This window comes from Drosophila mojavensis, unplaced genomic scaffold (genome assembly GCF_018153725.1).
Source record: "Drosophila mojavensis isolate 15081-1352.22 unplaced genomic scaffold, ASM1815372v1 contig_136, whole genome shotgun sequence".
Classification (NCBI taxonomy): domain Eukaryota; kingdom Metazoa; phylum Arthropoda; class Insecta; order Diptera; family Drosophilidae; genus Drosophila; species Drosophila mojavensis.
Window position 1 is genome coordinate 1,026,792 of NW_025318667.1, and position 67,666 is coordinate 1,094,457.

Below are 67,666 nucleotides of genomic sequence, written 5' to 3' on the forward strand. Positions count from 1 at the left end.
GCCAATTATATTATCGCTTTAATCAACCTGAAAAATTAATTTGAAAACTATTTTACACATTATATAAATAATAAAATTGTAATCCTATTGCACCCTAATTTGCTAATTTGCATTTTTTAATAATACTTTACATATGAATAACGATAAATATTAGTTAACTTTAACTTTGATTGGCATCAACTACGGAAACTTCATTTCAGCACATTGTATTCAACTGTATTTACTACCAACAAAATAATTCTTAATTAAATTTTAAAAGTAAACCGCGCACGAATGACGTAATGATTACATTATCTGAACAGCTCAACGTAAAAACGTAAACGCAATCTGAGGCATGTAAACGCAAAACTAACGCATAAGTGCGCAACGCAAACGGTAGAATTACAATACATTTTATCGATATAGCAACCCTTCAAAAACACATATAAGATACATTTTTTTGTCAGCAGCAGATTTTTTTGTGTGGTAAATAATTTCATAGATTTATTGTGCATACGTATATCAAAATGTCAACAAAACTCTAATACGTTTGCGTACAAGTGTACGCATTAAGTAAACAATATGAATACATGAAACAACAATTGACATAACTTGAGTAAAAGCAAGAAAAATTTTGTGTACCATACAAAAAAAAAGGAAAAAGTGGCGACGTTTTTGCTGCTGCGTATGGAATGAAGAAGAAGAGCAAACAGCGCATTGAAAAATATACGGAGAAGCGAATACCGAGTGCGCTTTGTTATACACGCCATAAATACACATATTTATAGCAAGTGCATATTTTGTTTTGTTTAATTCTAATTGCAGCTGGCGAGGCAAGCAAATGCATTAACTGAAAAACTAAACGCAAAATAACTGTAAAGCAATTTCGTGTCGTGACGTGCTGTGTAAGTTAAACAATTGATTTATTGGTCAAAAAAAAAAAAAAAACAGCAGCAGGCATATAACAATTTTACAATTGCTGTTATATGGACGCCGCTGTTATACACAACAAAAACACTGTAGCACAGAATTGGAGCGGCTCTGATTTTCAAGAATTATACTGCATGAGTGTGTGTGTGTGTATTGAACAGGTTTTTATTCGCTTTTATTTGGTGCGTTGTTGTTTTTATTTTTGCGCAGCCTTTGATGCGCTTTGTCCGCATGCACATATCTATCTCAGTAGCTGTAACTGTGGGCGAGTGTGTGTGTGTATATTGCAGCCCTGAAGGTCAGCGCTGCTTTCTCCTGTTGTCTTTCGGCTGCTGTGCAAACTAATTACGGTTCCCTTCTCTTGCTCTTTTTATGCAGCCAGCCACTTGAAAGAGCAAAAAAGTAATTATCATTTTGCGCAAATGTGAATGCACTTACACACACTTGAACTAGCTAGCATGCTGCGTTGTAGTTGTGTTTAGTGCGCAGGTAACTTTGCGTTTGCCTACCCCCTGCCGCAGGCGTGTGTCAGCTGCCCGCTGTCCATTGTTCCTTTTCTTTCGTTCAACCACCCACACGCAGTCTGCATGCAGAGTTGCATGCGATAATTTGAATAAGTCGAATTTTATGCTGAGATGACATTTGCTACTCTGCTAAGCACAAGAAAAATTCAGGATATTTGCTTGGAGCAAAGCCTCTCTACCGGTATAACACTTGTCATTATGCTCAATATTAAATCATCCATAGAAGCCTGAAGTTTACAATATTTGAAAATACTGAAGAATATGCATGACTGGCTCTATTTTGCAAAATATAAAGGAACGAATTCTTAAACATAGCAAAAATTAGCGCATATTTTGGAAATCTTTATATACCATTATAGAACATTTTTAAATTAATTCAGCTACAAGTGTTCATCCATGATCTTCCAATGAGCTGCACGCTCAGCTATAACATATCGATATAGCATTTGCACCATCGACAGAAATGCTTTACACTTTTCATTATAGATCCTTAAGAATTTGCTATCGCCACGCCCTGTCCACAACAGGCTGCAGCAGCCGACGCCCATGCGCCCCAACTCTAACTCCCCTTCCCACCTTCCTATTTCCATCTCCAACTTCGAATGCCGCAGTTTGCTTAGCGTCCCAGCTCCCCTCCCAGAGTTCCTTAGGTGCCCGTGCTCTATTTTAACAGCATACTTGGCACAGTCTGCAACGAAGACAAACGAAGAAGACACACACTAACACAGGCACACGCACACGCACAGTCAGACAGACAGTCGGATTAACATTGTTCGTGGAGATAAACAGCAGGCGAAACCGAAACAGAAACAAGTTAACGCAAGAACCATTGAGAGAGAGCAAACGAGGCGGGCGATAGAGAGCGCTGTCAGCCAGTTGGTAGCGCGTTGCCTTTGCGTGCGGACGTGTGTGCGCGCATAGAGTAAAGCAAAGGAAAGAATAATACAAGAGGAAGAAGAGCAAAAGAGCAGCGAAAATTTATTTAAACTAGATGCAACGTAAATGAAAGCTTTTGACTAGGTTTTTTTTCTTGCGTGTGTTTGTTGCTTACTTTTTTTTTTACTGTTGTATTTGCCTGTTGCAACATGTGGAAAAGTGTTTAAACGTGTTTGTTTATTGTTCTTCATATTGCAGTGCGTAAATTGTTGTAGTTGTTAGTCAGAGCGTGAGAGGGAGAGAGCCGCGTGTGAGAGAGAAAGACAGCATACGACGATGGAGGATCGCATGATGGCCCACACCGGGGGCATGATGGCACCGCAAGGCTACGGCCTGCCTGGCCAAGATGATGGCCAAAACGCGGGCAACGAGAATGAGGTGCGCAAGCAGAAGGACATCGGCGAAATCCTACAACAGATCATGAGCATCTCGGAGCAGTCGCTGGACGAGGCGCAGGCCAGGAAGCACACACTCAACTGTCATCGCATGAAGCCGGCTTTGTTCTCCGTTCTATGCGAGATCAAGGAGAAGACAGGTGAGTTCCATGGCCGATATACCCTAGAGTAGACTATGCTAGGCTTATCTATCAACAAAAATGTGCACGAAAGTGAGGAATGATATACTCCAGTAGAAGTCATTTAAAACTATGTACTAGGTATACTGGTATGTCTGTAAATCTTTTTTCAAATACGAAATACAATATTTATTTAGAATGGGTTCTTAAAAAATTAAGAGTGATCAGATTTTACCATAAAGATAATACATAGAGACCATATCTATGTACTATACAAGAGAGTAGAAGATGGAGTCTGATGTGTTTTTTGTATACACGTAAAGCTATGTATAGAATATAGCGATATTATATGATATACAAATATGCATAGTTGATTTGATGTTATGGATGTTTAAGGAAATTTCATCCGAATAGTAGTAGCTGTTGTATAATCTCTATATATATAATATATCTATAGAAATATATAATCAATCTATAGAAAAATATTATTGCTGCTTGGCAATATTGTGGGGTTCTTTAATCTCCTTCTCAAAAATACAAGTTAAAAGATTTAGTAAAACACGTTACTTATATAAAAGGGATACAGTAAGAGCATTTCTCTGCACCTTTTATTTATAAATTACATGAAATATACCCATATAGAATGTAAATCCTTTAGATATGCATGTATATTTCATGTAGCGCTCTTCTACGCGCTTCTCATTAATTTGCTGATTTCTAGCTGTAAGCAATAAAACGAGAACTAAAATTCAATATGCGTATTCCCCATCCCAATTCCCGTTCCCATTCCCATTTTTTATGCATTATTATACTTGCACGCACCTTGTACAAGAAATTTTCAAATCGAGTTTTCCCGTCGTTTCATTTCTTGTTTTTCTTTACTTTACTTTTTTCGCCCTTCTTGTTGTTGTTGTTGTTTGTCCTTCATATTACGCCCACGCAGCGACACGAAATGGGCAATAAGAGCGCGTTTTGATTGTGAGCCCAGATGTTTTGAATGGCTCCAATGTTGCCCCATTGCCAGCAGCCTAACCCTAAACCCCCAACCCCTAGCCCACCACAGCGCACAGCCCACAGCCCACAGCCCATGCCAACCCTCACAGATATACGTATCTCTGTGCTTCTACCCAACCCTCAGAAAACTGCGCACCGTTGCGAAATTGCCTTTTGGGCAAGCTTCTTGGGGCTTGGCTAACACCATTTTTACGGGGAGGGCTTTGCGGCAGACAGAGAGAGGGCGAGAGAGAGAGAGACATTGACTCGAATGAAAAAATCCCCTTGGAAAACACATTCTTATGTCCTTCAGCTCGGAAAACTCTCTCGATTTTTTTTATTTTTGATATTGAAGTTTTGATTATATTTGTGGCGGGACGAAAAAAGTAATTATTGGCTTGTTGAATGGACTTTTCATCTTCTTTTTATAGATCAATTTTGTTGGTTTTGTGGGAAATATTAATGATTGTTTAAGGAGCTTGAAGAGAAATTGTGATGGTTAGGAGAAAAAGTGGAAGTTCCTGAGGAAAATATTGGGGAAGCTGCAGAGACATAGCTAGAAAATGGAGGCAGAGAGAGAGAGAGAGAGAGAGAGAGCGGTAAAGTGAAATGAATTAATACATAACCTAATATACCCCACTAAGTCGACGGGCTTGCTCCACTACAGGGTATATATGATTGTTGAAGCACCTATTTCCGAATGTTATTTGCTGCCGCATGAGAAATTGGAGAAAAGGGTTTCGTTGCTCATTGTGGCTCTGGTCACACCTTTACCTTCACCGTTACGATCAGGTGACTAATATAATCAAATGTCTAGGGGGTGTCGGAGAGGGCCCTTGGAAGGGTGCCTAGCCGAGTGGGGCTCTAGACTGCAGCCAATTGCCAAGGTAAAGTCGACGCACAAGCAAAAATGAAATCAGTTTAGGCATATATATATACATAGGTATATATTATATATATATATATATTTACAGTAATTTCTGTGTTTTTATCTAGCTGTGTGTGCGATAACACTTCCCAGGGCTCAGTGCGTATCGATGGCGGGCGCCGACAAAGTAAACAAGAATACAAGTTGCCAAGAAGACGAAAACACTTGACCCAAGTCCCAGCAAAGGGGCATTGTAAGAGGAAGAGAGAGGGAGCGAGAGAGAGAGAGTGGGAATGATGGTGTGTTGGGGGAAGTATTGAGGGTATAAGTAGGGTATAGCTGCTCGTTGTTGAATGGAAACAAGTATTCTCAGAGTAATGAAGAGAATATGGAACAATGAAGAAGCGTTAGAAAATGAAAAACTTGGCAAGTTCATATAACTGTATTGCATATGACTGTGACTCTTTATAAGCCAACTTTATTATATGATAAGTCTATACATTTCATTTTAACGTAATTGAAAATCAAATACTACCAAATTTAATTCTGAGTTAATTTGACTCAAAGCTGAGTTCACATAGTTATCTAGATGATATGGTAAAACGATTTTAACAGTTCTGGCTGAGCTGAGTTTTGGAAATGAGCTGTACATGAAAATGAAGCATCTGTAAAAAGTTTCATAAAGATCGCTTTGCTGGCAGCTGAGTTCAGTGGGATAGTTGTATGATATACGGTGCCCATTCAGCCGGTACTATTAAAATCAGTGCCAAATTTCATAAAAGTCACTGCAATCAGAGCTGTGTTCACATAGGCAAACCAAAGGTTATACCAAATCTGAAAGACTTATGGCTCACATATACGTAGTTTTATGTGTGGTAGTGCGCATGTGAGTTGAACGAATCGCAATACCCGCTTGCGAGAGGGCATTCGAAATAAGTAGATAGAAAACACTTCAGTGTTTGGCTTTGATTGTAGCGCGCTCTGTCGCCCTGTTGTGCCTTGTTTAATATATATTATCAGCTTGTACGCGCGTGTGTGTGTGTGTGTGTGTGTGTGTGTGAGTGAATGGGTGTGTGAGTGTGCTGCTTAAAATTAGTTTTTGAAAAGCGCAAAAACCTGTTCGACAGCCATGCAAAAATACCACGCACACGTTTTCAGCGACTTGAATCGTGTTTATATATACATATATATATATAATATATATAAATATATACATCTGTATATATACTTGCATCTGAGGAGTACAACAGGCCCCGCGACATGTTTATTTATATGAAACAGTCAGCCGCTGGCACCGACTCCTGCTCCTACTCCAACTCCTGCTCCTGCTCCTGCTGCTGCTTCAGTTTCATCCTGCTTCGTTTTCGTCCTTTTTGCGTTTTTGGCCCATTCAAATTTACGAGCTGGAAATGCCATTCGAAACCTCCGCCCGCTCTAGCCTCGTTCAAATACGCCACTCGCCACGCCCACCGATTCTGAGCTCTGCTCTAAGGTAACAGCTCTATCTATCTATGTAGCCATCTGCAATTTAGCTGGCTGCTTTCAAAATGCTTCATTAGATACGCAAATTCCCTTCATGTAACTACCTCCCTCCATCCCGCTATCTCTCTCTCTCTCTCTCTCTCTCTCTGAGACGGTTTAAACAAAAGGGTTGTCCTTTCCTGATGATGAAGAAGAAGACAAAATGTGAAGCAGTTGAGAAATTTAAAATAGAAAGCAGCTCAAAACTAACTCAAGAGATTTATTAAAGAAAATTCTAGTTTAATTTGAAGAAGAAAAGGCATGGAAAAAGGAGTGAAAAAGAAGAGGGGAATGAGGCAGAATAGAGCGGAGGAAGCGTCCAACAGAGAGATCACATACGAAAGAGAGAGAGAGATGATATGACGACACAAATGATAAAGGCAGATGAAAGATGAAAGACCAAGAACTAGTTCTTGGTGTTCTCGTATCTATATATATACATACTAAGATCTTTTTAATTCCAAATGATGAACAAGTTCATGCCGCTCGTTCATTTTATAAACTAGTTCACTTGAGTTCGCTTAGGTGGGCTTTGATTCAGCCTTTTAAATGAATTGAACCAAATAGAGCTGATTACGGAATCGCTCAAGATTCACAGAGTATTATCTCGCATATCTCTTGCCTCTATCTGGAGCACTATTGAAACTACCCAAGTCTAAAAATAAAATGGTGATTCTTCGCTTATCATCGTACTCCACAAGTTTCTATCGGCTCTGGTATGGTATATAGTAATTCCGGTAAAACTTTGGACTGTGTTAAAAATCCTGTTGAATGATTTACGAACTGGAGATAAGAACTTTGTCTAGACTCGAGTTGCCTTTGCTTCATTTACGCGCTCTTCTAATCAGAGCAATTCGTGCCCCCTTCCCCGAAACAAATATCAACTGCCACGCCCCGCCGCCCTTTGTGGTTAAAACTTTGGCAATATTCCGGCTAACCTTAAAGGAAATAAAGCAACCACCGACGTCAACGCAAAAGTCGCAACAGTTGCTGTTCTCCGCCTCCACACACCCTCTCCCTTTCTTTCTGTCACCCCTCAAACTCTCGATATGCTTATATTAACATTAAGCCACGCCCCTGCCGCCCACCGTTTTACTTTTGTATGTATGAGCGCAGCCGTCGTCCAATATGTTCTTCCGCTGGGCGAAATAAATTCCATCTGAGGCTTTAATTGCATTAAGCGGCGAATGCTAATGTGACATGCTGTTAATGTCTTTCTGTTAATGTTAATTAACATTTACGGATCATTTCGTCGGCTGTTAAATGTGTAGTTAACGCGCTTAATGTGCTTATTAAGCGATTATCAGAATTGTCGGTATGGAAATAATTCATATAAATGGAATCCGATTGACTGCCACTAGAGGTCAAGTTGGAAGGTCAAGCTTGGAGTAGTCTCGCGACTCTGTTAGATTTCTGATTTGAGTATGAAGAGCTGATCGAAAGAATGAATGTTAAATCATTTCATCTCAAGAGAAAGTGTTTGATCTCCAGTTATTGTGGTCCTCTCTTCCACTATTCTCTTCCTCTTTCTGCTCTTCTCTCTTTCCACCGTAATTTCGACTCTTCTGTTTCCTCGATGAAAGACAGGTCTATTCTACTCTCTGTGAACTTGCTTAAAGATGTTTTTTTTTTTTTTTTTTGTTAATAACTTTTTGTGTAGAATGTATCAAGGAACCTAAAACTTTGAATAAAGCGCAAGAACTAACTCACTTTAGATAAACCTTTCGCAGTGCTCTCATCACATTCGGCTTCTTCCAGACTTTTCTTATCATTCAACTGAAAGTCATTTGGAAAAGTTGGAAACAAAAGTTTCAAAGGTTTCTTGGCTAGGGAGTTATTAAATTTGTTCCTCAAATATTTAAGTCCATTTAAGAGGCGACAGCTCGAAATGTTTTATTCAAGACAAAGAGCGGGCAGGAGGACGGCTAGCGGTAGGGAGAGGGATAGGGAGAGTGCGGGGCTGGGATTTCATTACATGTTTTGTGCTTATGCTTATCCTGTTCGCAGCAATTGTTTCTGTTCGCAACGTCTGCATAATACATAGAAGTAGAAGAAGCAGCCGAAAGGAGCGAAAGGAATACCCCTAACCACATTGAAACATGTTGTCCTTTCGCCAGGAATATTCTCGGCAACGCTCTGCCAATGCTGATGAGCTTATGCGTGAGGCCAGCGAGACAGAGAGGGAGAGTGTGTGTGAGATGGAGAGAGACAAAGTCAATTGTTGGCATTCGCGAAATGTTTTTAGCTTTAGCTCTGGCTTTGGCTAACTCCTTGGCGAAACGTGATTAAGATTCGAAACACAAGCAGCGTGCGGCATGTGCGGCATCTAATTCATGCATAGCCATGGCTGGGCGAATATAGTATAGCCCAGGCGGATGCTGGGCACTGGGGGCGGATACGCGACTAGCGAATACCTCGGACTGTGAACAGCAGTAGCTGAGATTAACTAAATGTATCCCAGTTTGACAAAACATAGAATGTAGTATAGTCTTCGGAAATGGATTCTCTGTTATCGATATTGATATCGAAGTCTGAAGATTTGCATCTGTCTTAGGAAATATTCATAATATTTCATATACGTAATTATATATTTTAAGCATCAATAATCCTTTACATCACTAGATATGCCCTAAAGCCAATAATAGCTAAATCGATATTTATCGATATATTAGTCTGCTTATCGAGTACACAGAGCTTGCCAATGAAATTTATTTCACGCATCAGCTATCGAACTAATATAGCCCGCTTTACGCACTCTCCACGGACTACTGGGTATAAAATGGAAAACGCATTTCCCCAGACAATAGCACAGCATGCAGATGTCTATATATCTGTATCTGTATCTGTATCTGTATCTGTGTCTAGTGAAAACTTTTGCTGTTGCTCGAGGCAATAAAATTTTAGATGTGCTTTTTGCACTTCCTGTTGAACAATGCGAAAGTCGAAACAGTTTCCCTTGATGCCAGAGAGACGGCCCGAGAGAATGAGAGAGAGAGAGAGAGTGAGGGAGGGTGGAGAAATGAGAACTTTTCTTCTGACTGCTTCGCTTGCTGATTGCAATTTGTGTTTCTTGCTCTTCTGCTTTTACAGTCCTTTCCATTCGTAACACGCAAGAGGAGGAGCCACCAGATCCACAGTTGATGCGCCTGGACAACATGCTCATCGCCGAGGGCGTGGCTGGTCCCGAGAAGGGTGGCGGTGGAGCTGCTGCCGCCTCAGCTGCGGCCGCCAGCCAAGGCGGCTCCCTGTCCATCGATGGAGCGGACAATGCCATCGAACATTCGGACTATCGAGCCAAGTTGGCACAAATTCGTCAGATCTATCACCAGGAGCTGGAGAAGTACGAACAGGCATGCAACGAGTTCACCACACACGTCATGAATCTGCTGCGCGAACAGAGCCGCACCAGGTAAGAGAGAAAGGGAGAGAGTTAAGCTAAGCGTTATCGATAAACTTATTGAACGAGTGCTCAATGGATGGAGAAGAGCTTAAGTAAGATTAGAGAATGGGAATAGAGCTGCTGCTAAAGTTATACATCAACTATAAGAGAGAGAGAGAGAGAGAGAGAGAAAGAGACAGACGTACTTAGATAACCAGTTTATCATTATCGATAATCATTAATCGATCATTTACTAGAAGGGGGAGAAGAGCAGGAGAGAAATCTATTCGATGCTTTACAGTTAAGCGAAGAAAAAGAGAGAGAGAGATACATAATGAGCCACTTATCGATAGTCAATAATCGATCTTTAAACAGCAAAAAGCTTGATTAATATTTGCCTTGGCATTCATTCTTCCGTCTCGCTCATCAGGCCCATCACACCCAAAGAAATCGAGCGCATGGTCCAGATCATCCACAAGAAGTTCAGCTCCATCCAAATGCAGCTGAAGCAATCGACCTGCGAGGCGGTGATGATACTGCGATCGCGTTTCCTCGACGCCCGCCGCAAGCGACGCAACTTCAGCAAACAGGCATCGGAGATACTGAACGAGTATTTCTACAGTCACTTGAGCAATCCGTATCCATCCGAAGAGGCCAAGGAGGAGTTGGCGCGCAAGTGTGGCATAACAGTAAGTCGAATCGGGGCGGATCCCCGCTGATCGGTGATGACTATCGATATTTATCGCTGACTGCTTGCAGGTCTCACAAGTATCGAATTGGTTCGGCAACAAGCGCATTCGCTATAAGAAGAACATTGGCAAGGCCCAAGAGGAGGCCAATCTGTATGCAGCCAAAAAGGCGGCAGGCGCCTCGCCCTATTCAATGGCTGGGCCACCGAGCGGCACAACAACGCCAATGATGTCGCCAGCACCGCCACAGGACTCGATGGGCTATCCGATGGGCGGCTCCGGTGGCTACGATCAGCAGCAGCCGTACGACAATAGCATGGGCGGCTACGATCCCAATCTGCATCAGGATCTAAGTCCTTGAGGATAGGCGGGCCAAAGCTAAACAACAACAAGAACAGCAAGCAAAACAACTAACATCAAACAATTCATTAAGCTCTTAAGTTTTTTTTTCTGTAATGGCAATGTGTGTGTGTGTATGTATGTGTAATAGGTGTGTGCGTGCACACATGTGTGTGTGTGTGTGTGTGTGTGTGTGTGTGTATCATACAATCAAATAAGTATACGATTATGTCTTAATTTAGAAAGAGAAGTGAAACAAAGTTTTGGGCAATGCCTGAGATTTTGTTATCTAACAACAACAATACGCACAGGCACTGCATATAAATATGAATAACAAAATATATATATATATATATATGTGCATGCACACACACTCACGTTGGATCTATAATCGTATATACCTATATACATGAATTAAATCTTTTGCGTTGCAATATCAAATTAATTAATAAAACGTAAACTTTTTAAATTTTCACTTTTTTTTTTTTAATTTTGTATGCGCTTAGCTTAAGTAAATTAGAATGAAGAAAAGAAGAGCAAACTTTATATTCAAAATTGCAAACAAAAATATTATAATTTTTTTTTAGCTTTTTTTGTAAACCTCAAATACGTAAAAAAGCGAAAACTTTCGACTAGGCATTAGTTTACAAAATAGTTTATATATATATTTTTTGTCGTAGTTTTTAAGCTGCAAACAAAACAATTTGTATACTAAAAAATACTAAAAAAGAACGCATGTATACTACAAAATACGAACTATATATATACACATCTATATATATATATATCTATATATAAATAACACTATACAGCAAGAAGAAGAACAAATGTATACTAGAACGAAACTCCCATTTATCAAGCCTAACAAAAATACTAAGAAAAATTACTTAAAGAAAATACTAAAACATATAACTACAATTTGTATACCAGTTTACTGCTGTTATCACACTCGTATAACAGTCCAAAACACAAATAACAATTGTCAAAACACAAAGTATTACGAAAATCTTTAACAAAAAATACAAATTTTTTATTAAATATTTATGGCAAAATTTATAACAAACAAAAATCATGTATACGATGTAAATCAAATTTAGAACTCAACCATTTTTTTTTTTTAATTTTCATTTTGGTTTTGTCAAAAACTTTTTGTTGTACGCAAAAAAGAAAAAAAAAATGAAAAGAAAAATGAACAAAAAAAAAAATATTAATAAATAAATTACTTCCTCTTAGTATTTGCTGGAAAAAGTATTGTAAACAAACAAAATAAAAAATAAAAATAAAAAAATTGTCAGCTAACTGTTAAAGCAAACAGTTCGATACGTATATATATATTTCTATATATATGTATATGAAATAATACTATAATTATTTTTAAAAATAAATACAACAAATGAACAACAATGCTATATTAAAATTAAATAAACAAAAAACAAAAACAAATTTGACTAAATTTTTAATTTATTTAATGGAGTTTTTAAATTCCAGGGGGAGATTGGGTAGAGTTATTCAAATTCCTGGAACCGAGCGAACACACAGGCTTGGCTAGATGGACACAGCTCGCCGTACTGATCAAGAATAGACGTGCCTTCTGGGTGGGGTCTGTCACTCCCATCTACAAAACCAATATACTCAACTACGCCCACTCTTAAGGGGTCAATCTAACAGATATAGATAAAGATATTCCAACAATTAGTTTTAAAGATATTTGGTTTGATTTTTATTAAATTTGTTGTTCAACAATTAAGCTAGATGAGAAAAGAAATGTAAATTGAATTTCTTTATCGACACAGAGATGCAATTGGAATAAAAAAAAAAAAAAAAAAAAATACATAACTATATATATATATACACAAAGGTTTATGTAGGTTTTACTTTTACATACACATATACATGCATATATGGATATATGTATATTCTCTCTCTCTCTCTGTCTGTCTCTCTCTATACATATATATAGTACATGTATCAGAACATATAGTATCACATTGTACGATTATTTGCAGCGAGTCGGGGAGCAGCATCTGTTTAAGGAGCCTTGCGCCTGCCTGGGCACATGCTCCAAATTGTGACTGGTTGATCGGAATTGGGTTGGGCACGCGTCTGGGTGTTGGGAGTGCCCTGACGGGCCGCGTCTCATTCGGACTTGGCCTTGACGTCGTCGCTGGCATTGCAATTGCGGCAGTCGGAGCTAGAGCTGGTGCTGCGAATGCTGCTTCTGTTGCTCTCCCGGCGATTCTCGCATTGGCCATTCGGCGGCATCGCCTCGTCCTCGTTGAGGGCATCCGAGATGGCGCTGCTGATGTTGTTGCCGCTGTGCTGCGATCCGCTCGGCACACAGGCACAGGCATCGCACACGCGCACATCCGTCTGCCAGCCGCGCTCCAGCACGGGCATGCGGCGCTTCGAGCAGTTGCTGCAAACCGCCTGGCCGCAGCGTCGGCAATGGTGACGTCTGCAGTCACCAGGTCCATCTGCTCCTGCCCCTGCAGCTCCAACTCTTGGTCCGCTTCCTCCATTGCTGCTGCTGCCCCTGGCATCTGTTTTGCTGTTGCTGCTGCCCTTTGGCTTGCCGCGTTCGCTCGAGTTCTTGGCTAGCTCGAGCTCCTCGGCGCGTCCAAAAACGGATTTGCATATGAAACAACTGGGCGATTCCGCATCAGGCACCCAATAGGCAGGACGTGCGCTGTCCTTGATCATAGCTGCGGAGCGACAGAGGACGATTAGCCGAGAGACTTCTTCTGATTGACTTGACCTACCTTTGGGATAGTCTATGGCCACGGCTGCAACGCTGCTGATCGTATTATAGATCGTCTCGCCATATTTCCGCACCAGAATGTCGCCTTCATCGTTCGTCGGACGAGAGCCTAAGACATGTTGATTACAATCAATGTTAAACATAAATTATGTGCTGGAGAAGGAGATAGATATACATAGAAAGACAAAGACCGAATGATGGCTGTGGAGATAGAACTATAGCCTCTAACTAAAGAGCGACCAAGCGAGAGGGAGGAATGGCTCTCTCCATATCACTAGAGAGAGCTTTGTTAATACAGATAGAGAAAGAGAGAGATATAGGCTATATAGAAGACCTAAAGTAGTAGAACTTAATTGCTCTGCCCCTGTCTCTCTGACCCTCTCTGTAGCTTCAGACCTTCTCCCAATAAAGAGAGAGAGAGAGAAATAGCTCTCTTTTTCACTCTCCCTCTCTCTCTCTCTCTATATGTATACGTACTTGCTCTCCCATAAATATACTACTATTCATAGCACTTCCTTTATCTCTCCCTCTCTCTCTCTCTCCCTGTCTATTTGTCTATTCTTTCAGTTCTCGCACATTCATTTCACTCCTTGGCTGATTTCTGCTTCGACTGTTTATCGATCTGATGCAGTTGGCTTACCTGGCGTCGCGTCCGACTTGCGCTGCAGCTGTTGATAGCAATCGTTGCAGACGCGCACGGGCTGCAGCCAGCCACGCCCCGGCACGGGCACCCTGTGCTGGCTGCACGTGTGGCAGAAGCCCTCGCCACAGCCGCGACAGTGATGTTTCGGCATGCCAGACTTCTCAAAGCTGCGCCTGCAGGCGTGGCACATCTGGCGGGAAGGGAAAATGAAGACATAAGTGAATGCCTAGACGTAGCAGATACCCTGTAGCCATCGATATTTATCGATCTAGAGAATTCATCGATTACTCTATACACTCCAGTTGCTTTCTTATGGCTACAGGGTATACGAGTGAAACTATATTCAGCGTACAATTATCTCCTGATTGGGCCGCCAATAGCTGGGCGCCACCTTGTCCGCCAGCATGCCGCTCAGTGCCTTCGCCCAGGGCGCCGAGATGTTGGTAAATGCCTCGCTGATGCTGTTGACGCTGTCGAGCACCATTTGGGCGGAGTGCGCATTAGCGCGCAGCACCGCATTGCCACCTTTCCAGACATGCACGACCTGCACACTGCAACGAGAGCGACGGAATCAGTGATCGACTCAGCTGGCTGTCGGAGAGCACTGTACTTACTGCACTACCGACGCCTCGGGTGACTTATTGCCGTACCAATATTGGCGCGCTCGATAGATCTCGCCGCAGTACGGGCACTCGATGACGTCGCCCTTCCACACGTATTTGGCCAGGCCCGACCAGGCGGTGTCCGTCTGCGCCTGCGCTCGCACGCTGACCACGATCTCCTTGCCATTGTTGTAGCAGGCCTTGCACAGGTACAGCTTGTTGCCGAACTGGTGCTGGTAGTTGCAAGGCTGCGTATTGAAGTGCGGCTCGCCGTCGCTCACGTGCCCCATCGAGCGCTGGCAGCGGCGGCTGCACGACTCGCAGTGGGCACCGCAGGTGAAGTATTGCTCCGGAAATGGATTTATTGCTTTTTCGATAATTTCGCCAGCGAACTTCTGATTCAGTAGTTTCATTGCCTTGAATACGACGGCGGGCTGCCGTGGCGATCGCACCGCCGTATTCTCTATCTCCAGATGCAGTGCATCGCTAATTTTTTTGAAATTCGTTGACTTATTTGCGTCCGTCTGGATGCCTACGTAGCGCAGGGAACTAAACGCGTTCGTCTCATAATTCAGCAGCGCGAAGTTGTTGCGCAGCTTGTCCTCGGCGCTCTCCTCGACGGCTGTGTGAATAGGGTGACAAAAGAGACCATTACAAAGGATTCTTCAGAAATTGAGCAGTCTAGTTAGATTCTTCCTATATAAATTATTATCTATATAAGCAATATTATATATTCCCTTGCTAGCCTCTAGCTTTTCTAACTTCCAGACAAATAGATATCGATAATTATCGATACATGCAATGGTACATACTGCTCTCCAGCGGCTTTGTGTAGTGAGTCTCATGGAATATGATCACAGCTGGTCCCAGAGTGCTGCCATTGCCCATGGCCTGCAGCGCCTGAGTGAAATGCAGGCAGAACGCCTTCGAGGCGGTGCCCAGAAACTCGTACATATCACTGTGCAAACGCTCCGAGCGTGTGCGATAAACCACAATATCCGAAATGGCTAAAATCTGTGGAAAACCAGAGAGCAAGCAGCTCAAGTGAAAAGTCGAAAGTGATCGATGAATCGAACATACCTTGAGTAGCATGCGCATGCGTTTGTTGCTTTTGGCCGTGGTGCCCAACAATCCTTCCGTGTCTAGGCAGAGGACACCCTGCTCCCGTTGCATAGCCGCATAGACGCCAATCGTGCAGGAGCTTTGCTCTGGCGATGTGCGAAACACGGGCTCGCCATCGAAAAATACCTGATTCATCGTATGCGATTTGCCATCTCCAGTGTTGCCAAATATTGAGATCACTTTGATTTTGTCCAGACTTTGACACTTCAACTTCTTGCAAAACAATTCCGGGGTCGCTATCTGCAGATTTTCGTCGGCATCGAGAAAGAGAAACGCTCGTGGTGTCGATCCGTTCTCATTATCGATCGAGTCGTGCTCATTTGTATTGATGAATGGTATCGATTTGAACTCGGCATCGTTTATCACATCCAATCGCAGAGCCTCGTCCTGCATATATGTGTTCGTGTGAGTATAAAAGTTGTTGAGCACAGCAGAATGAGTGAGAGAGAGCGCGAGAGAAAAAGAGAGAGGGAGAGAGAGAAAGTGAGCATGAATGTTAAGCGACTGAGTGAGTTTTTGCATTATGACGCGCACCTCTGTTATGGAAACTAGAAAGGCCATCGCTAAAGCCGAATTGCTGCGATTGAGTAAGCCTTTAAGCAGCTGTGTAAATTAATTGTTTTACAATTAACAGTTGGCCCAGCAGCTGGCTGAGCGCTGATTTTTATGACTCAGCGCAGCGCCTTGCGGACAGAGTTTGCTGCGACTACTCAAAAAGTGACGACGCAATTTAAAATAAATAAAAACAAATAAAAAATAAACGTCGAGCATTTCTTTTGTTATATTTGCCTGGAAGCATGTGCACCTGTGTGTATGTGTATACGTGGATTTGTGTGTGAATGAGTGTTAACAGAACTCTGTTACGTTAAAAGCTTCTTTGCATTCTGTCCATGCAGCTATTAACATTGTGCGCTTACATCCGTGTGCACTTAACCCTTATGTGAGCATCTAGTTCTGAGCTTGAAGATTAGTCAAATTATGAGTCATAAACAATTTAGTTGTTAGCATTAAAATTACTTCAGCTTACTTGTTGATCAAGGAAATGATTTCACAATTCAAAAAATTATTGCAATAGAAGATCTTCGACACTGCCCACTTACGGGTTTAATTGCAATTATTGAGCATTTACAGTTTGCTAACAGTTTTTGTACTCTGAATGCAATTTAAACGGTTTCTGATTACGCTTTTGCTACTTTTTTCTTGTTGTTTATTTTTTACTGTCTCGCTGGACAGCTTGGAATTGAAAATAAAAACAAAATAAGCACGTAACTGGAATACTGCTGTGGCTTTTTGTTGTTGTGCGCCTTATCAAGGGCTTATCAAAGCCTGCGACAAGTGATGGCAAACGAAGCAGCCTCGACAACAAAGGCACAAGCGTAGAACTGTTATTAATGTCGAGCACTTGCTTATGTTGTTGATATCGTTGGCTTTGCCGTGCCCCTTTTCGCATGTGTAAAGTGCGACGCAGCTGTTTTTTATTATTTGTTTGTATTTATTTTTTTTTGGGCTTGGCTTACAGCCGTTTAAGTCTATGTGCTAAAAGGCTTACTATAATTTATTCACTTTAATGCGTCTGTGTTTGTGCAAAACAGCTGCGTGCATATGTGTGGATGTGTGTGTACACGTACACATGTACGTACATATATATGGTGTGTGTGAGTGTTTGTTTTTTTTATCAACGCGCGTTTCATGAGCAAAACTGAATTAACAATGCGCAATACTTCGAGATCTAAAAACAATAGCAAATTAATTGATCGTAAATTGGCACATATGTCACGCTACATGCTGCATTCACTCTACTGTTCTGATATATTTGCAATTTATTGTTAACAAGCTGCTTACCTGGAAAAATGGCATCGGCTGCATTATTGACGATTGATTTTTGTTTGTTGTATCCAAATTGATCATTATTGTTGACCTGCGTCTGCTTCGTTCAGGATTTTCGTTGCAGCTGCAAGCTGCAGCCAATTGTAATAACTATGTACGTATATGGTAAGTAGATGTGTGTGTGTGCCTGTTTATTTGGCTAAGCGTGCGGCTAGCTAACTGCCAATGGCGGTGTACTTGATTAACTGCTTATCAATTCAACTGGCGTGTCTTTACTGATATTTATATATATGCTGTCTTACACATTTAGTCACTTTTACTATTCAATTTAGCTATTTGAACGCACCACGACCAACAACAAACGATAGGAACGCGCACGCATTGTCAAAAAGTTAAAAGCAATACTCTTTAATAGAGATGCGAACTATGCACCGATCAATATATCGATGCACTGCCATGCTCAGAGATGGCTGCTTGCCGATATTACATAAAACAGCTGCTGAGCGATGTTAATCAAACATCAGAGATATAATTCGATGAAATCGTTAGTAATTTACTAAGACATAATGACAAGATATTTGTCACCTGTAGCTATTAATTTTTACAATTTCAAAAACAAAAAATTTATGACAATGATTGTTTGATTTGGAGTATTTGTTGCAATCTCATAGTCGATTGCCAGTATCGATATTGTAAATGGTGGAAGTATCGTCAAGTGCTCAATCGATATTTCGATATGCCATGATATCAACATCCCCAATGTGTGTGTGCGCCGCAAAACAAAACGCGTATTGTACGGGTACGGTGCGGGCACACAGCAACGGCGAACCCCCAAAATATTTCTAAATTGGCTGTGCTTTCCCAAAACGACGATTCGGTGAATTAATTTGCCAAATAAATATAACAAGAAATACCGTATTGGAAATGTCCTGAATAGTGCTGATCGTGTTTTTTGTTTTCATTGTGTTAGTGTGCAACTCCCGTGTGTCTGTGTGTATCGTCGTCTCGTGTATGGTGCTAAAATTTACACATACCCACCTACACACACTCATACACAACATACAACACACAGGCGCGCACATATCTACAATACATACATAAGACGTATACATTGTAAGTGTAGAAAATTTCTGCTGCTTTCTTTTGTTGCCTTATTCGTTTGCATTGCCCCCAGCCAGTCTGCCTTAGGTGTATGTGTATGTGTGTGCGTGTCGCATATTGTCCGTATATTTGAAAAGGGGTGGCCATACCCCAGAGGGTGGAGTCCAAAATTTGAGTACGTATATTGCTTAGTTTTTTTTCTCATCTTCGAGTGGTCAACCAAACACATACAACACTCATACATACATACGCTTCGTTAAATTGAAACGCTAACGGTATTTACCGTTAAATAGCCACCTATTGTACAGCAATTAGGATGAACGAGTGCTTAAAATAAACAAATATCTCGAAAAAAAGAAACAATTCGATTATTTTGCCTGCCGTCTAAAACTGAAAACTCAATTCATTGTTTCTCGGCTGTTTCTGAACTCTTGATTGTGGTTTGGGGGTGGGGGTTGTATGAGCTTGTGTGTATGTGCTCAGCGCTCGTTGTCAGACGGCAAAACGGAAACGAGAAATTTTCATTCAACGTTTTTCTTGGTTCCATTTGATTTTTATTGTGCCATTGCTCCTTGTATGTAGATGCATATATACTGTGTGTATGTGTGTGTCTGCATATGCAGCATTGAGTTGTACTTTCTCGTTCAATTGAATTGGTTGAAACGTTCGTGTATATAATGAACTAATGTGTTATTCAAGCAATATCGCTAATTTTCTCATTTATATAAGTTCCATTGGCTTTAAACTCATTTACTCATTATTGATTATAATCTTACCAAAAGAGTTTTCATAGCAAAACAAAAATAATTGATTTGTATACACATATATCTGTGATCTAATTCAATTGATCAGCTTAACTAGTTGCAATGAACCAAAGTCCGAACGAGACGGCACAGCTCCAATGCAGCATATACATACACATACACATCGACACTGCATGCATGTAAGTGCGCGACAATGGCGAGACGGCGCTCTCTCTGCTTACATGCTTTTGCCGGCTCTGCGCTCTCTTGGAGACATACACAGACACACGCACACACAGGCAAGACAATCTAACTCGCATGCTGATAAATGCGACAGTCATGCATATTGCATTTTGTTTATAACAAATTGCTTGTATATTCTATTCATTCATTTACGCCACCCACACGGCCATACATACACATACACACGAACACAGGCAAAGACTTGACTGCTTTCACAGACGCATGCACAGTCAGACATACATATATACATACATACCATATACATGCGCTCTCACTAACTCAAGCTTTCTCTCTCTCTATCTGTCTCTCTTTCTTTTTGGCTTTTGTCGCCTGCGTCTATTTTGCATTATTATTACAGCGCGACGCATCACCGGCATAACAACAAAAACAGCAGCAACAGCAATAATTACTATTATTATTGTGAGTTGGGCGCAGCGTGCGCTGCTGCTGCTGCACAGCGCCACAGCCAAAACAAAGCAACAACAACGTACATACATACATACACACGCTCACACACAATACTCGCATACAAAACATCTGCACAGCTGCTTACGCACATAGATAAACAGCATAAAGTACATAAGCGCATACGCATATTTGCATTTGCATAAAAAGTAACCAAAAAATACCAAAACACACACATACATCCATACATACAACAAAAATACCAATCAATGGCAGATCTAATGCGTTTGGGTAATGTGGACGTTGTCATACAGAAAGATAAACTCGGCTCGCCAACGGGCGGCTCCGATGACGGCAACCTAGCGGCATTGGGCGGTATAACGGGTCTCGGCGCCATGATGGCCGCTGGTGGCATTGATTTGAACGATCTGGCACAGGAATTGGATCAGGATGAATTCGATGGACCGCATATGCTGAATGGTGAGTGTTGAACACATAAATATGCAGGTACATACATACATAAATAAGTACATCAAATGAATCAGTGCCCTTTGTATGCACTCTAGTATTTTATAGAACCGGTTCGCAAGACGAACTTGTGGCTGTTCGCTGCCCCCTAATTGTAAACATATGGCAACATGCATACAAATTTATATTAATGTATATGTACGTACGTATGCATGCATGGATAGCTTGCCTGCCTTTAAGCAAACACACACACACAAATGCGGTTAAGTATGTGTGTGTTTACATTAGGTGAATCATCAGCTGTTTGTAAGCGCAGCCTTGTGACTGACTCTAGGCTGCCAAGGTGCAATGGACGGGCTACCGTCTGTTTGAAGCGCGCGTGCCAATGCGTCATGCGGCACAAATTCAAAAACAAAAGAGAAAATAAAGCCAAAGCTTTGGCAATTATTGCGTCTGCGTAGCTGTTTGTGAGTCATGCGCTTAAGTCGTTCTCTGCCCACTCTCTCTCTCGCTCTCTGCCTTTCTTTCACCTACAATTGATCGCTGACAACCTTGCCAGCTCTTGCTCTCGCCCTCTCTCTCTCACATCTCTTTTAACAACATGCGTGACCTTTAGCAGAATGTGTATGTGTGTGCGTGTGCGCTTATCGCATTTCATTTGACAAACGATAAATACGTTATTGATCGCTGTCAAAATTTTTTCTATGGCATGTTGCCAGCTGTATTGAGTAAGAGTACATATACAGCAAGTGCAGCCACAAACATACACAGACATATATATATACATATATATATACATGTATGTGTGTGCGCTTATCGCATTTCATTTGACAAACGATAAATACGTTTGTTGACAATTGATCGTTGTCAACATTTTTTTTATGGCATGTTGCCAGCTGTATAGAGTAAGAGTACATATACAGCAAGTGCAGCCACAAGCATATATGTATATATACATATATATATATATATGTAAGCATATATATGGGTATGTCTGTGTATGTTTGTGGTCAATACAGCTGGCAGACAACGATCAATTGTCAACAAACGTATTTATCGTTTGTCAAATGAAATGCGATAAGCGCACACGCACACGCACACACACACACACACACACACACACACACACACACACACACACACACACATATATACATGCCAGCCCATTGCAGCTATCGCCTCATATCGATAATAAATATTGCATTCCATAAGGTCAGCTGGTTGTGGCATCGAGTGTGTGCATATGAGAATTTGTGTAGCAATGGCTGCACATTGATATCGATAATTATCGATGTGCTTAAATACATGATTTCTAAGCAAAAGAGATGTTTTTATAATGAGTTTATTGATAATGGCAATATATAAAATTGTTATTGAATTTCCTTGTCATAAATCGTGTTTATTAATTATGCACGTGTGTTATCGATACATGGTTATCCACTTAAACAGAAATACATATAGTAAACTTATCTACGGCAACTTAAATTTGCTCAAGCTAGGGTATTTCGTTTTGACCATCTGGCAAGAAAACGATGTCCCATTCTTTGTGTTTTGTTTTTGTTTCTGTTTCGTCGCTTGCGTGTTGTGCAATGCTGTTAATTTGGCACATTTTTCAACATTATTTGCTTGCAGGCGAACGTCCGGCGATAATTGCTCCGCCGGAGAGTGAATGGTATCATGGACGATTGGATCGCTATTCGGCGGAGGCACGTCTGCGTGGCAGCGGCAAACTGGGCAGTTATCTGGGTGAGTATACCTTATATACATAGATATTATCTCTCATCCATGCATCTACATGTTCTAATGCTCGGTTTCTATTCTCATTCACAGTACGCGAAAGTGATCGCAAGCCTGGTTCCTATGTGCTCAGTTATTGTGGACGCACAGGCATTAATCATTTTCGGTAAGTTTGCACCCTGTGTGCATGCTATACTAAACTCTTTGAGATTTAGCTTCTATAGTCATTCAATTTGAGCTTAGTGTACAAACAAGTATTGATAGCTCAATGTGTAGTCTTCAATAGTTCAATTTATCGATAACTTTAAATGAATTTTCTTGGCTACTTTGTGAACGTTGACTATATTTGCAAGCCAAAGATAATATACGCATATATATATCTACAGTCATATCGATAACTATCGATAATATTTTTAACTTGACCTTTTCTCCTGATCCTTGCAGCATTACGGCCGTCTGCGGAGACTTTTACATTGGCGGACGTCAGTTCATTTCGCTAAGCGATCTCGTTGGGTATTATACGTCGTGCAGTGATCTGCTGAAGCGCGAACGTCTGGTCATACCCGTTGCACCGCCGGAGCCAGTGAATGATAAGAAACGCGTGGTTGCCATCTTGCCGTACACGAAAATGCCGGAAACGGATGAGCTGAGCTTTCAGAAGGGCGACATCTTCTTCGTGCACAATGACATGGGCGATGGCTGGCTGTGGGTGACGGCCCATCGCACTGGGGAGCAGGGCATGATCTTTCGTGAGCTGGTCGACGATCTGGACGTATCTATCGATCCCAATACCGTCTTTCCCTGGTTCCATCCAAATTGCACCAAAAACGAGGCCGTCGATATGCTGGTCAAGGGTGAGTAGACAATAATATGAGTCGATAACAAAGCAAGTCACACTTGGAACGTCATTTAAATTCATTTTGGTAGTATCAAGTCAATCCTAGCAACTAGTCAGTTGTATTAAAGTTAAACAGACGAAATTCGAGTCTTCGCTAACTTTCTCTCATATCTTTTGAAAGTAGCGATTGCAAAATACATTTTTTATTCGATAAATAAACAAGGCCCAGAATAATTGAAAGGTGAATTCGCTTTACGAACTTAAGAGAGAGAGGCAATAAATGTGTTATATAAGTGTGTTATCGATAGATTTCACTAACTGTTATTCTTGCTCTCCATCTTGCAGCTGGTCCTGGCAGTTTTCTGGTGCGACCCAGCGACAATTCGCCCGGGGACTATTCGCTCTTCTTTCACATCAACAATCAGATACAGAGATTTCGCATCGAGAAGAAGGGCGTACGCTATCTAATGGGCGGTCGAACGTTCGAATGCCTCGATGCTGTGATTAATCGCTATCGCAAGGAGCAAATTGTCGAGGGGCACTCACTCAACCATCCCGTCGTCAATGGCAGCCAGCCCGAGTTCAACCAACAGTACGTGGTGGAGAAAGCGGCCGAGAAGATCTATGCCACGCTGCGTGAGTGTCGCGATCAGATTGGCCTGAAGAAGATCAAGGGCATCAAGCATCACGGGCATCTCAACAAGAAGTCGGACAAGACGACCAAGTGGAAGCAGCTGTACTTTGCGCTGATCAACGACGGCACCGAGACGCAGCTCTGCTTCTATGACAATCCAAAAAAGACTAAACCAAAAGGCCTCATCGATTTATCGTGCGCCTATCTATATCAGTGCCATGACTCGCTCTGGGAGCGACCCTACTGCTTCCAGATCGTGGAGCGAGCCCTGCCCTGCCTGGCCACCGTCACCTATCTGTGCGCCCCCAGCCAGGAGAGCTATGTGGAGTGGATCAATGCTCTGAAGGCCCAGTGCGATTCGCAGCTGAGTCGCGCCCAGAAGAAGGTCTCGCGTCTGCGTGAGCTGCGTTGCCTCAACTTGCATGTGCTGGAGGCGCATCGATTGCCATTCAAACTCGTGCCACATCCCTATTGCAGTATTTCCCTGAATCAGGTCAAGGTTGGCAAGACCAGGGTCAAGATAGCGCCCGAGCCCGTCTGGGAGGAGGAGTTTGTGCTTGAGTAAGTGTGTCGCTCACTTTTGCATGGGATTTTCCCATACTTCTGTTTCAATTCCACCGTTCCGTGTCCGTTTGCTGCTCTGATTCTGATTCCTACTGCAACATTCTCAGAGTTTTATAGATATAGATAAAACATATTCCCCTATATCATAATATTTACAGCGTTCTATTCCATTTCGTTTCATGCTTTTAGCGATGTTCCGCCAGACGTTGTCTCCCTGACAATTACCGTCGTCTCGCGCGGCAAACGTGGCAAGGACTCGGAGGTGGCCGAGCTAACGATCGACTTGGCCAGCCTGAAGAACGGCCAGGAGACCGAGGACTGGTACAAGCTGACGGGCATGACGCCGATGGGCGAGTGGGGCTCGCTGCGCTTGCGCATGCGCTATCTGGACGATCTGATAATGCCGTGCGAGGAGTACAGCCCGCTGCAGCAGCTCCTGCTCGAGCCGGAGCTGCATGCTGTGAAGGCGCTGGCCGAGCTCTGTCACAACGATCGCGTGCCGTTGGCCACGGCGCTGTTGCGCGTGTTTCGGCACGAGAAGCGCGAAACGGAATTGATACGCATCCTCTGCCAGGCGGAAGTGGCCCGGGAGAACGAGACAACGACCCTGTTCCGCGGTGCATCGCTGGCGACGACCCTCATGGACTTGTACATGCGCACCGAGTGCAGCGGCTTCCTGCAGTCGGCCGTCAGCGAGACGGTGCAGCGCATTCTCGAGAGCAAGCAGTCGGCCGAGCTGAATCCAACCAAGATGGATGTCAACGACGACGCGTGCACCAACGCCGAATTCCTCTTGCAGATACTCGACCTGGTCACCCAGTCGATATTCACGTCGCCGGACGCTTGTCCGCGCAACGTGCGCTACATCTGCAACTGCTTGCAGAAGGCGGTCGTGGCCAAGTGGCCGACGGAGCGTTTGGTGCGCACGCGCGTCGTATCCGGTTTTATATTCCTGCGTCTGCTCTGTCCCTCGCTGCTCAATCCACGGCAATTCGGCTTGGTCAGCGAGACGCCGCCGACGGCGGCAACCCGATCCCTGATCATGGTGGCCAAATGCTTGCAGAATCTCGCAAATCTAATCGAATTTGGCGGCAAGGTAGGTCCAATGGGCTGACAATCTAGACGCATCGACTAATCCATTTCTATGCTCTTCCAGGAACAATATATGGAGGTGGTGAATCCATTTATACTCAAGAACAAGGAGCGGATGATTGTGTTCTTGGATCAGTTATCGCAAGTCACCGATCCGAATCCGCCGTTTGTTATGTTTAGCGAGCAGAATACTAATCACAATGTACAGGATACGGGTGAGCCAGATACGCACTTATCGATATTTATCGGTAGTTATATGCTGTTGTTTTCTTCATAGGTCGCGAATTAGCCACATTGCATCACATTTGCGTTTCGTATTTGCCGGAATTGCAGGAACTATCGCATATAATATCGATCAAAAAGCTGGTGACCGTCACCGATATGTTATCGAAGCACAAATTGAAATACCGCGAGATGATCAGCTAAGATGATGACCGATACGCCCAACAGTCAGTTTATATATATACAAATATATATATAGTATATACATTTTTATATAGATATTTACACATATAGTTGAAAACCATCACCCTCCCTCCCCCACCCCTCTCCAACAAGGAAAATCGAAAAGAAATTGGAATCATCAATCATTATCTAGTGCATATTGTGAGAATAGTTCCAATAGTTTAGTCAAGCTTTTCTCGCTCCATTCATTGGGTTGTTTTACTTTCATATTTTGTTCTTCCTCTGATTTTATGTTCTCTTCCACATATTAATATATATATATATATAGCAGGCATCATATATATTTATATAGGATCGTATCTTTTTTATTTTTATATATATACAATATTAAGAAAGGCAGCAAATGAAAAAGAAGGAAATGAAATAATATTAGTAATTAGCCAGGTCAAAAAATGTGTTCAACAAAAAACATTTTTTTTTTTGTTTTTCGCAAAAAGAAAAACAAAACAAACACACAAAAGACAAAACAAAACAAAACACGCGTGGCCATTAATACATAACAAAAGCTAAATTTAAATTTAAAAGAAATGAATCCAAAAAGTAATGCAATATTCTATAAAAGCGAAACGAAACGAAAACCTTAATTTTTAGCTTAAATATATATGCATAATATATTATTATTATTAATGAATGCAAAACTCAATTATTCTCTCTCTCAACTATATCTCGATTTATGTATTACTTTATATTATGTAAATTAGAAACTCGAAATGCATTTTCAACTAACTTTTACTTTCGTATTTTGTATCTGTTTATTTTTTTTTTTAAAGTCTTAACTTGTATGCAGGCACAATTTGTTTTTCTCTCTATCTCTATCCCTCGCTCTTTGTTTTGGCCATATATCTATATATATATCTCTCTCTATTAAAAAATTTAAGCAATGATATTAACAAGCAAAAACATAGTTGAACTCTTTTTAAGTTCATAATTTTTGTAATTTGTAAACGCATCAAAATGAAGAAAAGCAAAACAAAAAGCAACAAAAAAAAACAAAAAACAAAAAATAGTTATCTATATATATACATGTATAGTATGTATACAGCATCTGCATCCTAGTCAAAAGAACAGCAAACAAAACAAAAATAAAAAAACTTACGAAAAATAATAAAAACAAGTCAAAATCAATAGTGTTTATTCTTATCTTATAAAGGGCAAAAGTCTCTTACACAAGGCATATTGAAATTTGAAATTTATTTTAAAATCAATATATATGGCGCACATATCGATAACAAATAACGCAAGCGCGAAGTGCAAGTGATAGTACAGAAGAACTTGGCGTCAAGCATCGATAGAAAATTCAGTCAATTGTCGCATCACTATTGCGGAGCAGCTGATCGACGATAACGTTTGCACTTGGTTTATTTACGTGCTTAAGAGTCAACGGCTTATATTAAATTATACAATATAATGGCACTAATACCGCCGGTAACACGCCTTAGCGCCTCCATAATACGCATTCTCGGCTGCAATCCCAGTCCGATGACGCTGCAAGGAACAAACACCTATTTACTGGGCAATGGCAAAAAGTGCGATTTGAATTTTCTGTCCGATCCAAAGTTCAATTTTTTTCTCTTCTCAGGCGAATTCTTATTGATACCGGTGATGAAGATGTACCGCAGTATATAGATCATTTAAAGGGTGTGCTGCGGGAGGAGCAGGCAACAATCAGCAAAATTATCCTCACGCACTGGCACCACGATCATGTGGGCGGGGTCAAGGACATTGTGGGCAACAAGCAACTGGCGGACAAAGGTGCGAAACATCTGCATAGTCGATGCTATTTTATTTAAATGCGTGTGTCCTTGTGCGTTTTTATTAACTGTAGTGCCCATCAATGCAGATTGTGAGGTGTACAAGTTTCCGCGCAGTCTGGAGGACTCGAGCGATGATTCCTGCAAGGAAATACCCGCTCACATATCTGTGCAGCAGCTCAAGGATAATCAGGAGCTGTCCGTCGCTGGTGCCAAAGTGCGCATAGTGCACACACCTGGCCATACAACGGATCACGTTGTGCTGACCATGGACGATGGCACACTCTTCAGCGGCGACTGCATACTGGGTGAGTGAGAGATCTGCATCCTCCAGGGTCTCCACTGAAATGTGTTGTATGCTTCGCAGGCGAGGGTACCGCCGTCTTCGAGGACCTCTTCGACTATATGCAGAGCCTGCAGAAGATACTGAATATCGCACCATCCATCATATATCCCGCTCACGGCAATATCATACCAGATCCCGTTGAGAAGATTCAATTTTATATCAATCATCGCAATCAGCGTGAAGAGCAGATTCTGAACTTCTTCAGCCAACGGCCGGGCAAGGCGTGGCAGGCTCTGGATGTGGTCAAGGTCGTCTATAAGGAGACACCCGAGCAACTCTGGCCAGCTGCTGCCTACAATGTCAGCCATCACCTGAGCAAGCTGCTCAAGGAGCACAAGCTGAGGCTCAACGGCGAGCAGAGTGGCGAGAAGTTGTACGAGTACCAGCCTAACAGTGCGCTCTGAGCTGCACTTAACAGTACTGTTAACCTAACATTATGTATCTACTATATTTTGTATATATGTTGATCTGTTAATTATATATGAATGAAAATGTAATTATGTATATTTTTTTTTTATATTTTCCTTGGTCACTCCTGTAGTCATTAGAGTAGATCGAGATGAATCCTGATTCAACAGCTGTTAATAACATTGGACACTTCGATACGTTGCTTAACAGCATGTTAGGCAAATGAATATTATATGTCACATATTATTCCACTAGTTCCTATTTATTCTATACATTAGCATTTACATAAAGCCGACTATGAGCTAAGTTTCCACTAACTAGCGCTTGCCCTTGCCCTTGCCTTTGCCACCTTTGCTGCCCTTCTCGCGCCGCTTCTTGGCCACAATGGAGCGCTTGTCCTTCTTTTCGCGCGGATCGACGACACGATAGCGTCCCTTGACGCCAGGTGGACGGCGTGCACGACGCGAGGCTGTGTGCTTCTTGGCCACCACATAGGTGATCTCCTTCTTCTTCTCCTGCGCCTTCTTGTAGATCTTCTTCAGCTGCTTGGCCTTCTCCTGGGAGGTGGCGTCCGCATTCTCCATGATCTTTTCGGCCATCTTTTTGGCCTTCGCCAGGCGCTTGGTGGCGCGACGCTTCTTGCGCGCCTTCGCCTCCATCACCTTCTTGATGGGTCGCACATTCAGCTCCTGCACCTTCCGTTGGTACTCCTCCGTCAGCTCCTTGGGCACCGGGTGCGGCTTCGTCATATGCTCGGCCTCATCCTGCACAAACCAAGCGGGCAAGTTCTCATCATTGAACGCATAACGATTCCAGGCAGCATCCACCAATTCGCGTCGCGTCTTCTTGCCACGCACGAGCAGAGCACCCAGAGCCAGTTCCTCCTCGGACAGGCGAATTTTCTTTGCCTTTGGTGCTAGAAACGGGAATTGAAGAATGGATAAGTTAGTATATAATCCATGAATGAATTTAAAGATGCATTTTTATCTCTATGTCGCTTTACCTTCATCAGATACATATATGATGTCCTATCTAGGATCTAGGAGCTCCCTTGTTACACCCGCTGTCTGGACATATTTAACGGTATGTCTGCCTTTATAGTACATTATTTTTAAGCGTATATTATATCTCTTTATCTTTATATAAAACATTTCAATCACTCTCAATTTTCGTCGAGTTGTTAATCATTGATATGGCTATCTCTTTCCCTTCTTTAGCATAGCTACCATTATATCTCTGTCCCTTTCTTTTCTATTTTCTGAACTTTCATAATCATAGTCTACAGACAGAAATCATTCGCATTTTAATCTTTGCCTTTACAATCGTCCCACCTTTTTATCTCTCTCTCTCTCTCTATCTATGGGATTTCTATCTGCTCTGACAGCTACATCTTTACTTTATGCATTTACCATTTTTATTTTTATTTTCTAGTCCAAGTCTCTCATCTCACCTTTAGCCATGTCTCCCGCCACATTATCCTCATCCACTTCCTGCTCCGAGTCCGAGTCAGATGACTCCGAACTGCTCTCCTCCTTCTGCACATCGTGCCTGGCACGCCGTTTGGCCTTTTTGCCAAGGGCTAGGGTGCCGGCATCTCCATCCGTGGACGGGCGGTTCTCGCCGAGGACAGCGACTCCTTTGGCCTTGTACGCCTTGGCCAGATTATCCAAGTCAAAGTTCTCCTCATCGTCGTCGTCCTCGTTGCCAATATTCTGCAGAGTGTCCTTTTCATACCAGAGAGCGACACGCTGTTGGCGCCGCGTGTCCTTGTCCCGGAAATCCCCCGACTTGATTAAGGGATGCTCGGTTCGCTGTTTCTTCTTCTTGCCTTTTGTATTGGACGACGCGTGATCCTCATCGTCGTTGTCGCTGAGTCCGAGTCCCTGCTGATCGTAGTCGCTGTCGCTGTCCTCATCTTGGCTCAGCTCCGGCTCGTCCTCGTTCTCGTAGTTGGCATCGTCGTCCATGCGTTTGTCATCCTTGTCGTATTTCTTGTATTTGGGCAATTTGGGATGCTCGACGGGCTCGCCCTCCACATCGAAATCGGGCTGAACGTCAAGCATGTTGTTCAGCTCGCTAATGCTGTCGATGCCCTTTAGATCGAAGATCTCCTGCTCGCCTTCTTCGACTGGACCATCATCGCCCTTGATGACCATGTTGAGGTTCATCTTTTCGTGGAGTTTCGCCTTCGCCTTGAGCGTCTTCTTGCGTTTGCGCTTCAGCTCCTTTTGCTCCTCCTCGGCGAGGGTTTCAATTTGTTGCTGCAGCTCGGCATCCTCCATATCTTCGACCTGCTCTTGGGTCAAAGGAGCTGGCTGCTTGTCTGTCTCTGGCTCCTCGATGACGCCTTCTGGTTCCGTTTTGAACAGCTCCTCCTTGATGTGTTTCCACCAGAGCAGCAGGCCCTTGATGTCCTTGCGACCGAGCACCTTCAGATCCTTGCAGCACTCTAAGATCTCGGTCGTCGTCCTCTTGTGCTTGGCGATGCGCTCATCATCGATGCGAATGGAGCCGATGCCCTGGAGGGCAGCCAACGCATTCTCCGCCTTCATGAACTCCGAGGCAGCCAGATCGTTGCGCAGGGCAATGTCTTGCTCCGTGTAGCCCTCGGCCTTGACGCGCTTCTGTTTCTCTGGATGCAGCAGACTATTCTTCTGTTTGCCTTCCAGGTCCAGCTCCTCGAACACATATTTTGCATCCAACAAACGGGGATCGATGCGATCCGGTGCCAAGTAGCCCTGGCAGACGACGAAGATTTCGGCGGACTCTTTACGCGAGGCACTGGGCTTGGTGGCGTGCACTTTCTTGAAGAGCTGCTTGAGTACCCAGAGCAGCGCATTGTAATCCTTAGAGCGGAAAACCTTCGTTACAAACCAACCGCCGCCACGGAGGAACTGCGTGCCCAGCTTTAGGGCATTCAATGTGAGACAGATCTGCTGGTATGCATCGTAGAGCCAATTGCGTCCAACATTTGGCGCACCATCGTGCAGCACTACATCAGCTTTCCACGACTGCAGCTCCTTTGTCAGGGACTGGCGGCATTTCTCTGTGGTAATGTCCTCGACGAGGCCAATGCAGCCGGCAATTGGACGTATTGGGAATAGATCGACGCCGATGACAATGCTGGAGACAGGCATATTCTGTTTGGCCACCTGCATCCAGCCGCCAGGTGCGGCGCACAGATCGATGCATACCTGCGACTGTTGTAGGAAACCAAATTTGCGATTCAATTGGATGAGCTTGAAGGCGGCACGTGAGCGGAAGCCAGTCTCTTTGGCCAACTGGTAGAATTTATCTTTACGCGTCTTTCCTACTTTTGTTTTCTTGCCCATTTTGTTGCTGTTGTCAACGAAAACTCAACCGAAAATGGAAAAAGAAACAGAACACGCCGCAGTAGCGCGTTGCACGTGTTTAAAGTTTTTTGGAAGGGTGCCTGCGTTGCCAGATGATCGCAATGCGGCCACATAAAAAACAAGCTATCGATATACATAGCATCGTTAGTTGCTCACTGGAAAATATTATAATAGGAAACAACAAAATATTGAATCATTTAAATACGCAAGATTAATACTCGATTAATACACGAAGAATAATCAAATCATATTTATAATTGAAAATGGAGCACCTAAAACTCTTGATAAATTGAACTGGCTTCTACTTCTGGCAGCACTCTGTTCATTTATTGCTCATACCTATCGATACCTTTTGCTGTTTGGCTACTCATCACTAAGCTCGAACCGTGTGCCGCATAATTGTTATTTATGTATTTAAGTTGAATTTTTGTATTAAAAAATTATATAATTAACATGCTGCGCACTGTTCTAAGCGATTTGGCACGCCTACGGTATATAAAAATCATAATATATTCCTAGATGTCTTATATATATTAGTTTTCTCTGATAAAAACAGGCTGAACGGATCCGTCTGCTCTGTTACACAAGTCCGCGAGAAGGGACACCTGAATCGGCCGCGTTTAAGGAATCCCTATTGGTTTATACGACAACAGCGCTCAGTAAGCCATCTAATCTAATTTAGTCGACAACTGGTTAACTAATGTCAACTCCTTACAGCAAACGGATGATCAAGTGACTGGCGAAAATCGCAGTTTCATCAAAGAAGTGATCCATGATACCTACGGCACTCCGGCTTTAATTAAAGGCGTACAAACCTACGAACAGAAGCAGTTGATCAAAACGAATGAGTTGCCTGTACCTACCGAGCCTTGGACACCGGCCGTTCGTCGTTGCGGGGTGATTGCTCGTAAGATTGGCCAATATCCGCTTTGGCTGAAGAATGGAGAACGCATTCGTACTACGCTCCTGCAGGTGGTGGACAACCATGTGATTAAATATATACCCCCAGAGGAATATAAGCCCACACAGAGGCCCAATGTACATAACTTGAATCGCTATGGCTGCGTCTTGGTTGGAGCGGAGAGCACAAATCCTGCCCAGCTGACCAAAGAGTATTGTGGAATCTTTCGCGATTCAGGCGTGATGCCCACCAAGAATCTAGCCCGTTTCATAGTTTCGCCCCAGGCGGCTCTAGCGCCTGGTACACCACTGAACGTGGGACACTTCCGCGTGGGCGAATTTGTCGATGTCCGCGGCAAGACGTGAGTGACGAGAGGAGAGAAGTGTCAGAGAAGAGTGTCATGTTGCTTATTCTAACCCGCATTCTTTGCAGTGTGTATCATGGATTCCAGGGCGTGGTCAAGCGACATGGATTCAAGGGCATGCCCGCCTCGCATGGTGTGACAAAGACGCATCGCCGTCCCGGCAACATTGGCGGCGGTGGCGAAAAGGGACGCGTCTGGCCGGGCACCAAGCTGCCCGGTCACATGGGCAACCGTTGGCGCATCAGCAAAGGTCTGCGCATCTGGCGCATCAATACCAAATACAATGTGATGTGGGTGCAGGGCAGCGCAGTGCCTGGCTCCACAAACGGCCTGGTCTACATCTACGATACGATCCTGCCATTGCGCAAGCCCCAAGCTGCGCTGCCTATGCCCACGCTCTATGAGCAGCCAGAGGATGAGGCGCCCGACGACATTTGGTATGAGCAAGTGCATAATTTCAAGGACGAGTCCATCACCTATAAGCCGGAGTAAATCGCAATTAGCTTTAATATTCAGTTCCCATCTTTCTTTCTGTTATGCCTTACATTGTATAGAGCTCTGTGCAAAGTATCCTAGATAAAGTTATGTAAACTAAACAAATCGAGTTTGTTGTTTATGATTGATTCTAGGAATAAAGCTAGTTTATAATATTGATATTCGAAGTTTGTATTCGGAATTGAAATGGAAATGTAAAATACGCGTATGTGCATGCCTATTAGAGATCTATTAACATATATAGCTTCCTCGTATAGATCAACTCAGTTCCTTATACTCTCGTTCATGAAATACTGAAGAGTATATTGGTTTTGTGTATCTGGTGCCCTTTCTGTGTTGAAAATTGTATTTAAATTTCAATTTTATATTATCTTTATATACAGTGGAATCATGTTATAACAACTCCGCTCATAATGTCCGTCCGGTTATCGCGACGGTGATTCGATGTCTTAGTCGGTTCTCATAGTGAGAGAAAGAAAGAAAGTGCACTGCTGACATCATTTTCATTTCTAGTTTTTTTCAGTTCCTTCCATGTCAAATTTAATGCGCACATGAATATCAAATCAAAGATAATGCTCGTTAATATGATCATTAAGTTCAAATTCGATACTACAGCAGAAATATTATCGAGGGCGCAATTCAATATTTTCGATATTTTGAGTGCAAGAATTTGATGCTATCGATAGTATTGTTTTTTTTTTTTTTAAATCTTTTTTACTACATTTTTTGAGATTGAGGTAGCTTTTACTCAAAAATTACAAAATAAAATGTAAAATAAGAACATTTTAACATATATGCGAATATACGCGTGATTTTCCAATCGCGTATGACTATCGATATGTGTGATTTGTCTATAGTTTACGACTATCGATAGGGGTAAACAACTATCGTGGCGCTGAAGTTTCCCAGCTCTAAACGACACTTGGGAATTAGAAAAATGTAAAATGGCTTTAAAACGAAAGTGTTTCACCGTTGAAGAAAAAATGCAAATAATTCGCCGCCTGGAAGCCGGTGAACGCAACGTAGCCCTGGCCAAGGAATTCTGCGTGTGCCACACAACAATTGCCACAATAAAAAAGAATAAGGAACAAATTAAAGCTTTGTTTAATAGTAATGTCCTAAAATCAAAACGTGTCAGAGCGTCGACACAAGATCAAGTCGACAAGGCATTGTTCCAGTGGTTTAAAATGCAACGCAGTCGAGGAATCTCATTAAACGGTCCACTGCTTCAGCAAAAAGCGAATTTTTTCGCTAAACAATTTAAGATTAAAGACTTCAATTGTTCTGGTAGCTGGATAAGCCGCTTTAAGGTGCGGCATAATATCCTCTCCGGCACAGCCAGCACAGAATCTTTGCCTGATACAAAATGCGATGCAAAAGAGTGGGTAACGCAGATTTGGCCTGCACTACGCAAGGATTTCAGTGATGATGACATTTTTAGTGCCAACGAAACTGGACTGCTCTACAAATTAACTCCAGACAAAACGTTGAATATGAAAGGTGGGAAGCGCGATCATATTGAAAAGATCTGTTTATTGAAATTTCAATTTATAGGTGAAAAGTGCACTGGCGGGGAGCTATCCAAGGAAAGGATTACCTTGCTTCTTGCAGCCAATATGAGTGGCACTCTAAAAAGGAAATTATTGGTTATTGGAACATCCAAGCGATCTAAGTCCTTCAGAAATGTTCAGTCTTTGCCTGTTGGCTACTATAGTAATCGCCAGGCATGGATGACGTCTGAAATTTTTACTAGTTGGGTACGCGATTGGAATGCTGAGCTTAAACAGCAGGAAAAGAAGATATTGCTATTAATTGATGATTGTCCAGCCCATCCCATCATAAGTTATCTAACGAATATCACGCTAGTCTTCCTGCCACCAAGTACAAATACGAAATCAATATTACAACCGATGGATCAAGGTATAATCCGCGTGATCAAATCCACTTATCGCAAGAATCTTATACTCAAAATAATCAGCGATATGGAAAACAGCATCGATGAAAATTACCCGAAAATTAGCATTCTAGATGCCATTTTAATGCTAAATGATGCATGGCAACAACTCTCGCCAGAGACAATTGCGAAATGTTTTAGGCAGTCTGGGCTTGCCAAAACTAAGTTAGATGTTCCACGCGATGATATTGAAATCGAAGATGACATTCCTCTATCGGTTTGGGCCACAGCTCTAAGAATTCAGCTGCCGATTTCAAAGGAAGTGCTGGATGAATATGTTCTCATTGACAATGGGTTGGCGATTTGTGGGGAACCTTCTGAAGACAATATTGTTAAAAATATATTAGACGACGATCAGGATAGCGACGACAGCGTCGAAGATCAATGTGAAGATGTGACAGCACCTAGCGTTTCGGAGGCATTTCAAGCTGCAGAAGTTCTGAGTAGATTTGTTCATTCCAATTGTAGTGACGAGATCTTAACGCACAGCATGTCTCGTTTAAATAATGTCGTGCGCAACTATTTTTATATATCAAAAACTGCTGCTAAACAATCAAAAATTAAAGAGTATTTAGTTAATTGAAAAGAAGAGAGAGAATATTGAAATAAAAATCGTAAAGTCGTCGGTCCCTTGAGCGTCGTTATAGGTGGACTCCACTGTATATACTTTATGGGGTGTACATATGTTATATACGCTCTCAGATTCGCATTTTCAATGGGTTCCAGATATAAAAAATGACTGATTATTATTAATCCGATAGTTCTGGTCCCAATACAAACTTGGAAGGTTGTAGCGTATTCCGGATATAACGTCGGTTTAACCGGATTCTACTGCATTTCATTTAAATTGTTTAGAATAATATATTTTACAAATAACTTATTTTTGTATTTATATATCTCAATTGTTTTATTTATTAATTTGTTAATTCATTTATTTTATATTTTAGTTTTTAATATTTTTATACATATAATTTTACCTAATTATAAACTCAACACATTTTTATTTTATTTTTATTGTGTCTGAACACTTCAAAGATTTGTTAAATTTATTTAAATTTTAGTTATAATTTTTTTTTCCGTTTAAATATTTTTTTTAATGATCTAATTACACAATTTCAGACTAGCTTACGTGAAACAATTGATCAGTTCTCAATAAATAACATGCTTGGCTAAAACTTTAAGCTGTTTGATTGAAACATGAAAAAAATAAAATATAATATGGATTTTCTAATATAATTTCCTTTCATTTACAAATACACATATATATGATGCATATCTATATATATATATATATATATGTATATATACACATAAAGGAAACAAGACTCGTGGAAGTTATCACAGCAAAACGAAATAGAATTAAAAGAAAAAAAATATATGAAGATATATCTAACTCTCTTATGGAAAACACCTTACAGACTTAGATAAAGATATAAAGAGAGAGCCGAGAGAGCTTCCACACGAAATTTTGAAAATACATATATATATATATATATATACGTATATATATGGGTGTGTGTGTGTCTGTAGAACACGTAACCAAAAGCTAAAGCTAATCAATCGAGCGAGTTCTGCCCTACGCTATGAACATCCAGTTCGGTGCTTGAGATGCTTGGCGATATGGTTGTTGAATTATTTGAATTGTTACCGCCGACCAGCACTGCGGACGCCCGATCCAAATTGTAATACTGTACAATGCGAGCGGGCGGGCGGTTCGATATGCATTCCGTGATCTTGCAGACGACCCACTTGGTCAGCTTGATGACGGCCACGTGCGCAGCGAACTGGAGAACGACAGCACCGAAGCCCTTGTAGAGGCCAGCCACACCCTCGGTTAGAATCGTGGTGCGGTAGCAATCGATGGCGCCTTGGTAGTTCGTCAGAATGGGAACCACAGCATAGCCATTATCCAGATTATCGATGATGGTGCGTGTGCCCTGCAGCTGCAGGCGGTGCAGGATCGTTTCGAAGGGAAAGAACAGCATCTCGGTGGTGAGCATCGATATCAAGTTGGCATAGATCTCGGCGTTTTGATGCTCCAGCGTATCGTCGCGATGCTTGGCACCGCGCTGCTCCTGCTTCATCGTCAGGCGTCGCCGCATGATACGCGACGAAACGCCGCGTATAACCAGGCCAAATAGATATTTGGTAATGCCCATTGTAACGCTGGGTCCAATCAAGGCCCAGGCGGGCAGCATGCGTCCCTTTTGCGGCGAGCTCCAGTAGAAGAGGCGCAGGCTGCCCTCGCGAAAAACATCGAGCAGGCCAGGCTTCTCGCTGGCGATATCACTTTGAACAGTCTCCACCAAGGAGGCGGCATAGAAGGGCACAACCAGGCCGATGCTAATGCTGCAGACAGAATCAGAATTAGGATGAGTTTAGTCCATGATGCGCTGCTCCAAGGACACTTGCCTCTTCAGCAGTAGGTGCTGTCCGAAACGCTTGAGTGTCGTCCGGCTATCCACATCCTTTGGCCAGCTGGTGAACTTGCTAATTACATCGTCTATGGCCAGAGTCATGCCGCGCACAAGCAAACAACTGCCCAGGCCCTTCCACAGGGTGGTGACACCTTGGCGCCGGTGCAGATGCATAATGCTCGGCATCAGTTGAAACGGATGCAAGTGATAGCGCTTCGATGCATTATAAACTTGACACTGGCGGCGCAGAACAATAAATGGATGGCTCAATAGATTCTCAGTAACCAATGAGACCCATTGGACGCCAAAGACTAAATATTTACGCAGCGACGCCTCTAAAGAAAGCAGGAATCAGAATTATATATCATATATACATGACATGCATGCAAGCGTTGTAGCTCACCCTCGTCCTGGCTATCTAAGTATTTGTCCAGCGCCTTGGACTGTTTCTCTATCGAAAGATCTCGATCAGAATTCAAGTATTTTATATGCGATACGGCATGCTGATCCGCATTTATGTTGTCGACAATGGCCTTATCGCGATCCTCCAAACTATAATGATATTGATATAGATGTGTGCTTATTAAATTTATAAAGTCCAAGGCGCGGGTGGGTTACCTGTTAACCAGCTGGATGCCGGGATCGCCTATGAGCTGCGGCATCCTGTCCATCATCTGCTGGTATGACTCTGCTTGTGGATGGATCTGTTCGCCGTAAGCACGATTTGCTGCCGCATACCTGATTATCAATATTGTTAGTGTTTTGGCTTCGAGAGATTCGCATTTGCGGAATTCTTACTCACATTTGGTTTGTGTAATTGTTGATGCTGCCTGACATAATATTGTGTGTACGTGTGTGTGTGTTTTCCTCTTAGTAAATGTTTAATGTCTCGCCAAGTTCCCTGCTATCACTGTTACTGCTTCTGCTGCTGCTGCCACTCTACTTACTTTCTGTTTCTTTAGATTTGTAAATACTAAATAACTTCAATTTCCATGTAGCCCGTGTAAGCATTGAAACTAGAGATGGAAGCGTGCACCCAACACCCAACTCGCTAGCGGGCAGCAGACAATCCGTGAGCAAGAAGGAGAAGACTATTTAAATGGAAAACACTTTTTGTTTAATATGAGCATGTCAGAATAATATATATGTAAATATATAATATGTCTGATATGTTTGCTACGACTGAAGTATGCTTGACAGATAAGGAGAAGTGAACATTATAGGACGGAAAGATGTTATGTTTCAAATCAAATATCGATATATGCACACACATCCACCACGAACAAAATTGCGTGCAATACTTTTCGCATTTCAATGTCACTAGACGGTGGTTGGCGGCATCAGCTGTTTGGGTCCAAAGTTTTGAATATCGATATGTGCACTCTCGCTTACCACAAATGCCGAAGCACGTTATCGATTTTTAGCGGCATTTAAAACAGCTGTTCTTGCAATTTTTGCATTTCAATTTGTAATTTAAATGCGAAAATGACAAAAGCTATTAAAAGTAGTGGCAAAATATGTTTAAAAGCTAAAGTCTGTGATCTGGAGCGCACTCTACTAGGCGGTCAAAGCTTTCGGTGCGTATGAAAACCAGTTGAATATGTAATAATTTATAAAAATTGTATTTTAGCTGGCGCAAATTATGTTCAGAGCCGGAAGTCAAATATTGCGGCGTTGCTTTGAATACCTATTGGGAGCTGACGCCCGAAAAGGACCATATTGCCTATGACGCTCACGTCGCAGACAATACTGCAGCAAAAATTAATTTCACTGCCTTGCTGAGCGATTATTTGCGCGCTGATTTCGATTTGGAGTTGCAGCAAAAAAATTGGATGCAGGCAGATGAGAATTTTAAGAAATTTGTTGGCCAACCAGTGCGAATATTGGCCCAAGAGCCGCTGGAGAACATTATCTGCTTTATGTGCAGCCAAAATAATAATATAAAGCGGTAAGCCTGTCTATTTATACTGAGTTATAGTTTTTGTTGTGAATATTTCTCATACATCTAATATTGAGTTGTTTTTTTAGTATTTCATCGATGGTTCAGTGGCTTTGTTCAACTTATGGCAATAAAATTGGACACTTTAATGGCCAGGATGAGTTCAGCTTTCCCACGCTGAAAGACCTGCAAGGCGGACGCACCTGCAGCCAGCTGGACGCTGAGTTGCGTGCGGCTAAATTTGGCTATCGAGCTAAGTTTATAGCCCGTTCGCTGACGGAGATCGAAAAGCTTGGTGGATTGGATTGGTTTGAGCAATTGCGGCGTATGCCCTATGCGGAGGCACGAGAAGCTTTGGTACAGCTGCCCGGCATTGGCTACAAGGTAGCCGATTGCATATGCCTCATGTCGCTGAATCATCTGCAATCGGTGCCCGTTGATACCCACATCTTTAAGCTGGCCCAGCGGCACTATCTGCCCCATTTGGCCAGCCAGAAGAGCGTCACTAGCAAGATCTATGAAGAGATTGCTCAACACTTTCAGCAGCTGCATGGACAGTACGCAGGTTGGGCGCAAGCGGTAGGTATATCCACAAAGATATGGATAACCAAGTTGCAGTCGGTCATAGCCGACTTGTTATATGCTCGTTCACAATCCAATAACAGCTGAGATGTACATATAAAGAGCTCCAAAACCAGCTCTGAGCAAGTATACTCTATTTTTCATAGTGAACGAGCATAGCCAATATATATATAAATATGATAATGATATATAATATCTCGATTTTAGGTTCTCTTCTGTGCGGATCTGCCACAATTTCAGCCTAAGCTGGAGCCCAGTGCGGCTAAGAAGCGCAAAAAGTAGTATCTTTGTACATATAATAGATGTATGTATATAATCTATAACTATAGCGAAACGTGTTTGTCCTTCAGATAAAAGTTATTTTAAGCCTAAATCCTCCCTGTGTATAATATAACTTTCGTAGCTTCTATAATCCTGAGTCGAAATCATTTTGTCAAGTTTTTTGTTAGAAAATTATTAATATGCAAAATGTAATTCCTAGATATGGATCTCTGGAACAGAGCTACCCTCAATGCTGCATAAAGCTTGTAAGTAGTGTGCCTCATATTGTTATATAGAGAAGTCATAACCGTTTGTATATAATCATATCTAAAAGTTTATAAGGCCTTATAAGGATTATTAAGATTAAAGATATAGAATAATTTAGATACTATTTAATATGTGACAGAATTGAATTGAGTATATAATTTTAGCTTAAGTGTAGTCGTAGGATCAATACGATAAGTTTTCTTCATAATCATTTATGGACTAATATTAAAGCTAGGTTTGTTGGTAAACTTTTGGCAATTAATGATATGGATGATGTTACCTGCGGGGATGGTAATGAATATTCTTAGTCAGAGCATTTTTTGCTTCACTTAAATGTTTAGCTTTGTGTAACTGAAGCTGAAAATTGAGCTCACATAAAACATTTCAACGTCATCCAACACAAACAAGCTTCAAAAAAGCCCGACAAAACTGCACAGGTTCGCCCACTTTTTAAACGCCCACTCACCTGGCTAAGGTGTGCATGGAGACCGCGCACTCGCAGCCACTGGCATGCGAGCAACTAAAAACCCCAAACAAGCCTGCGAAAGTATTTTGCTAACACTTCGCGGGAGATTAAAAGCAATTTACTTATAAATTTTGCACAACAATTTTATGCTTAACCGAAAATAGGAGGAAAGTAAAATGAAAGATAGAGCTTTGGCATGCCGTCGCTCGAATACCCTAGACAGTAAAACATATCAAATAAGTATGAGTGCCCTTTCCGGGTGCTCCCGACTAGAAGATACCTTAGACACAGCTGCTGCAGACAGTCAACGTGTGATATAAAATCGATTTAAATCGATTTCAAGGTATTAGAAGAGCTATCGAGGAATTGAAATTCATGCGATGTTCTTCTTCTTCTTCTTCTTATACTCTTCTTATTCGTATACTCTTATTTTCTTATACTCTTATACTCGTATACTCATATACTCATATACTCTTATACTCTTATACTCCTTACGCATATACTTTTATACTCCTATACTCTTATACTCGTATACTCCTATACTCGTATACTCGTATACTCCTATACTCGTATGCTCGTATACTCTTATACTCGTATACTCCTATACTCTTATACTCGTATACTCCTATACTCTTATACTCGTATACTCCTATACTCTTATACTCGTATACTCCTATACTCTTATACTCGTATACTCCTATACTCTTATACTCGTATTCTCCTATACTCTTATATTCGTATACTCCTATACTCTTATACTCGTATACTCCTATACTCTTATACTCGTATACTCCTATACTCTTATACTCGTATACTCCTATTCTCTTATACTCGTATACTTCTATACTCTTATACTCGTATACTCCTATACTCGTATACTCTTATACTCGTATACTCTTATATTCGTATACTCTTATACCCGTATATTCGTATACTCCTATACTCATATTCGCATAGTTCTATACTCGTATGCTCCTACACTCTTCTACTCTGATAATCGGATACTTTTGTACTCTTGCATTCTTATACACGAATACTCTTATAATCTTAGCATATACATAATTGGGCAGAGCTGGATTCATTGACACGTCTGTGGATCCTGATCAAGAATTATGGTATTCACCCCATCTACTTCTGTCTGTTAAACCCCTTTTGCAATGGGTTTAACTATCTTCTGCAAGGGTATTTAGACCGACAGACAAATGTAAGCCGTAAATAATGGCTAGCACCAACTGCAATTAGGGATGAGTGCGTGAGTCCGTGCTGTAACCCGTTAGGGATGGGCTGACTGACTACGAAAACAACGAGATCTTTCAGTTCAGCTTTACAATCGGGATCAATCAAACAAAATTTATGGTTGGATCAATGATCCAGTGATGGTTGAACATTTGATCATCCCCAGTTAAACCACTGTCGGACGAGCATTAAATGCAGTGGTTATACCCTACTGCTGCACTCTAAATTGCGTTTTGCGTTTTTGTTAGGTTCTTCCTTTTGGGCACTTCACGCAGGCATCTCTAATGCAGCGCCCGTGGTTCGTGGCGTAGTGCTGCTCTCTTTATATGGGTGGGTGAAAATCCGCTTGGTGTCAGCTATAATTTAATTTAGACAACAGACAACCGCAGGCCAGACAAACTCTCGCACACACACACACACACACACACACACAACACAGCACCCACAGGTAACTGGACTTGGACGTTGTTGAATGGACGTCATAGTTGGGAACGACTTTTCATAACCTAAATTATTTATTAGACAGTTTAATTTTCAATTCACAAAAAAGAGCAGAGCCAATCCGAACAGTGGATGCCTGTATGTATGTGTGTATCTGTGTGTGTGTGTATCTATTAAATAGAATATCAAAGTAGTTGATGTTTGGCTCTTGCTTCATGTTTATTTACTTGTAATTACTGCAATGACTTTGGCTGTTTAATGACTCCAGTAATTATAAGTTAATGTTTGATTGGCTTAATAAATGAGTGAGAGGATGATTCATTGATTCAGTAATTCGCTCGCAATTGACGGGTTGATTTCCTCGTTTATTGCTTGCCTGATTGACTGAGTCATAGATCGTCTAATTGATTGAGTTCTTACGATGATTATTATCTTAATTGCCTAGTTGATGGGATTGATTGAGAACTGATTGCTTACTTATATATTGTTTGCTTTACATGTGTATTGACTAATTTGATTGATTGATTGACAGACTCATCTACTGATTGTTAGAAGGATATTTTATAGTCTCGCTGTTCTAAGGACAGACGACATGAGCAGACTGACTATTTGTATGACTGACTCTGATTGAACGTCAATCGTACGTCCGATTGACTGTAAATGATTGACTTGCATCGCTGTTGTGAGCATCCGCTCATACGCCAAGCAGTCTGTTAGCTGCATTAAGCCCTTGCTCTGGGAAATTGAATTTATAATCTCTTTTGGGCCAGGAGTTATGCCAGCTTTGGGGCACAAAAGGCTTGGATACCCTTCAAAGGTAGAGAAGATGTTGAAGAGTTGAACTCTGGCATGAACCTTGGCATTGCCCAAGTGACCGGGTTGTAAACTTTTTCGACAGCCACGCAAATAATGGGCATAAATACGACTCAAACAAAGGCAGCTGGGAGGCAAGCAGCTCAAGATGGAGTTCTGGCCAAGAAGGTGTTGCAGGTTAAACATAAATTACTGCGTCACATGCAACGAGCTTTCGAGGTTGCTCAGCAATAACCGCGTAAAGCGCCAAAAGTTTTGTGTTTGCGAAATTGTGAGAGCGAAATGTTCAAAAGATGCGAAGCTGAAATAGAAAGAAAAGGCAGGAAGGGGTACAAAGTAAGAGGACGAGGCTGGAGACGGTAGGAGGTGACGCGACGAGACAGAATGTGGGTAAGAGATACAAAGTGAAAATTAACAGATAAGAGGGAAGATATAGGAGATGAGATCTAAGAGATAAAGGTTAAAAGGAGTAGGGGGTAAGAGGTAAGATGTAAGAAGTGAGAGGTAAGTGGTGAGAGACAGGATGTGGGTAAGAGATAAATAGTGAAAATTAACAGATAAGAGAAGATAAGAGAAGATATTGGAGATGAGATCTAAGAGATAAAGGTTAAAAGGAGTAAGGCGTAAGAGGTAAGAGGTAAGAGGTAAGAGGTAAGAGGTAAGAGGTAAGAGGTAAGAGGTAAGAGGTAAGAGGTAAGAGGTAAGAGGTAAGAGGTAAGAGGTAAAAGGTAAGAGGTAAGGGTAGGAAAATTTCCATTACGAAGGCGTAGCGGTTGTCAGCAGTAGCCAAAAGGAGCAACCAGTAGCACATAGGAGTAGCAGGAGGCAGAAGAATGTAGGAGATGTGAGAGGCGTGTCTGAGAGGGCTGAAGAAGTGGGAGACAGTCGCAGGCAGACACGGAAAGGAGGAGTCGGCAGGAGCCACGTTGGGAAGCGAGTAGAACGCAGCAGGCGAAGCCAGTGTGGGGTAGAAGGAAGATGGCAACCAGAGGCATGCAGGTGGCAGACGGGGCGGCGGGAGTCGGTGCTGTGGCAGCGAGTTTGCCCTGGTTCAAAAAGTTGCAAGTTTGCATAACCAAAAATTGTTGTTAAGTTGCCAAAAAGTTGCCGCCGAGCCAAAAAAGCAACAACAACAACAACAAAAAGAGCAAAGTTGCCGCAAGAGCTGTAAAGTGTTGGGTTTATTAAATGGCTAAAGCCAGAGCCCCAACCAGAGCCACAGCCAGGGCTACAGCCAGGGCCAAAGGGCGCTGTGGCGCCCATTGCAGGTGAAAAATGGAAATGAGCTTCAGCCAGCCGCATTAAACCCAACACTAACCAAGAGAGAAAAAAATATATATGCCAATTAATAGGAGGTGTCTAACAGAAATGCCAATTAAATGCGAAACGAATGCATTGCCCACAGATCATTGACAAGGCTTGCCAGGTTTCGGGAGAGGGAGAGGGAGAGGGAAATGAAGATGTAGATGCAGATTATGATTATGATACACTTGGCCGCATGAAAGGGCGGTATAGGAACTTCCTCCAGTAGCTCTAGCCAGGTTAGCTGGGGCACATCTGAGTGGAGACTAAGGTGGGGCAAATCTAGTTATAGCATTTTCAAATATATCTAAGTTTTTTTATTTTGGGTTATTATCCAATTAGCATTCCCTTACGCTTCTTTGCTTACAGGATATCTAGTAGTCCTTGTAATACAACAAGAGTAGCGTATATCTCGAGACTCACCTGCCTACAGGGTATTTGCTAGTGCATCATAGCGGCTGCTTTATTACCATATCCATGGGATAATCGCAAATGACAAACGAGTCCATGATAAATACAAGCTGATATCCTCTGTTCACAGGGTATTTCCTAGTCTGTCATATGTAACTCATTCACTCATTCAGCTATATCTCTATGCGGGTAGAGCACTCTGAGCCAGTATAACTCACGCTTGACAACTTTACAGGGTATCTGGCAGTCGCGCATACCCGACTTACTCAAGCATCTCTGTGTTTTTTGCTCTCATTCCGTTCGCTTTTGTGTTCATTTTAATTGAACTGGTGCGTTTTTTATTTTCAATCGCCTTGGTTACAGCCCAAGTCCCACAGGCCACAGTCCGGGCCAGCCCCTGTGGGCCGCCCTCGCCCCCTCTCCAATGCTGCTGTTCAATCAGCAACTGCTGCTGCTCCAATTGAGGACATGCTGACTTATTAACCGCTAATGCTTATAATTGGTGGCCCATCGAGGCCGATGCGAGGCACTGGCAAAAAAGGGGCTAGGGCGGGGGTATGCCTCAGGGGCATTGTGTGGGTGTGGCTGTGGCTGTGTGCTCCCCTTTTGTTGTGGGAACATATGTGGACTGCAGAATTGCCTGCTGATTTAATTCAAATGCAATTTGGTAGCCAAGGAGACAATCTCCGCTTTGCTCCATTTAACCCAATTTCCGCTAAAGTACCAAGTCAATATTAACACACACACGCTCGTTTAGAATGTGTGCATGTGTGTGTGTGTGTGAAATTTGAGTGTGTTGCGAAAAAAAAAAGTGCGAAAAATGGAGACAAACTTCGCATTGCGGTGGATCGCGCTCAATTTGCTCTAAAAGTGGATGTTAAAAGTGTGTGTGTGTGTGTGAGTGAGTGAGTGTATATGTGTGTGTGTGTGTGTATTGGTGTGTGTGTAAATCCGCTTGTGGTGGCATTTAATTTTATGCACATGCTGCCCGCCTTTTTCGTAATTTTCAATATTTCGCTCGATTGAGCTTCAACTTTTACCCACAAAAAACCCTCAAAATTCAAAGTGCTTCAGAGTGCTGCTGTACCGCGCGGCGTATGCGCAATCTATGTATACATTCATATACGTATATAGCAAGTGAAATGTATATATATAAATATATATATATATATATATCTATAGCTGGTTGGCTTTATTTGGTCAACTCTAAGAGCTCAATTATCTAACCATTCGATGAAGTGAAAATTACAGAGTAGTTAAAGATGACAGATCGATCACATAGAGCATATGTATAAGAAGAGCACTAGGAGAATATAAGAAGAGTATACGGGGAATATAAGAAGAGCTTAAAATAAGTAGAAGAGGAGTATAAGACTGCAGAGTAGAAAAGCTAGTAGTAAAGTAGAAGAAGAGCAGGAGAGGTGTCGTAGAAGAGTAAAAGTAGAGTAGAAGAGCGGTAGTATAAGAGTGAAAGTAGAGTAGGAGAAGTGTAGAGGAATAAAAGAAGATTAGACTTGAAAAAACTAGTAGAAGAAGACGATTAGAAGACGAGCAGAGAAGAAGAGTAAAAATAAAATATAAGATGAGTAGAAAGATATAGTGCTGTAGAAGAATGGTATAAGAAAATTAGAAGACTCAGAGAGCAGAATTCGTATATCTAGGCTCTCTTCTTCAGTCTCAATTCTTCCAATGTTGATGCTTTCAAGCGAAGCTGAAGAGTCTTTAAAGAGTGTAGAATGATTATATTATTATATCTCACTCGCGGCTCACGTAAAATGCGTATGAGCAAACTAATTCCTAAAGACTTTCGAAAGATACTCCGCGTAGAAATCATGAAATAAAACACTCTTTTAATCTCTTTATTTAGAGCTAATAATAGCAGCGGATAATGCGCCCACGTATGCTATAAAGAAACTTGTGTAAATTTGAAGTGCCGTGCTGGCGCATAAGCTAGCTGGGGAGATGGGGAGCCAGCCACTCCAGCTCCTTCGTGCACCCCCCTCTCAAACAGCGCCCCTCCATTCCCCTTTTACAGCTTTAGTTGGTTATAATTAAATGGATTAAGCGAGCGTCAGCGAGTAGCACTTTTTGATGCCAGCGGCCATTTGTTGGCGGCTGCATGAATATGTGTGAATGTGTGTGGTGTGTGTGTGTGTGTGTGTGTGAAGTGTGTGTGCGTGAAGATTTTAGCTTGAAAAATATATGCAAAAATTGCCTGAAGAGCCGCGTCAAGCTGTTAATTACATTAGAGCGCGCATACACAACTGAGTGAGAGGGAGTGGGGAGAGGGTAGAGGGGATGGGTGGCAGTAAGAGACCGCACCCACACCCACACCCACACCCACACCCACACACACCTACACACCGTATATCAAGTGGCATCTAACAAGCGCCTTATATCAAAACATTAAAGTGCAAAAATGAAAGAAACAGAAAAAGAAAGAGAACAAAATTAACTGACACGCGGCATCAATTTGTTGCCACCCTAAAGAGCCACCCTTAACAGCCCGTAGAGCACGCCCACACCCGAATGCATTCGCTTCCCTTTGCGCAGAAATGGCCTTTTCGGCCAGTGCTTTGCATATTATTCTTCTTCTTCTTCTACTTTCTATATTTCCTTTGGCTGTTGTTGTTGTTGTTGCTGCTGCTGCTGTTGTTGTTGTCATTTCATGCGCTGCTGCCACTTAACGATCATAAATTGCTGGCATTTGAGATATGCGACAAGTGGCGAAAGCAGCAAACGCTAGCAACGGCCCATGCGGCGTATGCGTAATATTTTCCCTTCAAGCACACATTTTTGCAAAGTTTTTAAAATTGTATAAAAATGCAATAAAAATAAAGAGAGAAAGTGTGTTTTTATTTCGATATAATTAAGAAGCACAGAAGAAGCTCGACATGCTTGACATAAGTCTAAAAGATATTTATCTACAAGCTGAAAGTATTTCAAGTTACAAGTCTATTCCATAGAGAGCCGTGGAGAAGTCTTCATAGAATACAATAAAAATCTTACTGTAATCAAGTCGAAATTTCAATTCATTAAGATCTGTTGAGTAATTTATTATTATAGCATAAATTTCATCTGTTTCAGAGCTTCACCATGCAATTGTTGTTGTTGTTTAGGGTAAGTGTAAGAACTGTCGGTTTCAGTTTCAGTTCAGCTCAGTTCCAGTTTTATTTCAAGTTGAGCAATTCACTCGTTTGAGCTTCCAGATCCGATTCCAAAAGTCTGTTTCAGTTCCATTGAGTTGAGTTTTTAGTTTGATTCAATTAGAGCTTGCATGGTAAAGGTTTCCAGTAGTTCTTAGTTCCAGTTGCAGTTCCTAACTATGCTCACCTCAGCACAGAGATAACTGAGAACACCAATTATTTGCAACTGGAACTGAAAAGTGGAACTAGAACAGAAACTGTGACTTATTCTTATTCTTAGTTCTCAGTGCTCAGTCTGCAGTTTCAGTTGTCAATTCTCAGAGCAAAGCTCTTAGTTCCAGTTCACTAGGTTCTACCATCAGGTATAGAGCATTTCAGTTCCAGATCTCAGTTCCAGCTCCTAGTTCCATTCGCAGGTCGCTCTTTTCACATGCAATGCACTTGCTGGCAGCTGCTGTGGCCCTGATTTGTGCTCAATTAACGACACTTGAGCCACAGTGGGATGGATGATGGGCAGGCGATTGGACGTAGGCTGAGGCTGAGAGAGAGCTGACATATTGCAGGACCACAAAACATGGCCAAAATCAGCCAACAGCAACAAAAACAATGACAAAAAGCGTTTTACTCGAATTACAAATTTCGAATTAGGAATTAGAGACGAATTACGCTAGCTCACTCACTCGCGCTCACCCATTCTCACTCTCCCTCTCTCTCGCTCTCTCGCTCTCTCACTCTATCACTCTTTGGCTAGAGCAAATGTGATGATGATGAAGCTGAAGCCATTGGCGTGGCCAACAAATGGTTAACATGGCCAACAGATGTTGCTAATTGCTTTTTAATTTAAGGCCTCGAGAGCAATAAACGTAGCTGCCTGCCGGCCGCTTGCCTTTTAGATTTTTGTCCTTGTTTTGTCTCACGTTGCGTATACGCAATGTGGCCCAGCCCAGGCCCAGTCTGGGCAAAAAGACTCTAAAAGCAAAAGCCAAAGAACTCTGCTCTGTTTTCGTTTTATTTTTTTTTTCTGCTCCCGCTTGACGGCTCGTTCGCTTGGCCCGTCTCTAGGCCAGACTAGATGGGCGGCTGGCTGGCTGTGGACGTAACTGTGGTAACTTGGCAACTTTTTGCGTCTATTGAATTTTCTGTTGAAACTTGAAATAATTTGTAAAGCATTTAACTAAAGCCTCGTGCCAATTGCCGATCGTGCATCAAAGGCTGCCACGTCCAGACGTTAACTCTCCCTCAACTCAGTTCGGGCCATCAATTTCCATTCACTCCCTTTTAAAAGTTATCAAAGTTCCACCACAGCGCTGGCTGTAGCGAATTTTATATTTGATGTGAGTATATATTTAAAATATGATTTTATAAGCATGCAAATCAATATTTTCACAACTTGGATGATTTTCTAGTTAGTATAGTCTGAAATATAAATACCTTATTCTTTGATTTACGATTTAAATGTGGAGACTCGAATGTTAGACTAAAAGTTGAAATTCTATGAAAGTCGAAAATTCTATGAAATCTATAGTCAAGGAAATCTTCTATAAAGCTCCAATTTATCTGAAAACTCTATTAAGCTCAGAGTACTGAAGCTAAAAGCTTGTGATGAGGAAATCTATGGTTCAGAAAGAGTTTTAACAAATAAGTTTCTATGGAAAGAAATTCCCTATAAAACCGCTATCTATCTGAAGGCCCTATGAGCTCTGAGTGCATCATAAAAGTCAGAAAATAATGCTTGTAATTACAATTTACATAATCTGTAAGCTTCTAGTCTAAGCAGCTTAAAGCTCAAAGCTCGTTAAACTTCTTTTGGAAAACGATTTACTGTTTCGAAAGCTTAAGAAAGTTTGAAGAACAGAGAAGAGAGAGAAGGCAGCTTGATTGAACTCTCGAAGGCTTAAAATGAGCTGTGACTTCAAAGTTCAAGTGCCTGACAGCTTAAAGTCTGCTGCGGCTTAAGAGCCTAGATGAGATTATCCGATCTCCACTTTATGCACAGCTTATCAAACAGCAGAGCTGAAGTCTAAATCTCAGCGTTCGGAACTCTATTGAGACAGTTTGCGCGGCTCTAGCCACAATTGAGTCAGAAAAGGCTAAAGGCTTTGTTGGCCAACAGCTCGGCGATTCAGCGATTAATCCATTGATTAATTATCTTTTGTTTTGCGAGTCAATATAATTGATGTGAGTCCACTTAGTATGTTGGGAATTTCGTGTTTAGCGATTATATTCAATTGCAATCTCTTGCTTGGGGTTACGCAGCTCGGATGGAAAGTGCGATAAATCAAGGGCTCGACCAAAAAGAAGTCGCTATAAATCAGCGCTGATTTAAGAGCTGCAAGCACAAAAAATTTTTCGTTGTTGTAAAATTCATTTTGCACAGGCCACAAAGACAACTCAACTGTGATGCCAGCTGGAAGGTTGGGTGGGGCGTGTGGGCGGTAGGTGTGGGGCGAGCGGGTCAATTAACTGTGATAAAGCCACAAAGCAAGGCGCGAAAATAAAATATGAGACGGCAAAATATTCCAGACTCTCGGCCCAACAGCAGCAGCAGCAGCAGCAGCAGCAGTAGAAGAAAGAAGAAAGAAAGGGAGATAAAAAAGGTGTTGTTCTCTCTAACATAATCAATTAATTTACCGAGCGCGTAAAATGTTGCGACGACTTTGTCCTCTACTTCATAAACTTTTGCCCACGCTCCGCAGCGATAAAAGGAGCCCAAATAATTACTTAACGGGTTTTATGCTCGGCTCCGCATTATGTAAACAGTTAGCGAATCCCACCCCCCACTTACCCACCCAGCATTGCCGAAAAGAAAAAAGGCAAAGCTCAAGCAAAGGCAGACCATGAAAAATATTACGGGCAAATGCGATGGCAACGGCTGCTGCTTCCACTTCGGCTTCGTCTTCATCTTCTGTTGCCTCCCCTTCTGCTTCTACTTCTGCTTGCTACGTTGCGTCTGCTTCGTTTCCTTCTGCATTGTCTTAGACTTTATCTGCGACTTCGACTTGTTTCTTCTTCTTCTTCTTCTTTGGTTTCTGAATATGTTTCTACTTTTATTTCTTCTCTCCCTTTCTTCATGCTGTTGTTGCATCTGCTTCATCCTCTTCTCTTCTCTTTTGTCTTTTCGTCTTCCTTTTTGCTTTCTTCTAGTTCTCCCACTTGCCTTTCTTCATGGCTTTCTTCCGCTTATGTTTCTGTTTTATCTCGCCCGCCGGCCACAAATCAAATCTGTGACCCGAAACCCCAAAATTCGATGTCGGAATTCCAGAAACGCGACTCAACTCTATGACTTCTCTATTTGGCAGCGCAGTGGCGCTCAAGGAACCTTGGCTGTCCCATGGGATCGGTTCTGCTTTCATGTTGTGTTGTTGAGAGGCAACTAACACTTGGATATTTAATTAGCAGCTTTCCTATATCAGAATCACTTCACAGTTAAATACAGTTGATATTTCACTTCAGATAGGTAAGTTAAGGATTGAATATAATCATTATCATATAGATAATATATTATAGATATATAGCTCTACTCTCGCTTAATGTGAAGAAGTCAATTGAATCTAACCGATTCCCAGTCGAGTGGGAGCTTCTCAGGCTGTAATCGAACTGGTTCAAATGAACTGGTAGCTTAGTATTAATTCAATGAGATTTAATCAGAACTTTTGCCTAAGGTCCGTTAATGCGCGAATCGGTCGGAAAGGGCATTTCAGTTCTTGCATTACTTTTTAGCTTCCCTTCCCAGTTTCTTGTTTTTTAATTTCTTTTACTTTGTTTGAGTGCTTGACATTTAATTTCTGTTCATAATTATGTGAAAGGGCCGATGAGTGGGATTTGTCTCTTTGTGGGTTTATTTCGCCAGCTTCGCTATTTTACGTCTCTCCCACCTTCGCCTTCGCCTTCGCCCTCGTTTTTTCCGGTTGTTGTTCTATTTGGTTGTTAACGCGTATTATACTATGTTCTTCTCGCTCTTCTAAATAAATTCACACATTTTAATGTTTGACCCAATTAACAATTTTCGCTGTTTGTCTTCCTTCCGCTTTTCTCCTTTCGGCGTTCGCCTTTCGCCCATTCCCAGTTTATTCTCGTTAATGTTGTTGTTTACGATCCTAAATATAGCTAAGCGTTGCGAGGTAAGTAAGTGCTTTAGTAAGTGTGTTCGAGTCGGGAGTACCCGATGCGTAGATACTCTGGGCTGGCTTACGGTACTTCAGTTCGAGCTTCGTTTGAATCTCTTTCTATGTTTTCGACATTGATTTCATCCATCTGTCCGTCCATTTCAGATTTATGATCATCTGCTTGCAGTCAGTGCATCATGCAGTTAATCTTTTAGTCAATCAGAGCTCTGTCAGTTGCTCCATCAATCATATGTTAATAACTAAGTTAATTAATCGACGAGTTCCATCTACTCATCAATCAATTGGCCCAGTTCAATCAAGCCTTCAGTCATTGCTCAAGCAGAGCGTCAATCATTCAGTCACATTCAGTCACATTTTGAGTGCCTAAGCATTTAATTTCCTCTCTGTCACTCCATCAATCAAACAGTTGATGATTGAAGCCTAATTGAAAATTTGCTAAAATTTAAGGAACACTACTCCAAGCTCGCTTAGGCCATGAGCATAGACAAATGCTTCTATGGCCAGGACATGCTTGGCACACACACCCACACACGCACGCTCAATTGCTTCTTGGTGGTCCAGTCGGTCAGCCCTTTCATTTTTGTTGTTGTTGTTGTTGCTGTTCTTTTTTTTTTTTTTTTTTGGCCGTGCTACGTGGTGCACTACTTGAACGTCGGACACACAAATTGCGGCATTGCCTTTTGTTTATGATTCCACGTAGCCCCAAAGCGAGTATGTGTGTGGGTGTGGGTGCGAGTGTGTGTAGGTGTGAGTGTGTGTGTGTGTGTGTGTGTGTGTATATGTGACTTAATCTCGATACATTGAATTTCCATTATATTTTAATGGAAATCACGCATCTGTTTATGGCTCCATCTATGGCTGGGAACGGCTGACACACATTTTTGTGACTGTGTGTGTATGTGTGCGTGTGTGTGTGTGATTATTACACAAAATTTCAGTTCGTAACCCAATCGCACACACATAGAGAGAGACACTTTGTGTGTCCCTAATGTCCACACGTTTAGCTGTCCAGATATTTCAGTGGACTACTTATGCCATCCTCAACTCCTGCGCCTGCTCCTCGCCCTCTTCCATCTCGCTCGCTCTTTCAGCTCCTGCTCGTTCCCATTTTTGCAAAATGACGCTATCAGTGTTGACTACGTGTATGTCCTGTACCATGTCCTGGCCAACCAATCGACCGACCGACTGGCCCAGCGGCCAGCCAGCCGACATTAATAGCTTTTGATATCTAATGGATTTCGTGCTTTATTGTTGCGTATGCAGTATCAAAAAGGAAAATTCCTCATCAGCCGCTGCAATTGCCACTTGGGGTATTACCCTTTACACCAAGCGCACATTTTCAGAGCATGAACGTGAGCTGCTCGCAGCACAAGTTCATTTGAACAGTTCATTACACTGAACTACTCAAACTGTACCACTCAACTGATCTGTGATCCATTGTTCGCTATGAATAAGAAGAATGCACATACAATGTACATTGTTCATCAACGGCTCAATGGGAATCGTCGTTCATGAACTGGTGAACTAGTTCAAGTTTGGATTATAATTGATACTGGAGTGGAATCCTCTTTCTCTTTGATCCTTCTCGCTCTTTCTCCCTCCCCAACACTATTTCCCTCTCTCTGTTTTCTGTCTGTCTATTTCTCTCTGTCTTTCTCTCTCTAAATCTCGCTCTTTCACCTGCTATGTCTCTCACACCATTCAAAGCATTTCTTAAACGTTTTTATTTTGATGTCTCCGAGAATCGATTCAAATCGCTGCAAATCGGTTCAGGTTTCAAAATGAAATTGCCATCATCTCAGACTAAGTTAATAAACCACCCACGTCTTCTTAAGTTCTCAAGCATTAGGGTCGACACGTTTACCTTTACCTTTACCTTAGCTACACCTAGAATATGCCGCCCACTACTCTTCAGGTTGCTCCACAGCATCGAACCCCATTTCTAGAACTGAGGTTTCAGCCTAGACAAAAAAAAAAAAAAAAATTGTGTAATCGACTTTTGTGTGGACGTTTGCCGAAGAATAGACCAAAAAAAGAGATTGAAACCCGAAGCGGCAGCACCACAATGCGTTGTTGAGCTGAGCTGCGAGTGTTTTTTTGCATAAAGTAGCATGACTGGTAGATACCCTGTATTCTGCTTTAAGATTGATTTTAACTAAATTTTCTATGACGACTAAATTTTCTATGGTCCAGACACGTATTTTAGTAATCGATATTTAATGATATTGTAAATAAAGATCTTAAGATATTATAGATAAATGATTAATACGATGGTATAAGACATTTATTTGTACCATGAAAACTTTTGCTTTAAGAATAACGTATCAAATATAAGGTAATAATAATATGGTAAATGCAAATATATAAATGTGTATATTCGATGAAAACAATACTTTTCTAACATCGATTTTTATCGATAATTCGCAAACAAAGTCGTATTTTTTTCAATTATTTATGTTTGTATTTGTCTGATTACACTGTAAATGTGGCCTTAAGCTAATATGCCCACCGTTGTCTAAGGTTTTCCCACAGGGAATAGGGTATAAAAAACAAAAGCCGCAGATCTGTGCGTTTTGCTGCGGTATTCAAATGAGTTTTTAAACATTTGAATTGCTTTTGACGCCTGATGTTGAATGCGAAATTATTTCTAGTGATTTGTAGGCGCGGTTACGCCCATCTTTTTGGTAGACCCCATCACTAACCGGCCCTCTCCCAGCCCACCCCCATTGCCCATATCTGCCTCCCTACCCCAACTGCCTAACCCAGTTAGGCTAACGCATTTCATTTACTTGCGGCTCGAATGCTGATTTTTGTTGCTGATTCAATTTCAATTGTTGAGCTTCGTTTTTAGATGCCTTCAAATGCGGAGTTACGCCTTCAAAATGTGGCAATACACTGCTAAAAAAAAGAGGTGTGGGTAAAAAGTGTTTACTATATATTTTTCTATAATTCAATTTGCAAATCTTTTTCGAATAATTTTCTACCATTCATCCTTTAGTTTGTCTAGTTCATTTCTTCTTAGTTCCATTTCCTGCTACAACTTCTCTAGCCCCCTTTTTTCCCAGTGTATTTTTAGCCCTTGGATCGCTCCTCTTACAGTCGTTTTTGGCCGTGCACAAGTGAAGTTCGAAATGCAAATTATTTTTATGCAAATGCCGGCAAAAAGTATTTCAACTAACAGAGCAGAGCAGAGCAGAGCCGAGTCGAACAGGGTAGCGCCCCCATGTTCCAGCCCCCTTGGCGCTACCCTTTATGCTACCTCCCGATGCCGCTCGGTCCATGCCCTTGTTAGCTCTTGCCAGATTCGAAGCTTGGTTTTTGGTTTCAGTTTCAGCTTCGGATTCATTTCAACATTTCGCACACCCATTGCTTGTTTTTCGGAGTGAATGACATTGCTCGCAGCCTGTCGCTTGTCAATCAACTGAAATGGAATACCCCCCTAGCCCACCCTCCCCCCCCCCTCCCCTCTCTCTCTCTCTCGCTCTACTCCTTATCACGGCTGTCGTCTGCCTGTCTGTCTACACACAGAGAACCTTCCTGTTACCGCCTCCCCCCCCCCCTTTCTCTCTCTCTCCCTCCTCTCAGCTGCTGGATAATCCTTTCGTTAAAATAGTTTTGGACAATTTTAGCTGAAATGCCTGCGCTTTTGAACTTTCTCTCTCACACACTCGCACGCTCTTTCTCTCTCTCGCTCCCTGGCTCTGTCGGCTATTTTTGGGGTCATTGGGTTGACTGACTCAGGTCACGGTTGCGACTTTGGCTTTGTGCACGTAGAACTGTTGCGCTTTGCCGTAGCTTCTCAGCCATTTGTCATTCACACAATGGGCTATAAATTAACTGATATATCATATCTAACACATATATATGTATATATACAAGATATTGTACGGCATAGTAAATATTTCAAATGATACAAGAGGAAGGAACCAGTAGTTAGAGAAGCTATAATTAAGTTAAGGCTTTCAATGCAAGAGTATATGGAATGCAGGCGGAGTTATGCAAATATATCACATATAGAAGGAGTTGTGGTAGATGCTATACAATTATATAATATGGCGGGGGGAGATATAAGGAAATTGTATAACAAAATCGGGCTTAAATAGATATAGAGTACAGTAGAAGTAGGTATATGGTAGAGCAGGAGCTCTTTCGGGCATATAAGTAGCACATGGTAGAGCATTAGCATGTGGACGGTCCTAACATAACGACAGAAGGGATTGTTTGGGTTTGCACCTTGCGTAATGCTCAAGCATCAACTTGGGATTTAGGTCAAAGAGATCGAAAAGAAATACAGAGTATCGTTCCGTCGGTAACAATCGAAGCTGTTGCTAATAGACGAAACTTTCGCAGTTTTAGTTGCAACTGTTCCACATACCACACAGGTTCCACTCAAAGTATCACACGAACTGCATCTACCCAATGTTGTATGTTGCGTGTACAGAGTATGAAAAACTGAATTGATTTCTCTTTTCGCTGGGCGTAAAATTAAAAATGTATTACAAAAAGCTGCAATATAAATCGTCTAGCTGAAAGCGGGGTCAGGTAATGTGGGTAGAGTAGTTGGCGGTGGCTACCCTCATTTTTATTTTGCTATGGACGGTAGCAAAAGAAGGCGTGGCGTGGGCGTATGTAACGCTTTAAGGTAACAACTTTAAGCGCCATCAATCAAATGGCCAATGGTCAAATGGCTAGGTTATGGAAGCAAAGCGATCGGTGGGAGGGCGGAAGAGTCGCGTAGCGGTACGGAACAGAAGAAATGGGGTAGGGGTGCACAGGTCGCTTGGAAGGTTGGAAAAAGGGCTGAGGGTGTAGAATATCAAGCGGACATAGAGCAGAGAGAGCGTAGAGCTTCTCTTTAAAGAGGGCGAAAGCAGGGGGAGACTAGAGAGTGCATTGGAGTCCTCTTCTATTGTGGGGGTGCTGAGGGGGCGTCAGTTAAATCAATCAGCCCCTTGACGCGGTTTACGTATCGCGCCATTAAATCAGAGCTTAAATATCAGTTTATTGCCGGTGTTTTTTATGTACACACACACACACACACACATGTGTATGCATGCACACACATATGCGTATATATGAGCGCATGGGCGTGGCACCATTAATTCAAGCGCCCCGCCCCACAGTTGTATACAATATGTACAAACGACTCGTTTCGAAGAGCTCGTAAAAAATGAAGCTGAAGCTGAAATACAAACTGAAATTGAAACCGAAACAGAAATCTTGTACGCTGGTAATTTTGTAAGCTATTATAGAAAAGAGAGGGGGTGAGAGAGAGGGAGAGTGTGTCACAAAGAGAGAGGGAACGAAGCTGAGGAATGCCTGTCAAATGAGTACACTATAAAATTGATTGACATTCATATATACCTAGTCTTTGGCTAGGGGTATGGGGTATAAAGGTATATATAGTATATAATAATAATAAATATAAGAGTAAATATAAGAGTAAACGAATATGAGAGATTATGCTAGTAAAAAGGTGTAACCAAAGATATATATATATATAAGAGTCTACAATATAGTATTATAAGAGAATATGAAAGTAAAACCAACCAAAGATACTCTTAGAACATGTATATATGTATATATATATATAAGATACTCTTATAAAGTATAAGAGTATGCAAGTATAAGACTCTACATTATAGTAGAAGACTAGAGTTGTCTTATACTCTAAGATCTCATAAGAGTATACGAAGATGAGATTCTAAATATGTACTCAGGGTATCAGCTAGTCGGATACTAGCTATCCCAGAGTATGCTTATCCATTGTTGCACTGACAGCGTATGTGTGCAGTCGATGACACCTGCAGCAAAGCTTCACTTTCAGCATTTCTTATCAATGTGAAGAGGAATGTGAAGAAAAGGCAATTATAAATAGTTGACCTTTCGCAGGTGAATTTTTTATTGGCGTGCTTAAGGATAATTTCTCAATGTGTGCCGCCTGCCGCCTGCCACATGTCATCTGCCACATGCCACATGCCACATGCCTCATGCCTCATGCCTCCAAGTATAAGCGAATAATAAATAAACAAAAGTCTGGAGCAGAGTAAAAGTCAAATGAACTTCACAAATCGGTTAATAAAACAACGCACTTTATGCGCGTGAGGGCAATAGCTGCGATATGCGAAAGAACTTGCCAACTGCTAGAGGAGCAAGACCGGCATCTTGTGTATGTGTGTGTGTGTGTGTGTGCGTATGTGTACATGTGTGCTTGTGTGTGTGTGGCACATTTGCTGCTTGGTTGCATTTTGTGTGCATGTTTCTCACTTCCGCGAAATGTTGCAACACTTCCTGCAATGCAATGCAGGAAAGTTTTTTAAGAGCCCAAGCCCAAGCCCAAGCCCGAGCTGAAGCCAGAGCCGAGCAGAGTTTTATGCCATATACCACATACCACATGCCACATGCAGTATGCCGCATGCCGCTCTACGCCCCAGCCACATCCAGTCACTTGGCCATGGGTGCGTATGCGCAATATTTTTGTTTGGTGCAGCGACGCAATTAAGCAAATTTGCTTCATTACAGGCGATGCGCTGCCTGACGCGACGCAACGTCGCTGCCGTGAGACGCATACGTGTGTGTGTGTGTGTGTGCATGTGACCCACAGTGTGTGTGTGTGCGTGAGCAGCCAGGAAGCATTCAGTAGGCGTCGCCGTTGCAACGGGTGAAAGTGCAAACTATGTTGCATTCTACTATAGAATAGCGCCATATGTGTGTGTGTGTGCTAGTGTGTGTGTGTGTGTGTTTGTATATGCTTTGGTCTGTTCGTGCAAAAGAAAAATGTTGTTTGCTTGCAATTATTTTGCACTGTTGCGTTGTTAAATTTTTCGTCATATTCATGTTGACAATCCACCGAGGCGCTAGAGCTGAGCGCGTGACACGCGCTGGCTAAAGCGATGTGCTGTACGTGCATACCCCAGACAAATGGGTGTATAGTCTCTCTTTGCGTCTTTCAGTTTATCTCAATGGGACGTAAAGATCAATTAATCAATCATATTTAGTCGGAGTATCCTCTAATATAGACTAGATATACGTAGGCTAATTCAATATTCTTTATTCTATATTCTATATTCTATATTCTATATTCTATATTCTATATTCTATATTATATATTATATATTCTATATTCTATATTCTATATTCTATATTCTATATTCTATATTCTATATTCTATATTCTATATTCTATATTCTATATTCTATATTCTATATTCTATATTCTATATTCTATATTCTATATTCTATATTCTATATTATATATTCTATATTCTATATTCTATATTCTATATTCTATATTCTATATTCTATATTCTATATTCTATATTCTATATTCTATATTCTATATTCTATATTCTATATTCTATATTCTATATTCTATATTCTATATTCTATATTCTATATTCTATATTCTATATTCTATATTCTATATTCTATATTCTATATTCTATATTCTATATTCTATATTCTATATTCTATATTCTATATTCTATATTCTATATTCTATATTCTATATTCTATATTCTATATTCTATATTCTATATTCTATATTCTGTATTCTATATTCTATTTTCTATATTCTATACATTCTTCAATATGTTCTTCAATATTTGATTTCCTTTAATATTTTAAGCTTTTATTTTCTGTTAATAATTTTCGTGAGTCCCGTGAGTCACGAGTCTCACGACTCGATTGCAGAAGTCTACATTTTCCTCTAATGCTTTTGCCCTCAGTTAATGTGCATATGTGTGTGTGTGTGTCTGGTATGCCTAAATGGCTGCATTTCCATGTCAAACACACACACATACACACACACACACGCACACAGAGTTTATTGCATTCAACTAACTCATAATTCTCGTCAGTTGCTCGGCCAACTTTTGTCTCGAAACAAAACGCTAGAGCTTGCAAGTGTGCCTGTGTGTGTTGGTGTGTGTGTGTGTGTGTCGCAGTTACTTCCTTTCAATTTCATGTTTTCAGAGTGCAAACAAAAGTCGAGAGCGCAATAACAAATTTTTCGCAGCTTGAGTGAAAGAAAAAAAAAAAAAAAAAAAAACGCCACATTAATGCATAAAAAATACACACACACACACACACACATTTTCATATGAGTGTGTGCGTGAGTTTTGGACTGTGTTCGTATGGTATATATGTACATACATACCTCCTTATGTATATCTGTATATATCAGACATATGGTTGGACTTTTGCCTACAACAAGTAAGCAATCAGAAATCGGCGGCAAGCGAATGATAATAGTTATTCCTTATACGACTATATATATACCCTATACTATGCTCTGCATAAAGATGATATAAGCTATGAGTTGGTAAAGCTATTTCCTTTCCATTGAGCTGCAGTTACTCTAATAGTAAAATATAAAAACTTTTCTATATACAGTAAAATCCCCATAATTCGAAATAGCAAGGGGATTAGTTTTTTTTTTCCATTTATACAGAAATTCAAATTTTCGAGAATTATTGACAACGAATTTCTTTCAAGAGAACAGAATTATTTTCTATTTTATATATTTCATTTAGTTATCTTTGATTTACAATAAAGTTGACAAACTCTTTAGGCGTAGATGAGTTTAAAATTTCATTTTAATATTCATTATTTATACTTTTATAGTATAATCCAAACTCTTCAATTAGTTAATTATATAACCTATGTAAAGCTTTAATTTAATGCGAAAAGCTTAATTATAGAACGCATGAGCGAAATTTGAAACTGCTATCATTGAGCCATTGAAATTGAAATTTGAAAACGCGTTAAGCGTTTAATTAGAGCCAATCAATTTGTAGTTGAGCTGATAAATGCGCAATTCGAGTATTTGTCAAAGCCCCAGCGAATTCATTAAGCTGCTAGAAGCAACTATCTCCGCTTTATCCCGCCGCCCTTCTCCGTTCGACCCTCCACATTTGAAGTGTCGACAGCGAAGAGTAAGAGTTACAGCTGAAACTCTATTAGGGATGTGTAAAGGTAGTTAAGCTGGGATGTCCAATGGGGACATCCTCTAAAGGTAGCTTGGTTTGAGTGTCTGGAGAGACAGTTGAAAAACTAAAGAAGTAGAAGTAGAGCTGTGGTTGAGGTAGTTGAGCTCGAAGAGCTAACTTTGGGCTTGGAAAAATCTGAAAAGTTCTCTTAAGAGTTGTCCTAGAGCATTAACGTCTTAGGGTCTTAACAGCCGAATATTAAAATTTATCGCATAAGGCTGAATATATTAAACAATAATATAAGTTGTCTTCGGATAATAAAATTGCATCGACAATCCACTATGAAGAGCCTTTAAAATTTGCTTGCTTGGGTTGTTGGGATCTCACGGTCTCATGTCTCGCATTCCGTCGTTAAGGTATATAAAAAATAGTTGCTCAAGGTAACTACTGCCGCACGCATATAAAGTCGTTCGGCTTTGGGAAAAAGGGTATCTACGTGCTATAACTAAATTGCTAACAGCTGCTCAAATTGATGTCATCCTAAGTGCATTCCCCTTTAGCCAAAACAGACGACAACACAGACGACGCTGCCGACGACGACGCCTCAACTGCCAAAAGCAGAGCTCAAGCACACTAAACCTCCACAAGACACACACACACAGACACGAACACCCACACACAGACACACACACTGAGTCTCTGTTGTTGTTGTTTAAATGCGTATGCACTCCACCGGTAGCGGAAGGCATTCGTTTCTCTAAACAGCGTTTCGTATGCAGCGATATGAAGGAGCAGTAGACAGGCTTCACCCGCCTGTGCCCCCCTGCAGTGCCTACTCTTAACCCAACCACGCTTATAGAACTGGTGCAGTCGAGCAACAACAACAACTACAGCAACTACAACTACAACAAACGGAGCTACCCGCTAAAGTCTCTTCACAGGAAGCAACTGGCAGCCATCGCTGCAGTTGTTGTTTAAGATAGGAAAAGGAACGAGAGAGCAAGAGAGCAAGAGAGAGACAGAGAGAGACAGACAGACAGACAGAGAGGGAGAATGCATTTAACATCCACATAGAATGCATTAGCTCTTGCCAAATTAAAGTTTCGCATACCCTGTAAATAGCAAAAATTCATTAAGAGTTTAGCAAATGAGTTGAAAACTTAATATACATATTATGTTACATGTTAGTTATATTAGCCTCGCAAAGGGCATTTCAGCTTTGACATGAAGTTTAACTATAAGTTCATGGCATATTTACAAACTCAAAGTCTTCGCACTCTGATTTCAAATTCTGTTAAGGCTTGACTTGACTTGTCTACAGGATATTTATCAGACGTGCATTGCTTGACTTGTTGAACATTTTGGATGATTCATGTGAGGTGGTTCTAAACGTTGTAAACGTTGTGCAACTCGAGATATTCATCTTATATTATGCATAATGAACTTTCAGATTTTCATTGTCATTGTTGGTTAATGGCAAATTTGAGCTAAGCGTTGAAATTCCACGTAGAACATTTGGAAGGTTTTCATGAAATATTTGTTAATCGTCAGGCACCAGGCACCAGGCGCTAATTCACCAATTCTCCAGCTTCCTTATCTAATATACTACATTTCTAATCGCGCATATCAATTCATAATATAGTCAAAATTTCATCAATATGCTCACCAATCGATCTTGATTATCAATGACAATTAATCAATTCAACAATCACCAATTTGACCAATTGGAGCTATCAATATAAAATTTCACCAACAACAACATTTTCATCAATCATAAATTCATTAATCCCATATAAGCACATGTCTTAAAATTAGTTCAACCCTGCTAACTAGTGTATTCATGCACTCGAGTATAGCCGATTGAAGCCTTTCGTATTATTATTTCTTTTTTGGCTTGGCATTTTGGTCATTTTGCTTTTAACTGGGTTAGCTATTATGTACCACTCTCTCTTGCTGTCTCGCTCAGTTCATGTCTCCCTCTAGCCTGCACTCCTTCACTCGTCTTCTGTGTGCGTTAAAGCTCTTGATGAAATCTGTGTGGAGTGGAGGAAAACTATTAAAGCGGATTAAGTTGCGTGTACGACCGTAATTTATAAACTGTACACGGCAACTTTTTCCACAAGCTCACGAAAAAAGATGCTGCATAATAATTGGCATTGTGCTCTGTCTCGCTTGCACGTTCACTCCATCTCCTTCACACTCTCACTCGCTCGAGTCAAGTTGATGGCCTGTGTGTGAGCTGAATTCGGCGACCTTCTTGCGTGAAAGCTTTGCCCACACAACTTTGTCATTTATGAAGTTGAGATACATTTGTATCTTTTAGCTCGCATAACATGTAGAGGAGCTCCGTATGCGGGCTGTCTTTTAAATGAGTTATTTATTTATAGATGCTGTTTAACTCTTGCAACTTTTCCTTAATGCAATCAACGTTGAGCATCATAACTGCTTGAGTGTTGATGCCTTTCTTTTATATCCTCGGCTAAGCTTACATTCTGCGCTATTTAACATATATATTTGTGATATATTTATGAGTGTGATATCTGATTTACTTGCCATATGTTTAAGAGTCCTCACGATTTGGAATAAATGGCATTCCTATGCCTAAAGTTAAGCAACGACCCAAACTGAAAGAAAAGCAAATGATAAAAATGATCTAGGTTACATATCGCATTGATGTGCAAGAGTATATGGCGTATAAGAGTTTTTGTACAAAAGTACAGAGAGTATGAGGATAAAGGAGTAGAGTAACGAAGTATTCTAATATAAGATTTGCGAGTATTGGAGTATAAGACCGTAAAACTGGAAGTGCATAGGATTCTAAGAGTATAAGACTTTAAGTACTTTGGCTTTAAGTATATAGAACCCTGTAGTATAAGAGTGTAATGGGATATGAGCAGCTGAAGAGCATATAGAGAATACGAATATAAAAGTAGAAAATAATGTTAGAATATAATACGGCTATAAGAGGTTGAAATTTAAGAATATGAGAACACGATGATAATGAGAGTATAAGAGTATACGACTATAAGACTATAGCACTATAAGACGGTATTGGAATATAAGAATCATTGGAGTATCAGAACTTGACACTATACGAGTTTAAGGCTAAGAGAACAAAGGAATATGAGACCCTTACTTACAGTGAAGATAACTCCAAAGGATTGACCCGCAGCCTCAGGGCATTGCTCAAAGCTCGTTCCATTTATTTATGAATTTGCTAAATGCTCTCAGTATTTTAATTTCAAAGGCGAAAGAACAAAAATCACAGTGAGGCTAAACAAAAGCTTGACCTGCTCTACATATACAAGTATAGATCTAAGCCTGGAATCTTGATTAAAATTTCAATCAAGCCTTTTGTAATGCGTTCTCTATTTGGCAATTGAAATATTTACTTAGCAATACAGTTGAGCTAATTTCTCTGATATGTTTTGTTGCTTGAAGCGCATTGTTTTTTGTTCATCAAGTGAAGCCCGAGAGGAGAGAGAAGAAGAAGATAAAGGAGAAGAAGCAGCAGTAGCAGCAGCAGCAAAAACCCTATAGCCTTATCCTTAGCCAAACAAAAGCTGTTAAGGCTTGAAGAACAATGCTTAAAGCAAACTGTAAAATACATTCTTTGGGTGTGAAGTGATGCACATAAAGGCTGACGATAAAAATTAGCCGGCCAAAGTGCCGCAAAACTGAATCAAGTTGATAAATACAAAATGCTGAGCCGAGTCATCGGGGTAAGACGACGGTGCAAAGGGCAGCCAATGGACGACAATGAAACGGATGGACGCTCGAGTGGCCAAACCAAGTGACAACAACGATTAATTACAGCCAAGATGCAGAAGCAACAGCAATAGCCAGGACTAAAGCCCGACAGACGCAAACAAAGACACTGAGAGAGAGGGAAAGACAGAGAGACAGAGAGAGAGAGACAGAGAGAGAGAGAGACCGAGAGTGGGCGGGTCATAGAGTAAGGCAAAGAGAGGGAGAGACAGATCCAAAACTGTTGGCAAAGGAAAAGCCAATAAAGATAAGATAGAGATGGGCGCGTGAGGGCTGAAATTGTACCGAGACTCACTTCAAAATCATTTAAAGTCTGAAGCTTTAAGTCTTGAAGGACCATTGATGATTTTGGCTTACGAAATATTGATTAGGTTTTCGTATAATTGTGAAATAGATTAACTGAGTTCCTGTATGATGCCACATATCGATCTTTCATTCATGATATAATTATATCGAACTTCCTATGAGCTTTTTACGTGCTTCAATTTTCTTGTCAAACTGACAGTCATTTCATTCTATCAATGCGAACTAAGCTTTAAGCTCTTCAATTATATTCAAGCTTAAGCTTTAATGCGCTTTCGTCCGTTTTGCTTGATGAGCTAATCGTGACTCACGCTGGCATTGCCAATGATGATGATGATGGCCAAGTGGATGAATGCCAAGAGCCAACATGTGAGTCTTATGGCTAAACAAGTCCGAGCCAAGCAAAGTTTCTCCACACTACAACAATAACAATTGCAACAATTGCAACAAGAACAATAAATGCAATAACAAGCAACTGTTTTTGCATCTTTAGCCAGCCACAAACTGATGCCACATAACTGAGCTGCTGCGGGTTGTTGACGCCGCCAACGCAGGGAGTAATTTCAGTCTTTACCCTGTAAATATAATTGTTGAGTGGATCGAGTTAGTCAGCGAAAAGGGTTTGTAGTCTGCTCCATGTGGTTCATTGGGCTGTGGCTTGATCAGTCATGCCGTTCATCAGTTACTCATCGACCAATTAGTGATCAATCAATCAATCAATCAATCAGTTTATTAGTCAATCAAGCAGCTGTCAGTCAATCTGTTCGTTATTAGCCACAGACATCATCAGTAAATTGACTATATGCTCTCCGTACGTAGGTCGTCAATCATACTGTCAATCAATGGTCAATCAATCAATTGTTGTCCTCAATCAATTGTTGGTATAAGCTCTATCTTTATTGGGCTGTTGATTGATCCCGAAGTACATCAATCAGTTGGCCAATTGCTTGTCAATCAATCAATCAATCAATCAATCATTGAGATCGAAAATATTGCTTAGTCAGTCACTTCAATCAGCCGTGCAGACCTATTGCTTGGCGTATTGTGCAACACTGTTTGCTTTTCATCACAACACTGCAAAATTGGCGAGATTTAAGATAAGTTTTCAGTCGAGCTCGAGATTTGCTGTGCTTAACATTAGGCACGAACCGTGGCATGCTGCGTGCATTAATGCGACTGAAGCTGTTACAGCAAGTGGAGTTGCAGCAGATAGCTGAGAGTTGAGAGCTGCGAGCTGAGAGCTGTGAGCGGGAGCTGTTAATGCCAGCCACAAGGACCGCAGCTGCGAGTGGTTTTTGGAGAGCAGCTGCAGTTGCATTTATGCGTGTCCTGCGGTCGCAACGTCGAGCGACTCAAGTGCCCAAACATCATCATTACAATGCCGACAAACATCATGATGACGTTGTGAATGGCAGCGGCCTTTGCCTTTGCCTTGGTCTCTACTTCATTTTTTTTGTTTTTTTGTTTTCTCGCCTGCGGTCGGGCTGAGTTGTCTTTCGTCTGCGTTTGCTTCGGGCCTTCGCTTCCTGGCACTTAAAATCATTTTATGCACGGCATGCGCCGTAAGCCTCGTCGACCCCGTCACCTCCGCTCTTTCGCAATGCTCATGCATCTGCACAGTCAGCTCTTCCCTCTATCTCTCTCTCTTTCTATCTCTTTCTCTTTGTCTCCTTATCCATATCGTTCTATGCTCGCTGATCTTGATTTTCATAAGCCGCTTGCCGCTTCGTGCTCTGGGTGTTCTGTTTGTCGCCTGGCATAAAGCTTTGCGG

General features: G+C 41.5%; 9 protein-coding genes and 1 long non-coding RNA gene across 17 annotated transcripts; 6 read left to right on the top strand and 4 right to left on the bottom strand.

The window, feature by feature from the left end:
* Positions 1–365: 365 nt before the first annotated feature.
* On the top strand, positions 366–11,673 carry LOC6585665 (homeobox protein extradenticle). Of its 3 annotated transcripts, none has more exons than XM_032732768.2 (6): positions 366–465; positions 805–884; positions 2,568–2,904; positions 9,356–9,674; positions 10,075–10,333; positions 10,404–11,673. In XM_032732768.2, the coding sequence occupies exons 3-6, from the start codon at positions 2,646–2,648 to the stop codon at positions 10,692–10,694; spliced, it is 1,128 nt and encodes a 375-aa protein (XP_032588659.1). In that variant the 5' UTR covers positions 366–465; positions 805–884; positions 2,568–2,645; the 3' UTR covers positions 10,695–11,673. The 3 variants fall into 3 exon arrangements, with proteins under 3 accessions (XP_032588659.1, XP_015016469.1, XP_043867467.1); XM_015160983.3 differs by lacking the exon at positions 366–465 and adding an exon at positions 478–726; XM_044011532.1 differs by lacking the exons at positions 366–465; positions 805–884 and adding an exon at positions 2,321–2,431.
* Positions 804–1,609, bottom strand: LOC116804573. 2 transcript variants are annotated; one of them, XR_004364566.2, is made up of 2 exons: positions 1,354–1,609; positions 804–1,294 (listed from the first exon to the last, which is right to left on the bottom strand). It is a non-coding gene; the product is annotated as an uncharacterized LOC116804573 (long non-coding RNA). The 2 variants fall into 2 exon arrangements; XR_004364565.2 differs by having other exon boundaries at positions 1,348–1,609.
* Positions 11,674–12,364: 691 nt separating the features above from the next.
* LOC6585664 (zinc finger FYVE domain-containing protein 1) lies at positions 12,365–18,072 on the bottom strand. 3 transcript variants are annotated; one of them, XM_044011530.1, is made up of 8 exons: positions 17,640–18,072; positions 15,756–16,184; positions 15,488–15,689; positions 14,724–15,297; positions 14,426–14,624; positions 14,071–14,263; positions 13,432–13,539; positions 12,365–13,374 (listed from the first exon to the last, which is right to left on the bottom strand). In XM_044011530.1, exons 1-8 carry the CDS (start codon positions 17,703–17,705, stop codon positions 12,809–12,811), a joined length of 2,337 nt encoding a protein of 778 aa, XP_043867465.1. In that variant the 5' UTR covers positions 17,706–18,072; the 3' UTR covers positions 12,365–12,808. The 3 variants fall into 3 exon arrangements, with proteins under 3 accessions (XP_043867465.1, XP_015016468.1, XP_002011292.2); XM_015160982.3 differs by having other exon boundaries at positions 14,688–15,297; positions 17,640–18,071; XM_002011256.4 differs by lacking the exon at positions 17,640–18,072 and adding an exon at positions 16,332–16,499 and having other exon boundaries at positions 14,688–15,297.
* A 312-nt stretch (positions 18,073–18,384) lies between these two features.
* LOC6585663 (ras GTPase-activating protein 1) lies at positions 18,385–26,167 on the top strand. Of its 2 annotated transcripts, XM_032732822.2 has the most exons (9): positions 18,385–18,737; positions 20,431–20,596; positions 22,217–22,330; positions 22,415–22,487; positions 22,766–23,175; positions 23,505–24,354; positions 24,547–25,453; positions 25,514–25,664; positions 25,727–26,167. In XM_032732822.2, exons 2-9 carry the CDS (start codon positions 20,512–20,514, stop codon positions 25,873–25,875), a joined length of 2,739 nt encoding a protein of 912 aa, XP_032588713.1. In that variant the 5' UTR covers positions 18,385–18,737; positions 20,431–20,511; the 3' UTR covers positions 25,876–26,167. The 2 variants fall into 2 exon arrangements, with proteins under 2 accessions (XP_032588713.1, XP_002011291.1); XM_002011255.4 differs by lacking the exon at positions 18,385–18,737 and having other exon boundaries at positions 20,163–20,596.
* A 1,055-nt stretch (positions 26,168–27,222) lies between these two features.
* Positions 27,223–28,508, top strand: LOC6585662 (beta-lactamase-like protein 2 homolog). Of its 2 annotated transcripts, none has more exons than XM_015160981.3 (4): positions 27,223–27,440; positions 27,494–27,666; positions 27,740–27,973; positions 28,033–28,508. In XM_015160981.3, the coding sequence occupies exons 1-4, from the start codon at positions 27,322–27,324 to the stop codon at positions 28,413–28,415; spliced, it is 909 nt and encodes a 302-aa protein (XP_015016467.1). In that variant the 5' UTR covers positions 27,223–27,321; the 3' UTR covers positions 28,416–28,508. The 2 variants fall into 2 exon arrangements, with proteins under 2 accessions (XP_015016467.1, XP_002011290.1); XM_002011254.4 differs by having other exon boundaries at positions 27,755–27,973.
* A 152-nt stretch (positions 28,509–28,660) lies between these two features.
* LOC6585661 (pre-rRNA 2'-O-ribose RNA methyltransferase FTSJ3) lies at positions 28,661–31,862 on the bottom strand. Its single transcript, XM_002011253.4, has 2 exons — positions 29,870–31,862; positions 28,661–29,335 (listed from the first exon to the last, which is right to left on the bottom strand). Exons 1-2 carry the CDS (start codon positions 31,749–31,751, stop codon positions 28,737–28,739), a joined length of 2,481 nt encoding a protein of 826 aa, XP_002011289.1. The 5' UTR covers positions 31,752–31,862; the 3' UTR covers positions 28,661–28,736.
* Positions 31,863–32,122: 260 nt separating this feature from the next.
* LOC6585660 (39S ribosomal protein L3, mitochondrial) lies at positions 32,123–33,691 on the top strand. The gene is made up of 4 exons (XM_002011252.4): positions 32,123–32,263; positions 32,329–32,431; positions 32,490–33,034; positions 33,106–33,691. The coding sequence occupies exons 1-4, from the start codon at positions 32,226–32,228 to the stop codon at positions 33,527–33,529; spliced, it is 1,110 nt and encodes a 369-aa protein (XP_002011288.1). The 5' UTR covers positions 32,123–32,225; the 3' UTR covers positions 33,530–33,691.
* A 722-nt stretch (positions 33,692–34,413) lies between these two features.
* LOC26528506 (tigger transposable element-derived protein 4) lies at positions 34,414–36,189 on the top strand. Its single transcript, XM_015160980.3, has 2 exons — positions 34,414–35,032; positions 35,087–36,189. Exons 1-2 carry the CDS (start codon positions 34,477–34,479, stop codon positions 36,067–36,069), a joined length of 1,539 nt encoding a protein of 512 aa, XP_015016466.1. The 5' UTR covers positions 34,414–34,476; the 3' UTR covers positions 36,070–36,189.
* Positions 36,190–36,531: 342 nt separating this feature from the next.
* On the bottom strand, positions 36,532–39,142 carry LOC6585659 (solute carrier family 25 member 46). The gene is made up of 5 exons (XM_002011251.4): positions 38,706–39,142; positions 38,522–38,641; positions 38,307–38,455; positions 37,899–38,238; positions 36,532–37,835 (listed from the first exon to the last, which is right to left on the bottom strand). The coding sequence occupies exons 1-5, from the start codon at positions 38,738–38,740 to the stop codon at positions 37,043–37,045; spliced, it is 1,437 nt and encodes a 478-aa protein (XP_002011287.1). The 5' UTR covers positions 38,741–39,142; the 3' UTR covers positions 36,532–37,042.
* A 155-nt stretch (positions 39,143–39,297) lies between these two features.
* LOC6585658 (N-glycosylase/DNA lyase) lies at positions 39,298–41,200 on the top strand. The gene is made up of 4 exons (XM_002011250.4): positions 39,298–39,480; positions 39,534–39,851; positions 39,932–40,421; positions 40,632–41,200. The coding sequence occupies exons 1-4, from the start codon at positions 39,389–39,391 to the stop codon at positions 40,704–40,706; spliced, it is 975 nt and encodes a 324-aa protein (XP_002011286.1). The 5' UTR covers positions 39,298–39,388; the 3' UTR covers positions 40,707–41,200.
* Positions 41,201–67,666: the final 26,466 nt, after the last annotated feature.

What these genes read in the sequence shown, in the direction of transcription:
- LOC6585665 (XM_032732768.2), top strand. Translation starts at nt 2,646, where the DNA reads ATGGAGGATCGCATGATGGCCCACACCGGGGGCATGATGGCACCGCAA. An exon ending in CGCGAACAGAGCCGCACCAG is followed by an intron (nt 9,675 to 10,074) that starts GTAAGAGAGAAA and finishes CTCGCTCATCAG; the next exon opens with GCCCATCACACCCAAAGAAA. An exon ending in CGCGCAAGTGTGGCATAACA is followed by an intron (nt 10,334 to 10,403) that starts GTAAGTCGAATC and finishes GACTGCTTGCAG; the next exon opens with GTCTCACAAGTATCGAATTG.
- LOC6585664 (XM_015160982.3), bottom strand. Translation starts at nt 17,705, where the DNA reads ATGATCAATTTGGATACAACAAACAAAAATCAATCGTCAATAATGCAG. An exon ending in AGCCGATGCCATTTTTCCAG is followed by an intron (nt 16,185 to 17,639) that starts GTAAGCAGCTTG and finishes ACATATATGCAG; the next exon opens with GACGAGGCTCTGCGATTGGA. An exon ending in CCCGAGGCGTCGGTAGTGCA is followed by an intron (nt 14,625 to 14,687) that starts GTAAGTACAGTG and finishes CTCTCGTTGCAG; the next exon opens with TGTGCAGGTCGTGCATGTCT.
- LOC6585663 (XM_002011255.4), top strand. Translation starts at nt 20,386, where the DNA reads ATGGCAGATCTAATGCGTTTGGGTAATGTGGACGTTGTCATACAGAAA. An exon ending in ACAGGCATTAATCATTTTCG is followed by an intron (nt 22,488 to 22,765) that starts GTAAGTTTGCAC and finishes TGATCCTTGCAG; the next exon opens with CATTACGGCCGTCTGCGGAG. An exon ending in TAATCGAATTTGGCGGCAAG is followed by an intron (nt 25,454 to 25,513) that starts GTAGGTCCAATG and finishes ATGCTCTTCCAG; the next exon opens with GAACAATATATGGAGGTGGT.
- LOC6585662 (XM_015160981.3), top strand. Translation starts at nt 27,322, where the DNA reads ATGGCACTAATACCGCCGGTAACACGCCTTAGCGCCTCCATAATACGC. An exon ending in CAAGCAACTGGCGGACAAAG is followed by an intron (nt 27,667 to 27,739) that starts GTGCGAAACATC and finishes TATTAACTGTAG; the next exon opens with TGCCCATCAATGCAGATTGT. An exon ending in CAGCGGCGACTGCATACTGG is followed by an intron (nt 27,974 to 28,032) that starts GTGAGTGAGAGA and finishes TATGCTTCGCAG; the next exon opens with GCGAGGGTACCGCCGTCTTC.
- LOC6585661 (XM_002011253.4), bottom strand. Translation starts at nt 31,751, where the DNA reads ATGGGCAAGAAAACAAAAGTAGGAAAGACGCGTAAAGATAAATTCTAC. An exon ending in GGCGGGAGACATGGCTAAAG is followed by an intron (nt 29,336 to 29,869) that starts GTGAGATGAGAG and finishes TCCCGTTTCTAG; the next exon opens with CACCAAAGGCAAAGAAAATT.
- LOC6585660 (XM_002011252.4), top strand. Translation starts at nt 32,226, where the DNA reads ATGCTGCGCACTGTTCTAAGCGATTTGGCACGCCTACG. An exon ending in AGCGATTTGGCACGCCTACG is followed by an intron (nt 32,264 to 32,328) that starts GTATATAAAAAT and finishes TGATAAAAACAG; the next exon opens with GCTGAACGGATCCGTCTGCT. An exon ending in TTATACGACAACAGCGCTCA is followed by an intron (nt 32,432 to 32,489) that starts GTAAGCCATCTA and finishes AACTCCTTACAG; the next exon opens with CAAACGGATGATCAAGTGAC.
- LOC26528506 (XM_015160980.3), top strand. Translation starts at nt 34,477, where the DNA reads ATGGCTTTAAAACGAAAGTGTTTCACCGTTGAAGAAAAAATGCAAATA. An exon ending in CAAAACGTTGAATATGAAAG is followed by an intron (nt 35,033 to 35,086) that starts GTGGGAAGCGCG and finishes TTCAATTTATAG; the next exon opens with GTGAAAAGTGCACTGGCGGG.
- LOC6585659 (XM_002011251.4), bottom strand. Translation starts at nt 38,740, where the DNA reads ATGTCAGGCAGCATCAACAATTACACAAACCAAAT. An exon ending in AACAATTACACAAACCAAAT is followed by an intron (nt 38,642 to 38,705) that starts GTGAGTAAGAAT and finishes ATTGATAATCAG; the next exon opens with GTATGCGGCAGCAAATCGTG. An exon ending in CAGCACCTACTGCTGAAGAG is followed by an intron (nt 37,836 to 37,898) that starts GCAAGTGTCCTT and finishes TTCTGTCTGCAG; the next exon opens with CATTAGCATCGGCCTGGTTG.
- LOC6585658 (XM_002011250.4), top strand. Translation starts at nt 39,389, where the DNA reads ATGACAAAAGCTATTAAAAGTAGTGGCAAAATATGTTTAAAAGCTAAA. An exon ending in CAAAATAATAATATAAAGCG is followed by an intron (nt 39,852 to 39,931) that starts GTAAGCCTGTCT and finishes TTGTTTTTTTAG; the next exon opens with TATTTCATCGATGGTTCAGT. An exon ending in ACGCAGGTTGGGCGCAAGCG is followed by an intron (nt 40,422 to 40,631) that starts GTAGGTATATCC and finishes TCTCGATTTTAG; the next exon opens with GTTCTCTTCTGTGCGGATCT.